At 32.0% G+C, this 72089-nt stretch overlaps 2 protein-coding genes across 15 annotated transcripts; one reads left to right on the forward strand and one right to left on the reverse strand.

The window, feature by feature from the left end:
* Window positions 1-7153: 7153 nt before the first annotated feature.
* Window positions 7154-51707, forward strand: LOC130445173 (slowpoke-binding protein). Of its 13 annotated transcripts, none has more exons than XM_056780713.1 (9): window positions 20220-20478; window positions 21995-22065; window positions 27554-27742; window positions 39422-39722; window positions 41263-41347; window positions 41741-42002; window positions 43139-43270; window positions 43534-43581; window positions 51534-51707. In XM_056780713.1, the coding sequence occupies exons 1-8, from the start codon at window positions 20428-20430 to the stop codon at window positions 43550-43552; spliced, it is 1110 nt and encodes a 369-aa protein (XP_056636691.1). In that variant the 5' UTR covers window positions 20220-20427; the 3' UTR covers window positions 43553-43581; window positions 51534-51707. The 13 variants fall into 13 exon arrangements, with proteins under 13 accessions (XP_056636689.1, XP_056636686.1, XP_056636687.1 ...); XM_056780712.1 differs by lacking the exon at window positions 51534-51707 and adding an exon at window positions 48220-48505; XM_056780707.1 differs by lacking the exons at window positions 20220-20478; window positions 21995-22065; window positions 51534-51707 and adding exons at window positions 23674-23718; window positions 25513-25801; window positions 48220-48505.
* On the reverse strand, window positions 7786-19588 carry LOC130445171 (uncharacterized). 2 transcript variants are annotated; one of them, XM_056780698.1, is made up of 6 exons: window positions 19394-19588; window positions 16961-17566; window positions 15676-16043; window positions 14276-14485; window positions 8867-9050; window positions 7786-8017 (listed from the first exon to the last, which is right to left on the reverse strand). In XM_056780698.1, exons 1-6 carry the CDS (start codon window positions 19395-19397, stop codon window positions 7830-7832), a joined length of 1560 nt encoding a protein of 519 aa, XP_056636676.1. In that variant the 5' UTR covers window positions 19398-19588; the 3' UTR covers window positions 7786-7829. The 2 variants fall into 2 exon arrangements, with proteins under 2 accessions (XP_056636676.1, XP_056636677.1); XM_056780699.1 differs by lacking the exon at window positions 19394-19588 and adding an exon at window positions 19018-19107 and having other exon boundaries at window positions 7804-8017.
* Window positions 51708-72089: the final 20382 nt, after the last annotated feature.

Raw genomic sequence — 72089 nt, forward strand, 5'->3', positions numbered from 1 at the left:
ATCGCCGTAGCATTTTGATTATAAAATTATATCTGAACACTTAAAAATCGAATGATAAGATGATTTTTTAATGTTTAATGCTTGGTTCTGCTTTCCAATGAATAGAGATGGATTTTAACAAACTGACGCATTCTTCTTCGATTGTTTCCTGATCGCGGACTGAGCAAAGTTTTCAGATTTTAGCGTCGCATCTGCGATCTTCATTTTCTTGACATTAGTTAAATAAGTCCTACATATGTTAGTTGTATTAAAATTGCTCATAAGTTGGTACAGACCTAACATAGTTTGCATTTTTTAGACCTTTCAAAGAGTGGAAAATCATAATAACTTCATTTATTTCCGAAACTTAGTAGTCTGTATCTAGGCGCTTTTCTATTCCATCGATTATTTATTGGTTTGGATCTTATTTCCTCCGAAAAGGTTTTTTTAAGTAAGTTAGACTGGCAGATTCAAGCGTACAACGCATTTTGTCCAAAAAAATATAAATACCAAACATGTTTCGCAAAGCATCCCAAAATGAATTTCAAAAATCTGTATCCTTTATTATCTGTAGTACTAGAAAGTACTGAATGAAATTTTGTAGGGAGTAAGTCGTTTCGCTGCACCGAAGCCTATAAAAAAAATTGATAAAACCCAAAAGTGGAGGACATTATTGCCGAACCACACAATTATATTAAAATACCTACATTTTCCTCATAGTTTAAAGAAAAATTTGAAGTTTATGAAGTTTATTTGATTCTAGTACAAATTGTTTCATAATTCGAAATGAACTTGCACAAATAAAGGTGTTGGGTCATACATAATCCGACTTTGTTAGGCTGAGGTATAAATATAAGGGTAGAGTATTACATATCGTCGGTGTTGCAGGTTTTCTGCGGTTTTCTTGTAACCTGGTGAATAGGTTCACCAACCACATGGCCGAAGATATGGAATAATGCAGCCCCAACTTCCTATCAAATAATTTTAAAAATATATATTCCTAAACTTGGAAGGAAGCGTTTGTTTTCTAGACTGGAGCTTTTTTTTTTCTTCTTCGAGCCACGTGGTCGTCTGTTATTTTTTCTTTTTTCAGCCTGAAGCAGCGCAATCACAAACCTATCACTACAACCCCAGCCCTACAGAGGAGCATAACCTTTCCATAAAAATTTTCCAATCCCACCCAAATATACACAACAAATCTCTCTCTTTCCCTTTATTTATTGTATAGCATATATTCACTGCAGGCTAGTCAGTTTTTTAAGACTGCTGGATGGGTATCGATGGTTCGATGTTATCAAAACATCGATGATTTTTCAATCGATGATTTTCTTTCGATGTTTTGCAGTTATCGATGGTTTTAAATAAACATCGATGTTTTGGTAATTTCAATAATTCCTAGTTGTTAAAAAGCTACTTCAATTAATAAATTTCAAATTAGCCAAGACTATTTATTTCATTACTTGAATCCCTTTCCATGAATAAAGAAGGTTGTGGAACACGGGTGTACGTTTTGAGTGAATTCAGAGTGCATGGCAAGAAAAAAGAAACAATCGATAGATAAATCAATGCCCGAAGAACTTCCGTTATACCTAAATTTCCCAATCGAGAAGATTGAGCAGGAACCTCTGGCTTTTTGGAAAATGATGAAGTACTCTACTAAAATCTCTCTCAAAAATCGCTTCTCAGAGGATATGGCTGCGAAACTTTTCATCTTTTTAATATTAATTGATCAATTATTCTATATTGCTTTGTTTTTGTTTTTAATTATTATTACAACTTAAATTGTAAAATTTATTTCTTTTTAATGAAGTGTGTTTTGAAGCTCATAACCTTGTTTTTCTCCTAATTATTTTTGTGTAATAATGAGTGAAAAATTACAGATGATTTTTCTTTTCGACTTTCGACTAAAAATTAATTTCAGGATTTTATTTATCAATGAATTTTAGAGAAACAAATACTTGTATTTACCTATCAGCTTTTACGCAAAATCCGTTAATTTACAAACAGAAAAATTCATTAATTTACAACGTTTCTTTATGATATATGATCTTAATTGTTTTTTTTATACCTTTTCTGTTCTTTTAGGAAAAAATCGATGTTTCGAAGCATCGATGATCTTCTTCCGATGATTATCAACCATCGATGTTCACTAGATGAAAAAACATCGATGGCAAACATCGATATTTTGTCTACCGATACCCATTCCTAAGTAAAAGTAAACAAAATCCTAACCTCAAAGTCTGCTGATCTGTTAAGCCAAAAGTAACTTGCACGCAATAAAAATGCCACAAAACCGATAAAGTCAAGATCTTGCATGAAACAATCAGATGAACTTCATCTGCGCATGCTTTTGATCAAGAAATAATGCGACTTGCATTGAATTGCACGTTGTATTGCATCATGTGAAGCGGTCTTTAGATCGTGAAAAATACTAGACGTTACTATCTGCAACAACTAATATTAGCATAATTAAAGCCCCAATTGATGTTTTTTTTTTTCTAATTCCTGCCAGTTTTCATATTTTTGTTCAAGATATATTTTTACAAGCATATAAATGAAATAGCTCCTGGTAATTTTTCAATATAAACCGGCCCGTTTGAAAATATGATATGAAATCTAAAATTAACACGTAAAAGCGACCGCTATTTATTGTAGGTACTACCCGAAAGGTATATTGTTGAGCAATTTCACAGTACCACAATCTAAAGGGATTAAATTTCTTATTTGATTCGGTAAAATTTTCAAAGGAAACAATTATCCGAGTAGTGATTACGGTACCTAAATAAAATAAGGCATGTTTGGGTAGAGAAGGCGCTTCATTGCTTGTATTTACTGGAAACTACGGTTTCTATGTCGGGTAAATATTGAGAAAATAAATGTAAGTGAGAAAAGTTCAAAAAGATTTTTAAAGGAATATTTGTTTAAGCAGTAGCGTTTACGGAAAATTTTCTAAATAATTATTTAAACTCCGACATTATTATTTGCGTTACATATCTCTTTATTTTTTATTATTCTGTTGGAGTACAATATTCAAACTACGGGGATGGTCCCAGAAGTACTTGGTTCAACAAAAGAAACACGAAAATTTTGGAAAAAAATATATTTTTTTCTTCTTTTAGCTCCATACATACCATAGCCATTAACTGCCGACATCACCTCTTCATTGGTGGAAAATCCGAGTCATATTTGACGTTGCATTTTTATAGATTAGATAGGGATGAGTTGTAGTGACTGATGTTCAATATTTATTGGTTAATTTATGAATGACATCAAATGACAATAAGCTTAATAGGTTAGATCGTTATAAGTGAAGTTGAACTTTATAGGTTAGGTGAGGTTAGTTGGTTAATAATGGCGTTGAAAGACTTCGTTACAAAGATATATTTTCAACTCTCTATTTACCCATGATTGGCGATCACTGATTACCAATTCGAATGGGATGTCTATGTCCATCATGCTGTGCATTTAGTCCATTGGTTTGTCACTGTTTTCTAGCTTTATCAATTATAGAATTCTTAGGTGATCTGTCAGACTTCCTAGCTTTAATTTTTCGGTTTAGATTAGCCTTTAAGAACCTTTTTTCTCTATGAAGCGGAGGCAGGTTTAGTAACGCTTCTAAGAGTTTTGCCGATTAAAATAGCAAATAATAATAAATCATCTTTCTTTGACAGGCTATTATGTCTTAGAAGGATGATAATGCTGTGATGTGATTAAGAAAGTTACTGATTATAATCAAAAATAGGAGACTTATATCAAAAGCATTTGATACTTTCTCAAAAATAGGGATCTTAAAATATTTATGAGTTAGTAGTTGCTACTAAATTGCAATATATAAAAACTCATCTTTATGTCTTTAGAAACTATCCTATAAAAATAATTAGAGATTTTGTTTTAGATAAATATACACTTTGAAATTAACTGAGTATTATTTAATTAAAACCAGACCATTTCCCGCGTGTCACCTGTACTAAAAAGAAATTTGCTACTTTTGTAAAGGTACTACCTTTTCATGAGGTATCACGTAATCCCCCTTTTGAATACGTGAAAATCTAACCTAACCTAACTTAGCCTAACCTAACCTAACTTAGCCTAACCTAACCTATTTCTTTCAATAACATATGTGGGTATGGAAGGTAGATCATTATTTTATACAAAAATGATATTAAATTTTTTAACTAGGCAAACTTCTACAAATCATCTACAATTTCTTATCTAAGTGTTATTTATCGTATCAGCTATTATTTAAATGTTATAACTGATTTAAGAATTAGTTGTTAGTCAATTAGACTAATATAATAAGTAACTTTTATGTAATCAGTACTGATTTGTTGCTTCAATAAAATGCATTTAGGAAACACGTTCTTGGTAATGTACGCTTTCTGCACTTGTCACATTCTGCTGCCTCAAGGGTCGGGCCTTGTCCCATTCCCGTCATATATCAATCTAGCGCGATTTTAGCTAAATTTCAACGATTAACATCCTGTTTTTCTCAATATATTCCTGCACAACACTAAATCGACGACACTGTTAAACAATTATAACAAATTATTCTTAAAAAAAGAAACAACTTCATGACATTTCTTTATAGACATTATGATAAGGCAACCGTTCCGTGATATTTCAGGAAACTCATATTTACATTTACTGGCGGCACTCCTATAATTCTTACTTATCAGGATCATAAATCCTACTAAAAATCTTTGTAAGTACCTCCCAACGCAGCCGACATAAACTTCGTATCTTTTAGTGGTTCTTTAGATGCTTCATCAAGTCTAACAATTAGAATATTATATCTTAATATTATTCTAATAATCTAATAACAGTACTAGTAATAATGGTACCTAAATAGAGCTGGGGAAGGAAAATATGGTGAAGTACATAAAAGCACAAAGACTCAACTGGGCTGGGCATATAATAAGAAGAAAACCAATTCAAATGATCAAAAAAATAACGCAATGGATCCCATTGTTGTCAAGGGAAAGAAACAGGCTGAGAAAGACTTGGAGAAACGAAATAGAGGAGGACATAAGAGTACTTAATATAGAGAACTGGAGGGCAAAATGTCGGAACCGAAAGGAATGGAAAATAATAACAAAAGCAGCCAAGACAAACGATAAACTACGAAGAAAACAAAAATAGAAAACGAGGAGTAAACCACCTAAAAAAAAAAGATTTTAAAGCGCTAGAAACGATAGCCATAATCCAAATGATTGAAAGGCTTGATGATTATGATGATCTAAACATTAATAAATTAAACTTTTCTGTATTTTTACAACCTAACATAACCTAACCTAACCTAACCTTACATAACATTCGTTTCAGTTTAACATTTTTTGAATTTTTCAAGAAAGACATACATGGAGAGATAGTTGGAGGAGAAAGTTTATGTATCAAAAATTCTAGTATGTATGGCATTAAATCGAAGATGAAACAATCTCTCCACTTCATTTGGATGCAAATAATTGTAAATTAACTCTACATTAGTAAAATAAAATTTGTACCCGTTAGGACGATCTTTAATGTCCTTTTACTAGAAAAATATGACGATGTTTATGTTCGAAACCGAAAACTAATACATCATATATATCTTCAGGTGTTCCTATTTGATTATTTTTTTATCGAAATCAATTTTAAATTTTAATATACTTTGACAGATCTTCACCAGGTGGGCCTAAATCCGACCCTACTTAGGTGCATGAACCCGAAGCAGTATGTATACAAATAAATAAGGAGATAACATGAAAACTCGTTAGGACTGCTGTTATTATTCTTTGTTGACATACAAATTATATGTTACAGGGCTCAGACACTCCCATATTAGCCCGAGGAGGCATATTCTCGCTGAGGTACCAGCACGAACGCTGAAACTAGCGAGACCACACAATCATTTTTATCGTCTTTAACTTTAACAAGTCGAAGAAGTGTAGAACTCCATGCAGTGTCGTCGATCCTACCTATAATGTTCGATCCAATTTACATCGATAAAGAAGAGTTATTTTCGTGATATTATTTAATCAAAAAAATTATATCTAGTCAATCGTTAAGCTTCAGAAAAAATAAATACAATGTTTAACGTCATTAACAAGATTCTTGGATTATATAACAAACTTTCAATTGCGAGTGGAGAGAAGTGGAGAGTGGTAAACCGATGTTTTTTCTCTCTCTCCCAATAGTACCATTCATGAACTGACATGGCGCTCTCTCTACCTTTAATATTAACTCTATGGATTATACTGAAATACAATACAACGATAGTAAAAAGTGGACCTAAAAATCTCAACAATTATTTATCGGGAGCTGATACAATTGAGATAAGAATAAAATAAGAATCGTCATCAAACAGGCAGTCGCATCCACAGCTGGACATAGGCCCTTCTTAATCTTTGCCACGTACACGGTCCTTAACAATTGTCATCCATTAAATCTGATCTTACAGACAACAAACGATGCCTTAGCGATCGGGTCACGGCGGTATAACCGTTTGATAGAAAGTCAATTTATAAACGTTTGCGTTTAAAATAAATTAAATATATCTCGTGTGGTTTATAAACAAGGTTACTAGAATAATAGAAGGTTTGTGACAATAAAAAGATACGCAGTAGACAAGTGACATCCTCATAACTCGAACATATTGTTAGTGAAGTTCTGTTTGACATAAAAATATAAATAAAACAAAAATGTAAACGTAATGACGTAGCTGGTGTTCTAGCAGCTGATCGTTTGTTTACAAAAACGTGCGCATGTCACAAACCTTCTATTATTCTAGTAACACAAATACTCGGAGAGCCCGAAAAATGTTGTTGGTCCAAATAGGACTATCCAATCAATTCTCCAGTGACAAAGGGAAGTCAAAAACTCTATAAGTAGTTTCCAGCACGAGCTCGAATTCGAACGTAACGCCAAACATAATAGTTTATAAATCCAACTCATCTCAACAAAAAGACAACCCTGTTAACCCGCTCTGGAAAGGGTGGTACATTACAACATCTGGAAAATAAGATTTGTTTGTTTACGAAATAATGGCTTAACAAAGAATTTGAATTGATAATATTAATTCTTCTGATCACTATGTTGGCAATCCAGAAACGCTTCGGTTGAGTTATTATTGATAAAATATCTGACAGGATAAGATACTTTATGAAAAAGAAGAAGATTTTTTTATCAGTATCAAACCAGTATACGTTCAATACTAAAATCAAAAATAAAAGTTTGGATGAATGGTAAGTTTGTTAGAGAAATCTGCATAGAGCTCTGATTAATCTATTTCAAATAATATGAAGGGTTGAAATTCGAGATGATTTTTTTTATAATTATATTAGATTACAAAAAACCATCTTTTTACCAATTAGATCAGACATTATATTCATATAATATTCTAATAGCTACAATTCCTAAGCATACTTAGTTGCTTTTTATTTTATATAAAAATTGAAATTATATGTATTTGAATCTTAATATTGTTTTTAAAACAATTCGTAAAAATATATATTTTTATCCTTGATATTTCCGCATTGAAATAATTTGCTTTTTAAACTACTACCGCCATCTTCTTTTGATTTGTTAAAGCGATAGGTAAAAGCATACAGTTATCTTCACAATTTATATGTTAACTAAATCGTCAATAGATGTTGTGGTAAAGGTTTTGTTATGTCTTTTTTTTGTATTTAGACATTCTTATATTTATTTTTCGTAAACTGAACCTAGTAATCAGAAATTTTTGATAACTTTATCTATAGTATTTTAATTAAATATATATCAATTATGAATTTATCGTTGAATTTGAAATTTGATAAAAAAACAAACAAATACCAATTTAGTTTTTCACTTTTAATTCTGATTAAGTATTTGTTTTATAATTTGATACTGACGAATTTCGTTGGTAATTCCTTCATATGCAATTCTTCATCAAATAATCTAATAAACTGGAAAACATCATCCACTATTTTCTGGCAATTTTCGTGATTAATCATTATTTTATCATTAACTGCGAGGCCCAAATGTATTTTATCATCAAAAGTTGATAAACCAAAAGCCACACCTGAAAATTTAATAAAATCGATTAAAAAAAGTTAAATCAAAGACGGTCTGGAAATATTAAATTGTTAATAAGTCTGCTAGTAGTTCAGTAAATCACGTTACGAGGAATTATCCAAAAAAATATATATTATACGAGGTATATAACAAATGTTGATTCAAAAGTAGCTTATTCTAATATATTATTTTCCTCTCATAGCTTGATTTCCTCAAACTTGCTCACTTGGTTGTTAAACTTATCTGCTACGTCAACAATACTTTTATAGCTTAATTTAGTTTAATGACAAGTTATCTTTAATACTTAGGCTCAATGATAGCAAGAGATGGAAAAATAGACATGGAAATGACAGTTAGAACATTATTCCACACCATAAAAATATCATTCCTCATAGATAATAATTAAATATTAAAGGAAATAAGGGTGGAAATGTATAGGGCTCCGAAATGCGGACAACAATCTAAAAATATAGGATAATAGATACAAATAATTAAAATGAGATTTCTCTTAAAAATTAAGAAGAAGATCAAGTTAGAAACTAAACACACCGACAAATATTAAATGGAAAACTTGTAGAACAAACATATTAGGAAATTAACTAAAGTGCGGACATATGAAAGGAAAATAATTATAAGAAGAATATTCGAAGCTATAACAATACGAATCAGAAGTAGAGGAAGATTAAAAAAAATGAAGGTTAAAGAGGGAAAAGATGAACAATACGGAATAGTACTTTGTTATCTATTATCTACTTTAAAATTGTTTACCCTGCGACTAGGATAGATAATTATGATAATAAATAGACACTACTTGGTTAATCTACTTATTTTTCTATTGTCTTATATACATATTTACCACTAGCTCCTTTAACAGGTGGAAAGAAAACCATATGTTCTATTTCTAATCCATTGAACAAACGTACTTTAGGTAATGACGGTATATTACTAAAACATATACCATAGTTGTCCACATTGAATAAGTATCTAGCCATATTATTGGGAAATAGTCCTATAATGTAATTTATAAGCAAAAACGTAACCTAAAACCAATTTATTCGTACATTTTATATAAACACGTTTGTGATTTCAAGTTACACTCGGTGTACTTATAATAAATCATATTAACAAACGTTTTGCATTCAAATTTATTAATATATAAAGTAAGCAAATTGGTTAATGCCCCGGGAAGTAATATGAGAAAAATTAAAGAATTTTTCGTATCTACTTAAGATAGAAAAATAAAAACAAAAATAAATTGGAGCGTAGTAAAACGTTGACCTCGCAATTCATTTTTGATCTGCGGCAATAAGAAGAAATCACTGGATGCCAAATAAAGACTTTACGGTGGATGACTCCTCGAAAACCATTTTGTTTGAACTGATGTGCGTGAGCTCGCTTTGTCGTGGTTTAGAATGATTGAGATTTTCTGATGTTCTCGAACACTGTACCATTGAGAATTGACCGTTTTACCTTGCTCTAATGCAACTGTAGTGACATTTGCTTCGAAGTGATTTGTGCGCGAACAACTTTTGTTGCATTTGGCTCATCTGGTTCATATGCACAGATCGACTGTCATAATTCATCGCATCGCATATTTTCGGGCGTAATAGCCGACTTTGGACGACCTCCATGCAATTCATTCATCACCTAAAGTCGAAGCGAGTTGATCGAAACACTTCGAAAGTCATAGAAAATCATCGCAGGGTTTAATATTATTTTGTGACCAAGACAAATGTTTCAAGTAACTGTAAACAACTCAAATAGCAATATGACAACACGTTTTGAAAATTTCAAACTTTGTGATGGCGTTGTAAGATTTGACATATCTCGAAACTTAAGTAGCAGCCCTCGTATTGCATGATTATGTACAATATCAAGTATTGAGAATGGGATATCACTCAATCTACTTTTATATTTAAAATTTAAGCGTTGAGGGTATACGCTCCCGCTAGAGGGTCTAGAGCAGGGGTGCTCAAACTTGAACTGCTGGCGATCTACCTCAATATTTTTAGACTACTTACGATCGACTCTGAGAGGCTGCAAGTATGTGTGATGCAAGGTTGTCGTACATACACGATACACCCTACCTACCTAGGTAGGGTGTACCTAAGCATATATAGATATTAGCTTTCTGCACAATATAGGTACATTATTTTAGTCAAGGTTTGGGTTAGGTTTAGTTAGGTTCTTCTCTACAATATCAATGAAAAAACTCATAGTTATTCAAAATTGCGAGTGTATTGGTTGTTACAAAACAAAAGAGTTACATATGGTGTTAAACCTAACTAAAGAGTGGCTTTGGATGTTGAAGCGTGGCACTGCATGTCCTCAGCATACTTTTCATAAGATGGAACGTAACCATTGAGTGCTAATCGCAAGCATGATGACATATGATCGTCAGTTAGTCGATTGCGATATTTTGACTTAATTATCTTCATTTCAGAAAATGCAGACTCGCACAAGTAAGTTTACCCAAACAATGCCGTCAGTTGAAGGGCGATTTGCCTCAGATTCGGATATTTATCTTCAGATATAAAACACCAGAAATTTGTATCAGATGCTGTAGCTTTGAGATGTATATCTGATATAATCTGCAACAACTAATTTTCAACAGAACATGAGTTCATATTAAACTGACTTACTATTTCAGTAGCTAATTCCTCAATGTTCTTACATGAAAAAAGATAACTCATAAATGATACTATATTTTCCAATTTACTGCAATCATAAAAACGCATTTCGAATTGTCCCAAAATATTTGATAATTCAGCCCCATACGTATCATTATTAAACTGAGGAATCCTTGTTTTCAAAGACGGAAAATGTTTCAGATCCTTTCTTTTCAGTTGATCTATCATAAGCTGCAATTTACTTTTGAATGCGTTTACTGCTCTAATCATCTCAATAATAGTTTTTCCTTTACCTTGAAGCTCCAAGTTAACGATGTTTAAGTGCATTGTGATGTCAGTCAAAAATGCCAAATCAGTCAGCCATTTTTCGTTTTTCAAAATCTGAGTGTCATCACCTCTTTCGTCTAGAAAAGCTGTTATTTCGGGCAATAATTCTTGAAACCTTTGTAGGAAGTTTCCGCGACTCAACCACCTGACGTCTGTATGAAGAACTACATCAGTGTGTTCAGCTGACTCCCCATCTTCCAACTGCAACTGAAAGAGCCGCCGTTGCAAGCTACGTGCACGGATGGAATTCACAATTTTTGTTACAATGCCCATAATTTCCTCCGTGTTTAAAGCTTTGGAACACAAAACTTGTTGATGTATAATGCAATGGAATGAAAAAAAAGAAGGGAATTCTTCATTAGCTCGACACAATGCCACAAGACCGTTTTTGTTTCCAGTCATTGCTGGTGCTCCATCGGTTGTAATGCACACTAATTTATATATTGGTAGCTCGTAGTTTTTTAAAAAATTAAAGAAAACTTTATATATATCTTCGCCACGGGTCTTCCCCTTCAGAGGAATGATTGTCAAAAATTCTTCCTTAGCCGACATGTCATTGAATACCATCCGAATAAAAATACACAGCTGGGCAGTGTCTGTCATATCGGTGGATTCGTCGAACTGTAAAGAAAAGTATGTACATTCCATGATATCATGTTTTAGTTTATCTGCGATGTCCTGACTCATGACTTCAATACGCCTTGTGACAGTCGGACGAGATAACTGAAGTTCTCTAATAGTAGACATGATTTCTGTTTTATTTTTAAAATCTCCAAATAAAGTCTCACCCGCTTCAATAAATGCTTCCTTCACCACCGATCCATCTTCGAATGGTTTCTTGTGTTTCGCCAATATATGAGATATTTTAAATGACGCGATCGTAGCAGCTTTTGATTGTTTGGCTGGTCTTGTGAACATGGTTTGTTCTTTTTTCAAACAAGATATAAAATCACTTACTTTTCGTTTTCTTAATTCACTCTGTGGCGGAAAATCCTTTTGATAGTTTTTATGATCCGTATTATGATGCCTCTCTAAGTTACCACGCTTAGGTATTGCAACTGACGCACGACAAATAACACAAATGCATTTATCCTTCACCATACAAAAGAAAAATTCTTCCTCCCAATCCTTATTAAAATGATACGTTTTAGATTTCTTCACTGCACTCATTTTCCACTATTTAATAATAAACTTTGTATCGATGTAGTATCGCTATCAAGTTACAATTCAGAATGACTCCAATTCATGCAGGCGCAACATTTATATCGGCGTGAAAGAAAGCCTCGAATGTTCCCGTCAAACGCGCCGCCCGAAACTAGACAGTACAGTCTAGTCTAGAAACAACGCGGCTTTTCTTTGACAAGCTCCGCGCGTTCCTTTGATAAAGCCGCCTTTTGCCGCAAGCAGTGTTATTTTATTACGTAATACATTTTTGTAGTTTAGTTACCTACCTACTTATTAAAAATTTTTTTCTTTTCGAGATGTACTCAAAAAGCACTCGCGATCGACTGGTCGATCGCGATCGACAGTTTGAGCACCCCTGGTCTAGAGGACTGTCCCGTTTTACAAATGAGTGTATTTTGGATTTGGATATTCTAAAATTTTCTATAGGTGCCAAATATCTTGTATGATATCTAAAACTACTTATTTTATCGACTAGCAGAGTTTGATATGATTTCTTATAACTTATAATTTTTATTTTTCTATATATTCTCTGTCCGGTTTAGGATCATAGTAAAAACTCGTTTACGATATCGTAGACTCCGTCTATTGAGTTCCCAAAGATTGGAATGTATTACTTCGAATTTCACAAATAATTTGATTGCGAAAAGCAAAAGGTTTCATTTTGGGAGGCCTATTTGTAGAAACTGGGGTTTCGGTTGTAGAGAGCAAAAAGGTATCTGAGTAGACAAGGAATAGATCCATTTTAGGTTAGGATTAGTTAAGCTTAGGTTAGGCTATTTTAATTGGGATTTACTCAATTGTGTACTTCATAAATTCAGTTAAAACAACTAGAAGCTCACCAATCCAGTTATTCGTAAAATATTAATTCTCGGACTTTCACGTTTAATCTATTCTAAACCGAGTAGATATCGAACTATTTCCGATGGTTATCTTGATAAAAAACTATCCAAAATATGATGTCTAGTTTGTCCATTGTTTTTGTGAAAAGTGGTATATAGGATGTGAATGAAGCGAATTGGATGAGGGAAATCTTCCATTTTGGAGGAAGGATAAGTAGAAGATTCTATTAATGATAAAACTCAAAAATCGAATAAAGTTTGGAGCTGTGAAATTCCAAGATCAAATACTGTCCCTTCCACGGCAATTGTCAAAAGTAAAAAAACCTAAATTTGAATTATCTGGTTTAGAAATTGTGACGATTAGGTCTTAATTATTGTTGAATATATCGGAATAAAGGCTTTCCTTGGGTACACTGCTGTTGGTTTAATCCACATCGCAAGTCATAGAAAATAAGCAACTCAAAAGCAATATGACAACACGTTCTGAATACGTTCACCATTAAAAATATCAAATATTGTGATGGCACAACGTTAATTTTACCATTGTGAAGATTGAGGCCTTAATTATTTATTGTTAAATATTTAGGAATAAAGGCTTTTCTTGATTTTTGTTTGAGGATCATGAAGGGGCATATACAGTAACCCCTTCCCTTCTCGTAGTATTTGTTATTTCAAAATTTGCAAATGTGCATTGAAGTCAGCGTCACAAAGAACCGATAATGAGTGTTGATGATCGGTTGTAACTGACATTAAAACAACAGCATCGCTCTGTTATCGATGTGAGCGAAATACAGCGGTTGATACGAAAGTACTAATGAAACCAAATTTTAGATATATTTGGGTACATCCCCAATATGTTTATGAGATCATTGAAAAGTGCTTTTGTTGCTTTTTAATTAGATTTAACACCAATTCGTTGATGAGTTGCACAGCATGTAGAAATTTTTCGGCAATTTAACAACAAATAACTCCGTACTTAACAACACCTGGTGATACGGAAGATCTAGTTTGTGCTCATGTGTGAAGACACGACTTGAAACAATGGATCCGATGGATCATCAGCGTTTAAATAGAGAATGACACAGATCTAATGCACAAGTCTCCCAAAATTAGTGGTAATTAATTGACTTCTTGTATCTCGTTGAAGAATATTGGTCCTCAAATAGTAAAATTACCCTTTCCTGTATCTTCGTAGTGTATCACTTTGAACGCACGTTGAAGGTTAAAATACAAAAATCTCGTGAAGCTTACATACAATCAGTTAAAATTTTTTTATATACCAACCTTAAGATGTCCTGAATTAGCTATTTTTCTAGTCGCTTTTTTCAATTCTGTTAATCTGTCCGACAATGAAAGCGACTCAAGTGAAATTGGCATTTGAAATACAAGTAATCCAAATCTATTCTTCGTTTCTACGTCTTTTTTTCTTTCATTCATATCAATATGCATAGTGGGTGCAACAGTAATGGCTGCTTCGGGAATACTAATGCAGTTCTGTAATAGTTAATCCGTTTTGGCATATATTAGATTTTAATTATTTTTTCAAGTTACATAGAAAATACAAAAATAATGAGGGTTCTAGGAAGCGAGAAATTCACATAAGAAACAATATGAAACCAATAGACTCAGGGCCGGATTAAGATTTATAAGGCCCGGGGCTAAAATAATGACGGGGCCCCCTTAAGGAATTCGGAAACCCGGAAAAATTCACAAAATAATATCAATACGTTAGATTTGTGGTATCAACACATGAAAAAATACAGAATGATTTCCAAATGATGGGGCCCTCTTGGACCTGGGGCCCGAGGCTATAACCCCTCCCAAGCCCCTAGCTTAATCCTGCCCTGTATAGACTGGAAAGGAAGAACCGGTTTCAAAGAAGACGAAGACCGTTTCATCTGTTGCCAAGGTCATGCCGTCGTTTTTTTGGGAGATAATTTTAATCAACTTTCTTAAAAAAGGAAAAACTATTAAGTGCGAGTATTATGCGAACTTATTGCAGAGCTTGGACGAAGAAATCAAGCAAAAACGGCCGCATTTGTTGTTGTTTCACCAAGACAATGCACCAGCAGCACACAAATCAGTTATTGCAATGGCCAAAATTGATTGATTAAAGTTTGAATTGCTACCTCATGCATCCATATCTTTATATTTAGCCCCCGCGGATTATTTTCTCATCGCAGACTCGAAAAAATGGCTTGGTGGTGAAAGATTTTCCAACAATGAAGACATGATGTTGGCCGTTAATGTCTGTTTTGAGGAGTTTCACGATTCTGGGAAAAGTGTATGGAGCTAAAAGGAGATTACGTTGAAAAATAAATATTTTATGTATTGATATTATTTTTGAAGATGTCTGTGTTTTATATCTTCAAAAATTAATGAAGCAACCGAATAATTGATTGATTTAAGATGACAAAACTCTAAAGATATAAAGAAAACATATAAATCTCACCAGATACAAAGTTGAAGTAGAACATTAGCTAGAAAGGTAAACGTTGGGTATTTATGAAAGCTCTAAGATATTTCGAAGTTTTCTAATTGGGAGAGAAGGATGAACGCGGGCTGGTAACGGCAACGCCGAGCCAAAAGCTTATGAATCGATTTTTGTTATACATACTGATATAATTCATAAAGGTCGATTGATATACTTTGAACAAGACATTGTTTTTCAAATTTTCACTTACATTAGCAGAATATCTTTCTAAGCTTGCAGAAATTGATGTTAAAACTACTTCCACAAAAGCAGTATTACCTATAGCCTTCTTTATTCTTTTTACGCAACGGATAATAGTGTCATCTTCATCTATTTTGAAATAAAACTTTCTGCTGCTGGTGGTTTCCGATCCTGTGGGTTCCATATAACCAAGACTAGAAGATTTTCTAGCTTTGTTAATCATTAAGGTGTGAGGTAATAAAAAAGGGAAACAGATAAGTTCCAACATTTTTACCAATATATTTTTTTTCTTATTAGCCTTGCCTAAAACCTTTTTAATATTGCTCAAATCTACAGACGAGTGCATCCCTATGAAGGCTTTGATGATTGATAAGCCATCTAAAAATTAAAATCCTTCATTATCAATAACCAATTTTCCGAACAAAAAACTTTGTTATATTTAAAATATGATCAAAATTAAAAGTTGACAGGATTAATAATTTTTGCAGTCTACATAAAGAACGTATCTAACGTATATATCATATAAATTCAAAGATTATTGTTTATTCCATCTAAATTTCGACAGTTATAAGGGGCTACTCAAATTTTTAGTCCTAGTTAACCCTTTGAGACGCAAGAATATGTTGTGATTTATCCTTTTTGGACCAAGATATCGTTTTGTGAAGTTCGTTAACGAAGTCTTGGGTGACACCAGGAACTATCTGCTGAACCCTAATAATTACCGCCGAATTAAAAGTATTTTGACGTAGATACCGTGTTATAAAGTGAAAAAATATGCATCCATCAGCAGTTTTGGCGTTAGAAAACGTTCAGGGCGGTCTCGAAAAATGACAACCGCTGGGGACGACTCATGGGCCCAGATATAGCAGCTCAGATCAATGAATCCCTTTTTGGAAAGGTGGTAGTGAGACGTCAAAATAAAATTAAGAGTGAGCTAACGAACAAGAGAATTTTATGCAGTGATTAGTTTATGGATTTCGGGTCTAAGTGAAGAGTCTTTGTAAAGGAAGCGCCACTCGAGACCTGGTTAAAATTGGGGGGATTTTGAAGAAAGATTGCTATAAAAAATATAAAAGGAAAATGAAGTAAGTTCTGACCAGCGCCTGATCGGCAAAAAATTTATCTTTCAGCATACGATCACAAGCATTCCTTGAAGCAAACTATACGTTGGGCAAAAATTTGTTTTAAAAAAATTGGTACTCAAGCCTCTTTTATAAGAGCAATCACCTTCTGAATTTAGAAACAGGCTATATATTGGGACATGTAATAAAAGTAATTTTTTAAACAGTTATTACCTCCAAATACATGATGTACTCTAAGCAGAAGATACATTTGATCTTCTCTGATGTTTTGACGTAATTTCCATTTATTTGGACCGGTCACAATTACAAATTGCCAAAGGAATTTATTATCGTAAGGTAGTTCGGATTTGTTAATTTCATAAAGAACATCTTTAATTGTTTTATCACTATCTTCATCGACTGTAATTGTTCTCACGCACTGGTGTACATCTATATCTTTCCTCAATAAATATCCATAACCACAACAAGAATGTACTGTGCTCGATAATTTCGGAAATTTTTCAGCGTGCTTAACACCATATTCTACCATAGCTGTTATTTTTTGAAATACATCTGTGATATCATTTTCGGTTTTAATAATAAGTATAGAGGTGATTACATTCTTTTGGGTGTCCTTTTCCAACATCAATTCGTCAGAGGTATAAAGCATACCGCCAAATTTCCTTCTAAATTTTATCATCAAGTACAATTCGAGGAATTTTTTGAATAAATAGAAGAATATTATTAGCGCCCACATAATTGGCATTAAGATTAGGATAAAGCAGTAGATGATAAACGTGAGGATCATCTGGGATAATAATTTTAATAACGCAGATGCATCTACAACAAAATTCAAATTATTGAGTAATCAGCTGAAAAAAGATCGAATATACAAAAAAAAACCAATAACATTTTGCTCTTTTTGTAGTTTAAAATACTGGACAAAGAAATTTGCTTGCAGAATGATGAAGCTGATACCCTAAAATTTTTACACTCATATATTTTCTCTTATTTTTCGTGATTAAATATCCTTGAGGTGATAATGAATCCAGTGAAAGTGAAGAACAACACTAAATCGCAGACAAAATAAATTCAGATATTCCAACTATTTCCATATTTATGTATCCTATTTGTATCAGTTTCACTTCTTTCAATACATCATCCACTATAATTACAAACAGCACCTAACTGAGTAGTGTCTTAATCCTTATTTTGTCGTTGAATCCTTTGATTTAACTTTTCCTCACCTGATTCCTTGTTTCACAAATAAATTTGGTATAATTTATCAATCTACCTCCCCTTTTTTTGAAAACTTCCCTATATTAAATTTCTTCGGATGATGTCGAATTATTTTAAGTCAAATTTACAATTTATTGTTTTTCTTATACTTGATTCTTAACATTTTGTAGTTAAATGTTTTCTGCTATTTCATCGTTTAAGCATTCTTAACTTTTTTGTCATATTGATGACTTTTTATTCTATTTTCTAAGAATCGAGATGTTTGTCCTGAATAAACAGCATCACAATTATCATAGAAAAGGTCATATTTAATATCACTTTTTCTGTTTTTAGACTTTTTAAGTCCCAGTTTAAAGTGTGAAAAGGGTAGAATAATGTTTGAATTTACCAACGACTTATATTTGATGTCCATCATGCCCGGGGTATACTTGTTTTGAAAAGGCTATTGTTTTCTCACATGGTCCTGCTGTCCGACACTTTCCGTTTATGTCCTTCATACTTTATTAATTTCATTATCGTACACAAAGATACGAAGTTATTTTTAAAATTTACTGCATGTTCTATTGGTGTGGATGTTGTGCATTAAAACAGCTTTTAGATTGTATTTCGAAAAATCTATAAACAAGAGACCTTGTAATTTTGATTCGTTGCTTCAAAATGTCTCGGGAAGTCAGTAATCTTCACTGTTGCAGGACAAAGTAACTTTCCTGTCTGGTGTAAAGAATTTTCACTGTTTTAATCGAGTTTCAAAAAGTTCTGCTTCGGATCTCAACATTTGGTAATTTCTAATCATTCAATTCATTACTTAAATGCGGAGAGATAAATCGACTAAACCATTAGAAATAATGAAATGACTTTCATTATCGTCTTCTTATATATTTTCACTATAATTACAAATATGGAAGATCTTTCGAATGTAAAATTGGTTTAGAAACGGATTAAACATCGCCATATACGATATTTGCATCATTTTTAGTGTTGTGTGTTCGTAAGACAAGAGTAACAGGTTTTTTCGTAATATTAGTAAATGAAATACGTTTTCTTAAGCTTACCATTTAGTAAAAGAGTCTAGAGCTTTCACAAAAAAACATGGAGTACCCATTTGTTTGTCTTGGTTCGCAATAGAAAAACAAAATAATGAGAGGCTCTTTTCAAGTATCTACGATGATTTTTCATGTCAACACGTAGAACAGTGGTTGAAAATTATTTGTGGCGTGATATATTTAAGATTTAAGGTTTGTTTTGGGGTATATAAAAAATGAAAATGTCTAAATTAGTATAGTTTAATAGCCATTGAGTCCTTATACGTAGGAAAGTTATTGTACATTTTTCAAAAAACAAAGAAAAACTGTTAAAGACTACTTAGAAACGGAATTGAGGTACCTAACAATTTAAAAAAAATGAAAATTCAATATTATTCCAACTTACTCATATTTCTATATGTTGCTTACACACATAAATTTATATTTACAAAACTGAAAATAATTTTAAAACTTTATAGTGTTAAATGGAACACTGGAAAATGTTCGTAATTATTAAACAAACGTGTTTAATAGCTATATTTTCGAAATATATTAATATCTAAACTATATGTACTACGGCTTTACGTCATTTAAATACAGACAGATGCTGTACTTCGGAATAAATTTAGTAGTTCGAATATTTTTTTTTTTTAATTATTTGGACCCGTCTAATAGTATCTCAATGTCATCGATCATTTTTAAACTAACATTTTAATGGTTGAAATGAAAATTTCACGGTTAGTCCGGTCAAATAAAACCAAAGAATAGTCCACCAAATAACGAAATATTCTCACCGAGATGAATTTTGTGAGAAACTACAATTAGAAATGAGTTGCTAGAAATTCCCATCAAAAAGTAAAAATTTTCGGTTTAAAGAACTTGTATTATAAACAGTAAGTTTTAGCAAATAAATAACACAAATATTATGAACATCTCGGATAATTTATTTCTTGTGAAGATCAACTACAATACTGTATATATTGAAATGCCACGAAATTTGAGGAGTAGATCTGGCAACATAGCATATCTGAATACCACTATTTATAGTAGTATTCATAAATAATAATTTTATCCCATCTTCTTTTTAAAGTTTATAATATAACGGTTATTATATAACTTGTTAACTCCCAACTTTATCTTTAATGAAAGGGTGAGTTAGTAATACGCTTGCGCTCATTCACTTGTTTATCGACTACTGTTGGACACAAATGCCAAGCTGCCTACGATATCATGAGAAAACGATGCGTGCATTCAGGGGAATCGCGTGATCGCGGCCCTTTACGGCATTTCCTCCAGCATTTACACGTTGTTGATCATCAACGGAAACAGAAATAATCCGTATTTGTTTTGCTTTTATTTGCCAAATAGGCTATTTTAAATGTTGAATTGAGCTGAAAAAATTGTTGTTACGAAAAATTTTATTTATGAAAATGTTTAAAAATGAAAGTGAACACTGCAAAACCAGAACAAGTAACAGAAGGGCATCATTGGGTAAGATATTAGTGTCTATTAAAATTATAAAAAAATGTTATAGAAAATATTTTTTAATGCAAAAATGTTGAATTTATGACGTTAAAATTGAACATCGAACCATGAATTGTAAAATTTGCAAGAAGAAGAAAATATGATCACTGCGGTGTCAACAGACAAATTGATCAAGATTTTTTGAGTTCGAATAATAATGTTTTATTAAAAAAAATTTCAATAAATAGTGCGATTTTCACAAAAAATTACTTAAATTTGATGAGAGTTAACCATACAAATATTCATTCTTAATAGTCAAACATTGACTTTTAATAACAATAATAAGTAATTATCAGTTTAATAAATAGTTAGATAGATTTTGCGTTTTCATATAGATGAACCATTTTCCAAATATCTTTTTTATATTTAACTCTATTTCGTAGTTTGTTATTGCAGTTTTATTTATTTATATTGAATTGATGACTTCTTAGTCTCTTGTCTAATTATTAATATGTCTGTCTTATATAAAAAGCATTACAACTATTATAATGAACTTTATATACAGGGTGTTTGGAGGGTGAGTAGCCATAGGAAAATGGTCGATAGGTGATGGTGTTGGCTTCGTGTTACGCCTACTTAAACAATATTTTGCCTTAAGTTTAATGAGTAATAATTTTTTTTCTATTTTTCTAGAAAATCTCCCTTTTTTTGTATAAAAACTTTAATTATTTTTTTAATAACCGCTGAAATGTTAAAAAAATGATGTCATGTGTTAGTGTGAAGTATCAAGCTTCCAAAATGCGTTCGTCATCAGCAACGTTACGTTGTCTGGCAACTTCACTGTTATTTCTTTTTGAATAGTTTGTATGAAATTATGATTAAATCTGAATAAGGTAAGACTACACTAACAAATGACAACATTTTTTTAACATTTCAGCGGTTATTAAAAAAATAATTAAAGTTTTTATACAAAAAAATGGAGATTTTGTAGAAAAATAGAAAAAAAATTATTACTCATTAAACTTAAGGCAAAATGTTGTTTAAGAAGGCGTAACACGTAGCCAACACCTATCGACCATTTTCCTATGGCTACTCACCCTCCAAACACCCTGTATAAAAAAATTCTTCTTTGATTGTCATATGTAATATTATGATTAAAATTACTCACGTATTTAACATTATTATTTTTATTTATGCTTCTTTGTATTTAGTAAACATAAAAACATGAAATCTTGAATCATTAGGTAATAATATACGTTTAAATACAGTTTAATCATCAAGCTGCTTCGTTATTGATGCCTGTCGAAGTATCTAGCGAAAGGACAAGCACGAAAAAATATGAAATGGTAAATGATAGATTTGACAACGTTGTTTATTAAATGATGTCAACTGAAAGAAGTTGCAGCTTTTTGCATCCTCCGACGATCATCCTTCGCTACAGGACCCAAAATTAAAATAAGCGAGCTGATAAAAAATCTACTTCGTTTTTTCTTGTAGCTAATTTAGCGGCGTTTATAACATTGATTATAAATCTAATTTTCAGATTACTACATCGCTTCTTGTAATCGTTTTTGGAATTTTTATAGTAGCCGTTTTCTGGATTAGGAAATGTAGGTAAGTAATAATAATTTTCCCCTCACTATCTCTAATTTCCTTTCTAAAATCAGTTATCTTCCTAAGTTTAGTCAGTTGTTATGAAAATGGAAATCTTCGGAATGTATAGAAGTCTTACTATCAAAGTTTTAGCAGAATTTTGGGATTTTATTTTTCATTTTTATTATATTGGATATACTAGTTATTAAACTGTCTGCGTTCAGCTAGACAGTTTTTCATCATTTCTCCCATATAAGATAGTTCTTCTTACCCTCAATATACAGGTCCTCATTTGATATTTTTCAATATTTACTTTTCTATATGAAATGTTATTTCGATTTCATTGATCTCAACAAACAAACGATACTGAATCATTCAAGTAACTTTGGAAGACGTAAACAAATATATTGTGATAAACATTTCGATGTTTTCTTATTATGAGACTAAACAAAAAGATGAAATACTATATATAAAGACTATATGGTACAGCTACAAACCCGGCTTAGCCCGCAAGATCTTTGGATTACGTAACCCGTTCTGTAAATTCATGAAAATTTGATATGTTTTTAATTTTATTATCAAGAACAAAAAATATAATTACGAGATTTTATGAACTTCTAAGTTTTCATCGTTTATAGCAGATAGTTGCGTCGTGTCCCACTTGACATTACCAAAGGCCGATGTCGTTTGAGAAGCCAATCAGGCGCTTTGACTTGAACCTTTTCACGTCATTAGCCAAGCTGCGAAACTTGCCCGAATGTTTGCACCGCGTTCATGTGAGTGCTTGGAATCATAGGTGACGTGTTCTGCAGTTTCATCCTCATCCCTGCACATGCGGAACTCTATATCGTCCGTGATGCCCACGGCGTCCTAGATGACCGTTTCCGCTTAAAAGTACGGTCTCTAATCGAATTGTTTGGTAAAAGGACCATCTACTTATGCCTTGTCTCTTGCCAGGTGTCTCCATCCATCTCCGTCGATCTCGCCCTGCAAGTTACACTTTTAATTACCCAAAGAATGGGTTTTGAGCAAGTGAGTCCGATTCATCGTTGCCCTTGTCGTTCGAGTGGGCAAGTACCGAAATGATCTTGCAACCAGAATTTGAGGAATCATCTTTCTGTAGCTTCGAAGTGTTTCTAGATGAATACAATCATTGTGAGATGAGAGTCCGTTTCATAATTGACGTTGTTGCTCGAGTGGCCAGGTACCCAAACGAGCTGGATCTTGCATCTATCACTCACCAGATTTTGTAGGACTTTCTTGCACTGCAGCACTAGTTTAGATTACACCCTTTCGGTCGCTTCGAAATGTTGGTGTGAAGGTGTTATGATTTTCCCCATTTTCGTTTTAAACTTAATCAACAACTCTAGTAATTTTGTTTTCTTTATTCGGTATTATCTTTATTCAGTTTCATATTATATTTTTATTTATATTGAAAATTGGAGCTCATAGGTATTCCTCGATATTTTTTTTAATGAACGTAGGTGGTTTATATCTTATGTTATACATATATTAATACAAATAATACACAAAAACCTTAATCGGATTATAAAATATGTAAATGAAATTATACTCGTACAATTTAGTTAAATGGATTAAATCCGTACAAGCTATAAGAAATTTCAATCTAGTTTCGACGCGACTCTCAAGTGCGTGTGTAGTCTGCTCTAGTTGGTAAGAAATTGTGTGAAAGGTTTTACTGAAATTTACCCTAATCATATTGTTGATATACAATTTTTTGATTAAATATTTAAAGCTTATCATAGTCCCTCTCGTAATTATTTATCTTTAATATACGAATGTGTGTAAACACTAATTTGTAGCAAGAAAATTCTCGTTTTCTCTTTCAGAGGCTACCTTTCGATATAGCTTTACTTTTAACTATAATGTTTTCCATTCATCGGGATGTTTTTGTCCCACAATATTCAATTTCGTGCCGCTATTTCTTTTTGTTATTGTTAGTCCGATTCAGTATAAGTTCGAAGAAAAATACGAGTTGGAAAAATGAAACAATTTAGTACCAGCAATGGGCGTAATAGATGAAATATTTACCAATTGAGTATAGTGGTTATCAGAATGCCGTTTTTAATTCATCGAGCAAGTTTACCCTATTAACGAAATATGTCATGAATATGACGAATTTCATCATCTCTATCAAGAGCTCAGAATCCGCCCTAAAATATTTTTCTAATTTATGTGGATGTCTCTTGGGAAATTTGATTTCATTTTAAAAAGAATCCGGAGGAATTTAGAGCGAAAAAGACCCTGCCAAACTCTTTTAGAAAGATGTTTTATATATGTAACATCAGATGGAAAAAATAATTTCTTGTCAGGAAAAATAAACATAAGCCTTGATTGTTGAATCCTGTAAATTATTTCATGCCTTTTTGTGCATTTGTTCATGCTTTCTAAAGGTATCATTGTCATCTTTCGTCAACTTTTCTCTTCAGTCAAACTTTTCCGTTAACGTCAATTGTTCCATGAACGGTAACAAAGTCATAAAAAAGTGTTCGTCAGCATTATTATCATTTTGTCTAAATCCTTAATCAACTATAGTTTATATTGAAATTAAGTTAAGTTAAGATAAAAAGGAAGCTAAATAATAGATTACTCAAACAGATACGTATTTATAATTTTGCTAAAGCTTCATTGTTTTTCAAAATATTATTCATTAAGATCATTAAATGCAATTGAACCAATTGTCGAAGCGTTTTTTCCATTCCGATTGATGTACCACCAAACCAAATCATGTTTTCAAACGCATCTCTCGCTTCTTCAGATGTAGAAAAACGTTGACCTCGCAATTTATTTTTGATCTGCGGGAATAAGAAAAATTGTTGGACGCCAAACAAAGACTGTACTCAATTCGATATTTTGACTGTTCAAAAACGTTTTTGTTTGAACCGATGTGTGAGAACTCACATTGGCGGGGTGCAGAATGATTCGTCTTTTGCAATTGGTTGCCGTGATTTCTGGCAAAGAAATGCTGGTATATCATTCTACGTTGCTCTAATGGAAGGATTGCGGTATGTCCAGTTATACGGAGAAAATAGCAACTATTTGAATCGAAGTACTTCGTGCCCTAACAATTTTTGTTGTATTTGGATCCATACAATCGATTGTTATTAGTTTCGGGTTCATATGCATATTATTTGTTTGCACCATTCGACACGAGATTTTTTTGTCAAATTATGCAGTATACAACACTAACAAATTTTTTTGACTGCCAAACTGTTCATGCAATGAATGAATGAATGAATGTATGCCCAAGTATGACTAAACGATCAGTTTACTCAAAGCATCGATGTTTTTTCTTTAATTTCATTTATTAATAAAATTAATCTAATTGTATAATTGAATATACTTTTTAATTGTTTCTTCTTATATCAACTTTTCCCGTGTACAAACCTTTCAACATACAATTTCCTTCCAATATTATGACAAATCATGTTGTAATTGACATACTAGCTATGTTCAACTTATACCAAAGCATCAATAAAAAAGAAGATCAGGATAAGCAACCTGATGTGATAGGCCACGAAAGATTTTATCAAGCCAGATCTAGAAGTACGAAAAAGAAGAAAAGAGTAACGAGAAGAACACATAGCGCCGCCGAGTTTTCCGCTTCGACGTTAACGGCGGCAAACAAAAGGGCTGCGTTTAGAACTAGAAGTCAAAGTTCAGAAAATAAGAGTGACGAAGGGAAATCCACACCACAACGAGTAGATTCACTAGTTAAATTATTTTTTGGAAAACGGTATGATGATATTAATGTCTCTGGTTTTCAATATTTTAGTAAAGCTGTTTTTCAATAATAAATTTTCTTTATTCATTGTTTTTCACGGTGTAGCAGAATAACTCGTGCCTTTTTTTTTGATAATTGATAATTTTTATATGCGTCAATCAAGAAAGTGTATAAATATTTTAAGTACTGAAATCACTTGATTTTTGGTTTATAAATGATTTTCTATGTGATATAATAAACAGTAATCGTGTCAACGGAACGTCAATGTTTATAGACGAGCGCCAGTTTGACATTTTGAACTGTAATTAACAGCGTTTAGCCAGACACTTTTACATTTTTTCTCTTATATAATATAGTCGCTTAATCCTCCCATAATCCCCCCATAATTACATTCCTATTCGAAATTTTTATCTATTCCATGTATCTCAAAAACAAACAAAAAATTTAGAAGACGTTAAAGCGGGATTGTGTGGTACTTGGTCTAGCTCATCGAGCTATTCATCCTTCTCATTCCGTCTGGAAGGTAGTGTTCTATCACTAGTACAGTTAGTATCGGTATCTAATAGAATTTTTTGCACCTCTCTTTTCCTGTTTGTACTATATAGCTTTTGGGTACATGTTGCCTCCTCCTATGTCCGGCTGGCAAGTCTGCTGTGTTTACCTCTTTGGTCAGAATTCAAACATAAGCAATATGCAGGGCTGGACACGTAGACTCTTACAAATAACATTCATAATAATATCCGAAAATAGAATACTGAGCAACTGCTAATACTGAGTTGAGGATCTTCTTTACCAGGAATAAGTAGAATTCCTGAGTAACAAAATATATTGTTGAAAACTCCACACAAGACTTAAGCAATTTTATTGACGAGCTTGCTGGAGTAGAGCTTACTCTAGCTAAACTACTTTTGAGGATCCGAGGAATAAGACGCAGTGATTCAAGTGGCAAGCACTGCACCACAAAGCCAGTTGCAGCGCACCACTTCATATACGCCTGAAGAATTTGAAAATTGAAATGATTTTGGCAGAGCTTTCAGCATCATCAGAAGTTAAAAGCTGTCGTTTACTCAGATGCAAAAGAAAACTGCACCAAGCTACATTTTTAAGCAAATTCAGATATGATAGTGTCCAAATATGTCCAGGATGACACTATCTGTTAATCGCTGAAGCTAACTGAGTTATACATTAACAATCTAACATCAATAATGTTGTTAGAGCTACTGATCTAATACACGTGATCTAATTATTAGCCGGAAACTAAGAATAATAAAAATTGGAATCGAGAATTTTCTATCTTAGACAATAGTTATTTCAACTTTTCGGGAACACTTTGTATCGTTAAATTTAAATTACATATCCAGCTTTGCGAATTAATGAAAGTATTATGTATAAATTCTACAATCTACAGTTCACTCGTAGGAAATGTAATTTTCATAAAAGAAAATCGAAACGCGGCCTTTTGTGTACAAAATCCACTTAAAAATTGATGACTACCTACTACACCTACTGATCTAAATTTAGAACTGTCGAACAATGGGCGATCAATCTCTAAACTACCTCTTTCATAGACAGTTTCATAAAGTAACTTTAATTTTATGTTTTCACAAAAATAAGTGAATGTAGATAATTTTCGATTGGGAGTTAAACTATCAAAGTTGTAGATTATTGAATGTTATACAACTTTCGTAGAGGGCATCCCCTAACTGAGAGAGTGCGTATTTTTCGTTTATTTTTTCATATCTCGCTTCCACTATTGAATTCCAGACAACAGGGAAGCGGCCAAAAGCATGAATACAGCGCCCTAAAGACCGATGGAGGAGTCGAGAAATTTCGCGAAGAACGACAAATTCGTAATGGAGCGTTCATCACGTGTAGAAATAATCTTCAGAACAACGATAGATACGAATTAAAAACTCAATTAGATATTATCGGATCTAGACCCGACAAACACTGGTAAGTAAATTAATATTATTGCTAAATATTAAACAAAAACATGTTGGTTAATATTTTATTATATTTCCGATAAATATAAATTCCAAATTGGGGGAAATATAACCAAAAATAAAATAGAATATAATTTTTCAAAATTATCTAATTTCAAGTAATTTTTAGCTTCTACTGCACAATTTTAATTTTTTTTAATTTAGATTCTTCAAGGTCTAGTCTTCTTTCCTATATTTCATATTTAAAAGAAAAAAAATGGTTGCTTGTAGAATATTTAAATGTTATTTGGAGGATATGCAGTGCAGTGTTTTTAAATTATTTGAATCAATTATATAATGAATTAAGTAAACTTTTGTAAAAGTAGGTAAATTACATAGAAAAGAAACCAATCAAAATGCAATAATACATTAAAAATACCAATGCGGTTTCATAAAAGATGGATCAACAACAGATGCAATTATTAAACTAGGATAGTAAATAACTTATAGAAAAAGTAATAAATCATTAATATGAAGTAAAATGATTATTTGTATGCCAAGGACTCAAAGTGCTACTTTGTTGGACGAGTCTGAATCTCTGTAAATGTGTTTGTGTCATCGAAGTGAAACTGTCAACTGTCAACATTGAAGTTGTCTACTCCAGAGCGTCCCGAAAGTGTTTTGCGGTACGGAACTGTCACTTTCACTACATAGAACACTCAAAACGCAATTTTCGGTAAACGAATACAGAACGAATAACTTTCAAATGGCGTCGTCTAAAAATGTTTTATTTAGACTTTGAACAAGTTTTTGAATCGTTATAGATAAAGGCATTTATAGAGAAATTTTCAATACAAGAAAGCAAAAAATTAAGAACTCTAATGGATATGACAATAAGGCAATCAAAAGTTACCATCCTGATACAAAAAAGAGAGACAGTTTTAGACACATAAATGGCTGGGTTCTGATTTAGTTTGAAGAAAACTACAAAAAGGAAATCTGAGAATAGCTCAAATTACATATTAGTGAAGAAATGTTGAAGAGGATTAAGAAAACATTTGATTAATTAATTAATGAAATTTCAAACATTAGAGTAATGGGAATAAAAAATTAAAAGTAGATGTACAAAAATTTAAATACTTGGTCGTGATGATAAGCGATAAAGTATACGTAAAAACGGAGATTTAAGAAAAATATAAGGACAACAAACTGAGCATAATATAAAACAAATAAAATTCTGACTAACTTTTGTACAAAAAAAAGAAGAATAAATACAGAATAATAATAAAAATATAAGCATAAACTATAACAAAAATGAAAGAAAAGTAAAGGATAAACAAAGAAAATAATTATGAGGATCCACTGAAAATCGGAGAAGAGGAATAGTTGAAAATAACGCAGAAATATTAAACACAATAAATAGTGATGGAAAAAGAATAAAATGATTCAGATATTTATGAATATAAAAGAAGCGAAGGTCATGATTCAATAACTTGTGGTGCACAACGTAATAACAAAAGCTATGATGAAATAGCAACTGAAAAGGGACAAAGCATAGTGATAGAGCAGGAATTACGTTGGACGGAAAGGAATATGAAAGGCGAAAACATGGGATAAGGATAAACTTGTTAACAAGTACTATGACAATCACCCCGTTAAAAGAATTAAGAGAGCTAAAGTCACTTGTGTGTTTAGTTATATACACCAGGGCTTCTTAAACTGTGGATCGCGACCCCTAGGGGGGTCGCGAGACTACTGAAAAAGGGTCGCAAAGATCTGATACTTTTCAATCATTATAAATAAAAATTTAAAATTAGTATACACACTACGTACAAATATAAATACAAATAAAAATCATACAAAATACTATTGTAGTTTTATTATAACTATTTTTTGAAAAAAGTGGCAATAGTTACATACGCCGCTTATCAAGGAAACTTAAAAGCGCAGCAGAAACACTATACTTTCTGAGAAATTGTTATTTAACAACATATGCAGATAAATCTTACTTTCTTGTAATATCATTTAATAAAATTCATTCTCTGTTCAGATCTCTAACAATAAACTTGTAATTGCTAGAATAAATATATTTTTTAAAAACGAATTTTTCGTAAAGAAAACCAAAATTGGCGCAGTCAGTAGGATCGCGCAAGTCGTCGAAATCAAAAATCACTAAAACGTTTACGGGCATACAGTGCGTAACAAAATTTCGGATCGTGCGAAATAATTTAGTGACTTCACGGCTTTAACGTTTCAACGTTTTAAGTGCGAATCCAACGAACAATATTAGACTAGCAATTATCGTGCAATAGCCCTTTAGTGGTGAACATTGGAGGCAACAGGGAATCATCGAGGGAGAAGATTTTAAAAGCCTGTTCTTCAGAAACGTAAGTGCCTTATTGTCCTCTTCTTGCCTTTCCTACCTTTTTTGGATTTTGGAAAGATAGTATTGATTATTGAGTTTTAAACTTTCAAAAACGTATACAATTAATAAAAAAGAAATTATCAATTTATGAGTGAATTAAACTCTAGTAATCTCGATAACATAGTTCAATTGTTCAATAATATTTCTTTAGTCGAAAATAACGTAGAACAAACTGGTACTAACAAAATGGCTCCTCCTGCAATGAATTGGGATCTTTTCAAATCCAAATTATCAAATATTAAACCTTTTAACGGTGACAGTGAATATTTGAATAAATTCATTACAAGGTGTGAGCATTTAATAGAGTCATATAGAATTTATAATGATGCAGAATTAAATTTACACATTATAGAATGTATTCAAGAGAAATTAGAAGGTAGAGCAGCCTTCATGGTCGGTAACAGAGTTGAATTAAATACTTGGCCAAAATTAAAAACGGCCTTATTACAGTGTTTTGCTGATAGAAGGGATTTAAATTGTCTTGTGCAAGAGTTGATTAGAGCCAAACCATTAAAAAACGAGCATCTTATTGATTTTGGAAGTAGACTTCAATTAATTCGTAGTAGTGTAATTCAAAGAATTAGCAATGACCCTAATATAACTGCCGAAGAAAGAAATTGTCAAATAAATCAATACGATAAAACCGCTTTAAATACGTTTATTGCAGGGTGCGACGGTACTCTGAAAAATAATATGCATTTACGAAAACCACATTCTTTAGAAGACGCGATGGCCTATGTGGCCGAATTCGAAAATTTTGAAAGACTGTACGGTTCTTTAAACGATAAAAATAATCGACAAAATACACCTAATAATATTAATATACAGCATGCGAATAGCCAAAATTCTCAAAGATCCAAATCAAATTTTTATAAAAATCCTAATACGTATCAAAATTTTGTACCAAATAACAGACCTGTTAACAATTACCCGAATTCTTATAGCAATCGACAAAACTACCAACCAAATTTCGTACAAAATAGAGAAAGTTGGCCAAATCAGCCGATACCTATTCAATCCATACCACAAAATAAAAGATATTTTACTAATCGACAAGTATTCGGCCCTCCCAAAAATGTATTCAAACCTAACCAAATTCCACAAAATCAATTACCAACACCTGAACCGATGTCCACGACATCACGTAATTTTACTGAACGTACTCGAAAACCTATTAATAATAATAATAATAATAGATTTTTCCGATCAAATCCAAACGCTAAACCAAACTTCGTTTCCGAAGAGTTATACTTAAATCAATATGCTAATTCAGACTATAATCACGATAATCAATATGATGAATATGACGAAATAGAATTTGACGAAAACGACGAAGCCAATCGCGATGAAAATTTTCAAGCAGCTCGTCCATCAGACGGGAAAACATAGAAATAAATATACTGTCAGTTAATCCGCTACCGTATATAGAAATTGCAAATCCAAAAATTAAATTGCTAATCGATACTGGTAGCTCTAAATCAATAATAAGACCTTCTATTGCCGAAAAATACTTTCCAGATACAATTTATCATTCTGATACTACTATATCTACTAGTCTTGGAAGTAAAAACGTTAGGTATCGAGCGCTTATTCCTGCATTTCCTGAACTAAAAAATAAAAACTATCAAATCGATTTTATACTATATGATTTTCACAATTATTTTGATGGAATTCTCGGTATTAAAGATTTAATAGGTATGAATATAAATATTGATCTAACTAATCGAGAACTATTAGGACCTCACCTAAGATTGCCTTTTAAGTATAGAAAAGTAAACGATATTGAGTTTTCTTTTTCAATAGACCCCGGAGAAAAAACGATAAAGAAATTACCCGTAAATATAGATAATGGGGATATTATAGTAGACGCTCGAAAAATAGAAAATATAATAATTCCACAAATTTTATCTACAGCAAGAAACGGTTTCGCACCAATAGAAATTCAAAATCACACAAATAATTCGATAACGATAACATTACGAGAACCAATTCAAGTTACTCCATTTAAATATTCACAATATGAACTCTTTAAATTTGAAAGCTTTGCTAATGATTTTGATGAAAATAATTTCATAAAACCTAATGACAATATTACCGAATTAATTCGTACAAATCACATGAATAAAGAAGAAAAACAAAAAATTATTTCATTGTGTAAAGAATATTCTGATTTATTTTTAAAACCAGGGGACAAATTGACTTTCACTTCAAATGTTAAACATATTATAAGAACCAAAGACGAGGTACCGGTTCACACTAAATCTTACAGATATCCCTACGTCCACAGAGAGGAAATTAGGAGACAAATTCAAGAGATGTTAGATAAAAACATAATTAGACCGTCCTGTTCCCCTTGGAGCTCCCCGATATGGATTGTTAAAAAGAAAATGGACGCATCAAATACCCAAAAATGGAGACTGGTAGTTGATTACCGGAAAATTAATGAAAAGACAATTGATGACAGGTACCCGCTTCCCAATATATCCGATATATTGGATAAATTAGGTCGAGCTCAGTATTTTACTACCCTCGACTTGGCAAGCGGCTTCCATCAAATACAAATGAGCGAATGTTCTATAGAAAAAACGGCTTTCAACGTAGATGGAGGACATTACGAGTACCTTAGAATGCCTTTCGGTCTTAAAAATGCCCCTTCTACATTTCAAAGAGCTGTAAATGAAGTCCTTAAAGACATCCAAAACAAAATATGCATGGTATACATGGATGACATTATCATATTCAGTACTAGCCTTCAGGAGCACATACAAAATCTGAAATTAGTATTTTCAAAACTACGCCACGCAGAGCTTAAGATACAACTAGACAAGTGCGAGTTTCTTCGCAAGGAAGTAGAGTATCTAGGTCACGTTGTAACTCCTCATGGGATAAAACCTAATCCGAATAAAATCAAAGCAATTCAAAATTTCCCTATCCCAAAAACCGCTAAAGATATTAAATCCTTTTTAGGACTAGTAGGTTACTATAGAAAGTTTATAAAAAACTTTGCTCAAATTACGAAACCGATGACGATATGTCTAAAGAAGGATCACATAATTAAACATACCGAAGAATTTATTAATTGCTTCAATACTTGTAAAAACATTTTAATTTCAGAACCAGTCCTTGCGTATCCCGATTTCAGTAAACCTTTCGAATTAACTACTGACGCTTCTAAATATGCCATAGGTGCTATTCTATCTCAAAATAATCATCCTATTTGTTATGCTAGTAGAACACTTAATTCCGCAGAAATAAATTATTCTACAATCGAGAAAGAGTTACTTTCGATAGTCTGGTCGTGTAAGTATTTTCGACCGTATTTATTTGGTCAAAAATTCACAATTTTTTCAGATCATAAACCATTGCAATGGCTCATGTCATTAAAAGAGCCCAATTCACGTCTTGTACGCTGGCGCCTTAAACTTGAGGAATTTGAATACGATATAAAATATTTGAAAGGTAAAAGTAACAAAGCAGCTGATGCATTATCTCGATATCCCGATATAAATGCATTAGAAACTGCATCAATGGATGTCAATTTAAGTGACATCGATGAAATAATGAATGAAGAATTTGAAAGAATTAATTCCAGTACTCTCCCGAATTTAGATAATTTAGATCTTACAAATATATTAGATTTAAATAAATTTAACCAAAACGATTCAAACATAGAAAATCTCGCAAACAATAATTTACCAATATTACCTATAACGGAAGAACCAAATCCTAATAATAACGAAGACATTGAAACAGTACATACATCTGTTGAAAATCCTATTCTATCAATTCCAATTACCGAAAAACCATTAAATATGTATAAAAATCAAATATATTTTACTAATGGTCAAATAAATACCTTTAAGGTTAGAAGAGAGAAAGTATTCGAAAATATTCGTCTATACGTTACATTACCGGTAATTGACATCGAAAATAATATAATAAACTTCATTAAAGAATATATTGACCCCAGAAAAAATTATGCACTTTATTTCCAGAACGAACCCTTATCGAGAATATTTATTGTAACTGCACAGAATATGTTTAAGAATTCTGCATTTAAATTTACAATGTGTACCAAATCAGTAACAGATATTGAAACAAAAGAAGAGCAATTAGAAAAAATTAAATATCATCATATATATAAATCAGGTCATAGGGGCATAAACGAAGTTAAAACATCTCTTAGTTGTAGATACTACTGGCCGAAAATGATCGAAGATGTAGAAAACTTTATCAATAATTGCGATACATGCTTGAAAAATAAATATGATAGGAATCCCCCTGTCGTCAAATTTAGCCTAACACCCACAGCGTCTAAGCCTTTTGAGCATGTACATATGGATGTTTTTAAAATTGCAAATAAAATTTATTTAACAGTAATTGATTCCTTTTCGCGTTACGGACAAGCTTACCCCATAGTAAGTGTTACAGGATTTTCCACAGTAGACTCTTTACTAAATTTCATAACTCACCATGGACTACCTCAAAAGATAACAACAGATAGTGGTTCTGAATTTAAGAATTTCGATTTAGAAGACTTTTGCAAACTTCACCATATAGAATTGCATCATACCACAGCGAAAAATAGCAATTCCAACTCGCCAGTTGAACGATTTCATTCAAGTATTTTAGAACATTATCGATGTATACAGGAAGATAATAAAAATTTGACACCGGATCAAATAATGAAACACGCGATTCTTAGTTATAACAATTCAGTTCATACAGTAACAAAATTCACGCCTTTCGAAATTATAAAAGGACATATAAACAATCCTGACCCGTTTGACCTGAATGATCATTTAGTTATATCTCAATACGTTCAAAATCACAAAGAAACCAGTAAACGCTTATATGAAAAAATTAAACAACAAAACGAACAAACTAAACAAAAGGTTATAGAGAAATTAAATAGAAAAAGGTCCGAACCTTTAGACTATTCAAATCAAAAAACCGCCTACGTAAAAACTAAATTAAGAAATAAGAAACTCCCTAAATTTAAACAAACTAAAATAATCAGAGATAAAGGTATTCTGCTTAAAACCGATAAAGGTACGTATCATAAAAGTATTGTCCGAAAACCAAAAAGTAATGTTCGGAAATTGTTACAGGATGTCGACGAGCACGCGAATCCTGATGCTTTACCTGATTCTTCGCGTATTTCAAGCGACCTGTAGTGTAGAAGACATACAGGTTACGAAAATTCAAAACTTCCTTCTTCCTATCCAATTAGGAAACGCTAGATTAGTATATAGTAAACATACGTTTTTACATTATTTAGATTTAAGCCAACTTATTAAGCAAATAGATAGTCTAGTTACGCATTTCAATTACATAAAAAATAGTATTACAACTGTAACCACTACAAACACTATATCCTATCACGCTTTAGCACAGAACATGTTAATAAGAACCGAGTATTTGATCAACACTGTACAGAAAAAATTCGAAAATTTGAATCCTCATATCAGAAATCGAAGAGGTTTGCTAAATGGCGTTGGTAAAATAAACAAATGGCTATTTGGAAACCTCGATTCAGATGACGAGATAAAATACGATAACGCAATTACTTTATTACAACAAAATCAAAAGAACATTATCCATGAAACTAACCTTCAAATTTCTCTCTATAAGAAACTCATTGATCATTACAATAAGTCAATTACTACTTTAAATAAAAATCAAGCAAACTTTAATAATGGGTTACAACTATTTTCAGCCTCTGTATATAACAAAATTGAAACACTAGAAAGTTATCTAACGTTTCAAGGTATGTTGTATCAGATTAATTTAGACTGTCAGTCAACAATAACGTTTATAGATAATATTGAGAACGCAGTTGTATTTTCGAAACTTAATTCTGTACATACGTCTATAATTTCTAGTTACGAGATACTGGACATAATTCAACATTTAGGAAAACTATATTCAGAAAAACAGATTCCTAAATTTTCTAACATTTTAACATACTACCAATTTCTTGGAACTCAAGTATCAATCATTGATTCGAAATTAGTCTTTGCTATCCACGTACCTATACTCATCTCCGAAACATTTGAATTTTACCACCTTTTTCCCATAATCCAAAATAATAAAATGTACACTCCTAAATTCCCTTACCTGGCACGAACGCAAAATGAAACCCAATCAGAAAAAGAAGAATGTCCACCACTCGAAGGTATCTACTATTGCCGTCAAAATTTTGTCCAAAGGGATAATTGCACCCTTAGTCTACTTGAAGGGAACACTCTCGATGATTGCCAAATTCTAGAAGTCAATATCGAAGAAACAATCATTCAACAAGTTACAACAAAAGAAGTCCTGATAATGCCGATTCAACAAGAAAAAATACTTTCAAAATGTCAATCCGATCGATACCTCGAAATAGAAGAACCATCACTTGTCAAAATCCCAAAAAACTGTGAACTATGGATCAATAATCGACGATACATCAATGACGACGAAATCAGTTACGGTAAACCATTTGTCCTGCCAAAATTAGAAACAAACAAATTATCAACTTCAAAACACTACGAAAAATATAACATAACAAATCTCAATCTCGATGATCTTTTCCAAATCAACGAATTGTCAAGAAAATTGAAGCCGATCCAAGAAACTTCCAATACACAGAGTCATGTAACAATAATCGAAAGCCTTTTAGCGATAATATTCATTATTTTAATAGCAGGTGTTTTGTTCAAATTCAAATCAAAAATTTTAGTATGCCGAAAACACACAAAAGAAAAAAGTCAAGAAAACCTGGAAAGGGCCCAAAAATCGAAAAGTCAATCCATACTTTTCGAGACTTAAGGAGGGAGGAGTTACATACGCCGCTTATCAAGGAAACTTAAAAGCGCAGCAGAAACACTATACTTTCTGAGAAATTGTTATTTAACAACATATGCAGATAAATCTTACTTTCTTGTAATATCATTTAATAAAATTCATTCTCTGTTCAGATCTCTAACAATAAACTTGTAATTGCTAGAATAAATATATTTTTTAAAAACGAATTTTTCGTAAAGAAAACCAAAATTCAATGCAAAACTGTTATGTAGGGCCTATAAATGAAAATATGGAAGTAGCATTTAAAATAATAAAGACAACGCGCTCCTCGATTTTCAACTGAACGTTTATATGGAGGAGGGGGTCGTTTAAAATTTCCTAAGCTTGAAGGGGGTCGCTATATAAAAAAGTTCAAGAAGCCCTGATATACACTATTCGACACCTTTTATCCTTCTCCTTCACACTAGAAACATGTTCTGATCATGAGATAGATTCAGTATGTGCTGCACGTGGATGTACACCCACTAGAGGTTATTTCAGCAAATAATGACTTACTATTGTTTTTATTGTTTTGAAAACAGACAGAATTATGATAAATAATAGCTTAACAAAGTATAATATCCAAAAAGTTGTGAAATTGTGAAAGTTATAAACTTGAATTTCAATTTAAAAAAACATATCTTTTAATCTGTTTCATTTTTTTCATGTTTCATGATATTATTCTCGACCAAAGAGCTAACTATAATATTGTATAATTCATGCTCACGCAATTCATTTGAATAATTTGATACGCTTTAATGAAATTTTAATGAAAACGTATATGATTTATTTAAGTAGCTCGATAGAAAAGACATATTTCATATGAATAAATAAAAATTGATTATTACCAAATATTATTAATAAAAATGAGAAATCATTGTGCTATCAATATGACAATTATAAAAGTTGTATCTGGTCGCGATCAAAAACTACTGAATAGAATGTTACGCAGCTTTCATCAATGGTTAGAATGATTCTTGAAAAATGTTTCTTTGATCTAAAAGGATTCACGTAAAATGCAGTTAGAAAGTTGAAAGGATTCTGTATTAATCCTTACCATTTTATGAATGGACCGAAATTTTTACCAAATACTCTATAACGCACTAGATGATTGTACTTAAAAGGATTTTTGGCGTCTCTCAAAGAAAAGGTATGGCTAAAAATTCGATAATTAGTAAATGAGTTCAAAAATCGTGAAAGTTTTCCACTTTGGTGTAAGAGAATCGGATTGCAAAAAGGTTTGAAAGAATATGACGGTGCTAGATGAGAGAATTTGTTTTTGTGTCATGAAAAATCTAGCTGAAAATACGTGGTTAGGTTAGGCTCGGAAAAATTTTCCTTGCAAGACGCCAAGAATCCCTTTAGGTACAGTCATCTAGTGTTTGATAAAGTTATCATCATCATTCAGCCTTGGACATAGGCCTTCTCCAAATGCTTCCAGTTTTCTCTGCTCTGAGCGGTTGCTACCCAATTTGTCCGTATTCTCTTAATATCGTCAGTCCATCTCGTAGGGGTCTTCCTGGATTTCGTCTGTCTGTTCTCGGTCTCCAATCTAGAATTCTTTTTGTCCATCGGCTATCTGGTATCCTTGTAACGTGTCCTGTTTAATAGAGTATAGGGTGAAAATTTGAAACCACTCGGTGGGTTCCTGTTTCAGAAACTCCAGCCTATTGTAAATATCTTATTCATTCGATTTAGTTAGTTTCCTAACAAGACTCGTATAATCACAGATGGCAGTACTTTTCCAAAATCTTTGTGGTCAATTAATAGGATGATCTGAAATGTTTGAAACCAATCGATTTGGATCTTTTTGGTATTTCAATTTTGTCATGAAATATCAAATTCATTTCACAAAAACAACTTTAAAAATGACAAGAATAAATATAGAATTAGTAATATTTTGTAGTTCCTTTTGTTTTTTAAATGATTCGTCTAATTAAATGTTAGATTATGTTGTAACGAATGACTTTTGACAGAATTAGTTTTTTTATATACCAAAAAATACACTAAGCCTTATCAAATCAGTTTTTTTGTTATTAGACTGATTAGTTTTTCAAATAATGCTATCAAACTCAATTTTCCAAAGTTTTGTTATTATTTGAAGTATTTCAAATATTTGGTGGCATGGCAGTGCCTCCACCACGTCGAGCGTTGCGTTTTCTTGCGATGGCCAAATCAATCTATTTTATTTGAACATTAATGATTTTTAATACTAATGTTGTTAGATTAGGTAATTACGTAATAACTTAAGACAGAAGGTCCCTTTAGTAGAGACTTTTTGATTGCATATTTATATTCTATAATAATACTGACATCAAGTATTACAAATGGTTATAATTTTGAACTAACGTTACGGACCACTAAGCCTAATTTATTCAAAATTTTTGCGAGATTTTTCCCCATATTCAAATATCTATTTGAAAATAGTTTTTTAACCATAAAAATCGTATTCTACAGGTTTATCGTCCAAGATAACATTCTAGGAGCAGAAAGACTGTTAGCTTTACTACCTCTTCCGTCAAATTGTCCCATAAGTCCGTCCCAAGCGACAAAAGATACACTTTTAGCTTTATTCAGGGGATTGCAACATCCCTATATTCATCCAATTCTGGACATAGAATTTTGGGATGCCGGCGCTGCCGTTATAACCCCTTTAAATCCCACCGGAAGTCTAAAAGATTTAATTTACGGGTCTGCGTGGCATGAGGATTATGAGAAAAAGTACACGTCCAAAAGTGAAGGACTTTCGTTGAGAACAGTAAGTGGACGATCAATTTTATTTGAATTTAAATCTTATGGATATTAGAAAGACGTTTTTATTTAATATAACCCATTGATCTTTGATTATTTAAATAGTTTCATGTGTTTAAAATGTAACATTAAAAACTATACTTAGCTGGTTTCATAATATATTTAAAGGAAGCTTTAAGTTTAAACTTTCCATTAATTTAAGTCACGAGTTTCATAATTCACCCAAATGTGAACTTTAAGGTAAAGTTAGAAATGTTTTACTTTAGCACATCAAAGTTTCCTTTAGCGATAAACGTCAAATGCAAACAAAAGTTATGTTTGAAATCTAAGCTTGTCCAGGCGTCTCTTTAATAAGTTAAATGTGATAGATGGATATCGTACTACATTTGCAACATTATTGAATCAAATTCGGGATGAATTGAATAGCCAATTTCCCCCAATAAGTGCAATTGATTGAACTTTAATTCTTATACAATCACCGGGCAGAAATTTTTAGGGCCCGAAAAGGCTTTTTTGCATTAAACGTACAAACTGTATCTGATGCTTGGCTGGTTGGCAGGTTCCGTTCACAACCAGACAATGTTCAATAATTCAATAACAGTGGTTTAAGGAGGCAGTTTGAAAAAAGGACACTTCGGAAGACATCTTTTGGTGAGTGACAGCGGATATCGCATTCAGAAATACCTCTTGACAAAATTGGAAAACGTGGATACAAACGCTGAAAAATTATACAATAAATATATTAAAAGAACAAGGAACGTTAGAGAAATAAAAGTTTACTTGAGAGACCGTTACAAATCGATTATGATACCAGTTGAAAGTTTATCAAATTTCCTACAAATCTGACATCTTCTCTTTTTTGCGTACAATTATTCGTTTTCTCTCAAAACGAGATTGAAAACCAGGATGTAAGATTTTCTTCTTATTTCCGCCACTACGAGATTGCTGGAGTAGGTAAAAACAAACTTTAATAACTTTGTTGAAATTCATCATAAAGACAAGAAGCAGAGTACGTTGAGTTTCTCAAGATTTCCAGTTCATTTTCCAAAGTTTTCTGTAAACGCCACCGTAGAACTGGTAAGGGAAAATTAAGGTACTGAAAAATGGTTCCAAACGAATTGCATTCATCTTGTGACTCAACTTGAAAAAGAATAAATTCATGTACTTTTCGACAATGTTCTTTGGACTTTTGTGGAAATCCCTAGTATATGTATTACAATTACTTTATTTATTTATAATCGCGCCATTAAAATGGACCCAGAGCTTGGAAACGATAACCTTACTTTTTATTTAAAATGCATATTGATGATTATTTTTAACTTTAACTGCTGAACACCAGAACTCAAGGAAGTAACAATTCTCGAAACTCAATTATTTTATGTTTCCTACAATTGATAACTGCGTACTTGGGCTTTGTTATTTGTTAGAACATCCCGTATAATAATTTACTTGACCCCACGTGGAGCAGGTCTTTGGTACTCGATGTTAGAATTTTATAACCAATAAATATTATTCAGAACTTGCAAAGGTAAAAATATTTTTTACAGATACAATGTCTGGGTCGTCAAATCTTGGAAGGTTTACTTTTCTTGAGGAATCGATATTTTCCACAATTATATCATCTGCATTCAGGTGAGGATTTTTAACTAATTTATCTACGAGTATTAGATGCGTTTTTTGAACTAAAATGTCGATTTCATTCTACGAAACATCACAAATTAATTTCTACTCGCCCAGGTGTCAATGAGGTCACTCATTTTCAAATATATATTTCTTATAATACAACAATTTGTTGTATGGATTTTATTTATTTAAATAGTGTTAAGAGTAGCTACAAAATCCAAAAGAAAATTGGAGAGAAATAGTTAATTTTTCAATTACAAACAAAGCTTCTCCGTAGGAAATTTAAAAATTAGAATTTTTCGGATCAAAGATTTGAGAATTTGGCATTGTTGTAGATAAACCGTCAGTCATGAAGGCCTCTAACTGTAACCACAATTCTCTTTGTTATATCCATTATTTCAGGTAACGTTATAATTCAAAACGGAGTAGCTAGATTAGCTGGTTTAGAAAATCCTCTACTGGGTTTGATACCGAAACCACCATCTGCTCCCGAAACTCTTTCTTTCGGTTACCTACTTTTTGAAATGACAGCTGGATACGAGCTTCCAGAACCTCCTACGCCAGCTCATCTACAACTCGAATTAGAAAGAGCACCAAAGGTAGCTGAAACTCTCGATTATATTTTTCAAACATCCAGAACTCCAACGTTAGATGAATTAGTAAGGTAAATATTTACAGAGTGAACGTATATCAATCTTTGATTTTTTTTTAATCAATATGCTTATTTATTTCAATTACAAGATAAACAGACTTTCAAGAGCTGGGGACGACCGTGAAAATATTATTTGAGATCGTGACTATGTAGGGTATGAGGATGTTTTTATTGGGATCGTTTTACAGACGATTTTTTATTGTCTATCCAATCTTACTGAATACTTGTACAAAAAAACGAGAAATAGAATAATAAGCAAAATATAAGACAAGCGATAAGAAGGCAGTCAGAACTCATTAAAATTTAAAGCTTTTATTAAAGAATTAATTAGAAACGCAGAAAAGAAAACTAAACCAATCTATAGATTGCTGCTTCTGCCGTTTTGAACGAATTTTCAGATAGTTTCTATCAATAGATAGTGTGATTCATAAGGAAGATTTTGATGTATGATAAGTGAAGGTTTCGTGGGAATTGGGGAAAATAAACACTCATTAATAAACTAGATCTATGCCGCTGCTGCTTGATGATGATATAATTGCTGCTGCTTGATGATGATATAATGACCAAAGCAGAAAACCAGAAGGATATACAAGAAAATTTAAACAACTGAAACTAAATAATGACAGAGAACGAAATGGAAATGCAAAAAAGAAAACCGGGCGGACCGAGGAGGACCTTATAGAACTAAGAACAAGTTAGTAGCTTTCAATACCTAGGAATTGTGTTGGAAGAAACAGGATGGCAAGATTTGAGAATATTCAAAAGTTGAACCTTTACAAGAATTCATACAAAGGATGCACAGTGCTTGAGAAAATTTGGAGATTACTTAATTATGTTATTATTCTTATTGTTTTACTTATACATAGTACTTCGACCATAATCTCAGTCCCTGATGATGAATATATAAGTATTCGAAAGCTAGGAGATATAATAGAAATAGTACACTTCGGTATTCAATTTTGCCACAATCCCACTACTAAAACGCTCATAAACTAAACATATATAAATAAATATATATATTTTCATTAAAATTTCTTGAGCTTTGGAGGTTAATGTTTAATTGGATTTTATTTTACCTTGTCGTTTCGCTTCTGACTAGAAAAATATATATATTTATTTAAAATGTTGAAGGAAACAAATATTTACAGGTGTGACCTTTTTCGTGGTGTGGAATTAAGAGAGCTGAGAGGTGCCAGTATAATTCAAAGTACGTCTAATTCAGATGTCTTGGATCTTCTAGAATCTGTTAAAAATCCCGTACCGCCGTCCCCTTTAAGACGGTAAGAAAATTATTAATTGTTTTTGCAATTTAGATTAAGTTGATATTTATCTTTAACTATATGAAACTGCCTTATATTGAAAATTGGGACCTCAAATTCTCAATTTTGAATATAAATTTGATACTGTCAAAAGCCTTCTGTAAGTATGAAAACACGTTATCTTCCCGATTATTATATATCTTTAGGTGATAATGAGATTTTAGTCTATATTTATTAATTTTGCACGTAGAAATTAAGTTTTATTTTTTGCATGCAATCGGCAGTGTGCTGCAGACGATTTAGAACCGTGGTTTGCATGAACATTTCTTTTGGTAAGACTTTTTCGATCAATTGCTTCTGCATGGCGGCTTCTAACTAATTTATTTCAGTAGTAGATTTCAAGTTTGTAGATTATTAGAGGTTGAGAACATAAATACTGAACACAACCAATTATGTCTTTGTCTGGGCAAACTATTCAAACAAGCTTGGCAACTAAGTACAAAATTTAGTCTTAGAACCACCACTATTCAAATTGAGCTACGACTATTCGTTTGTGATTCAAAGACTATGATGACATTTCTATTTGGATGATGATACTTGGTGTATAGTGTGCAGATATATACCTTTTTTTCTTAAAATGCGGTTTTAATTTCAATATAAAGCAAAAACACGTTTGATTTTTCTAACTCTGAACATTTTGCTATGAAAACTTCAACTTCAATAATCAAATTTTATTTAGACAATACCGGATATTCTAATATAAATAGTGTGAATAGATAATTGATTAATTTAACAATATTTCCTGGTAGATAGTCTTACTAGCTGATTACTTATCTTATTAATGTCTGATCAAATTTGACACGACCCGATGCATTTAAACCTCGCGCCTAATTTATTTTTCCTGAATTGATACATTTTTTGATCTTCTTGTGAAGATTGAGGTATTTACCTTCGAGGTTAAAAGTTTATCTAGCGATATTTACTATAGAAAAAAGTTTGCTTGAAATTTTGTGTATAGATTTTTCAACATAATTTGAACTCTAGTTTAAACCAAGAATAAACAAGATTGCTCCACATTACATGTCACAGTTAAACAGAAATTTTTCTGCTGGTTGTCACAAATATTTGGTTTGAAGTTGAATTGTTTGAGACAGTTTTAAGAACAGAAATGAACAAAGATGAAAAACAATTTCAATTTCTACTGTTAACCAAAAGTGGTGGTTCTGGTTAAGTTTGTGGAGAAATACAAACAAGCAGTCGAATCCAAAAAAGTGATACGGTAACCTGGCAGAAGAAGAAAAATAACTGAGAGGAATAGGCAACGGAATTTAACGATAAAAATAATATATACAGATAGAATCAGAACAAATTTAAAAAATGTGGGACACTTTAAAGATTCACTCTAATATGAATAACTTTCTCAAAACGTCGACAATGTTCATAATTTCTTGACCATAAAGTGCAAATCTTTATTCATACTACCAAAACTTTGGTAATTATACACTTTCACGGTCACCTGGTTTTTTGGCTCTAGAAAATCGAAAAATGGATGGATTTATAAAAAAAATAAGTAGAAATAGCTGGAAGGAAAATTTCTCATAGTTTTACTGTTTTAAATCGTAAAAAAAACGGTTTTGCAAAATAATCCTTTACAAAAAATTATGGTAATTATACACTTTCGCGGTCACCTGGTTTTTTGGTTAGGTTAGGTTGGCTCTAGAAAATCGAAAAATGGATGGATTTTAATGATTTTGGTCTCAAAATGTTCCATTTTACGGCGGATTTATAAAAAAAAAATACGAAAATTAAAAATAATAAATATTTTTTACAGTTTCATGACTTTAAATGCAAAAAAATGACTTTCTACATATAATCCTTCGTAACTGTTTCTGACGTCGTGGAATCAAGTTCGTATATTTTTTTTCGCAATTTACATAAAAAAATGAATATTTTGAAAAAAAAGTTTTTCTACTATTTAAAGTTTAAAACTATTAAAAACCGCAAATTCAGCCGCTATCCCCGTGTTTTTCATAAATTCGTCGTAAAATGGAACATTTTGAGACCAAAATTATAAAATTTATCTATTTTTCGATTTTTAATGGTCCAAAAACTATAAACATTGAAGAATATAGTACGAAACTATTCACGAAAATTGATTGTTTTTCATCGATTTCATTTTAAGCTATAAAAACTGAAAAAATCATTCTTTTTGGATTCTTTTTTAAATCGTTTATTAATTTATGTAGAATACAAAAAAAAATATAAGAACTTCTGAACCTCCGTTTCGTTTGGCACTAAACTCCATCTATAAAACTTGAAAAAAAAACAGTATTTTCGGTTTTTTGTCAGCCAGGGTAAAATTTGATTACTTGGTGTATTTTTTACAGTTTGTCAAACTAATTCAGATATGTGTTTAGCTAGAATTATTTAGAATAGCTCTTGTTTTAGAAAAGATGTAGTAGTGGTGATAGAAGAGACGAGGTTAGAAGACATTATAGAAGAAGAAGACAACGAAGACAGTGATTGTAGTGTTATAGAGACTAGTAAGACCAGAAATCGGTAGTACTCTAAATTTGTTATTTGTAATGCTAGAGATTTAGTATGTATTTTCTCAATTAGAATTCTTATTAGAAATTTTATTGTCGGATCAATTTACATAAATCGAGTTCTATGAAATCATTTTATGACGTCTCTTTGGCGAAGTTTTTGAATATTTATATGATAAACGATCCCTTATTGATTGATAATTGTTCCTTTGGGAAATTTTTTTAGTACTGAGGATGAGTAGGTGCCGAAATATTTCATTAAATTTAATCTTCATTGTTATCAATTTATTTTTCTATATACTCAATGAACAAAATATGTACTATGTGAGTTCGAACCTACGGACGCCATAACCTTTCCAGTCGAATGTTCCCTTTGTATTCACTTCTGATGACACTCAAATTACTGCAGTTTTGATTCGGGTCTATAGTGATGAATCCAGATCTCATCCATAGTCATAAATGTGGAAAATTGTTTGAATTTTGCTTGAACAGCTTCAAACAAGATTCCGAATCATCATTCCGTTGATGATATTGTTTTAATGTTACAAAACGTGGTGCTTATTTCTAAAGAAGCTTCCTCATAATCTTATACTTATGTTTTACAAAATGATATCTTTATGATATGTTCTATCTCTATTAAATTCACCTTAGCGGTTTGCTGTTAGTATTTTAAATTGTTTTTCAAGAGAAAAATCATCATAACACTTTTTTAACGGAACATTGTTTATTATTTAGAAGATTCTAGCTAGTTAACTATTATTTTTTTGTCGATCAAACCAAGAGCTTATTGATCTATGATATATGTTAGTTGAAAATTTTTAAATATGTACTTAGGTCCTTGTGCTATAGAGGAGCAATTAGGATTTGAAAACCCTCAGCAATTTTTAGTGTTCATCAATCAGAAAATGTCTCCAGAAGCTGTTGTTTTGGGAATTATCCTTTGCTCCTTTTGTAAGCTTCATAATGGAACCTACTGGCTTCAACATTGACTCCAATAATTCCTTATTATACCAATTTTTTAGAATAATTTTGACCTTAAGTTTTACTTGGTTATTTTTTCATGTTATTTACTTTGTCTTCAATGAATTCGATATTGTTGTATTTTGATCCAACATTATCTTAGTGTTCTTAGTATAATTTGCTGAAATTTTGAAAAATGCTGTGCCGTAGCTTTGACCCATTCGTTGTGGCCAAATAATGGACCATATTTTTCGATAAAAATGAAACGTTGTTATATTCTAATAATAATGATCAAATACTATTTTCTTACTCATGCACTAAATATAAAGAACGCCCTAGAAAATAATTGGGGTTGAAGCTGATATATTACCGGTTACAGAAATTCCAGCTTTTAAAGATACAATAAATAGTTGATTTCAAATATTTTTCAAAATCTTGTATCACCATAAGAATTTGTAAGCAATTCAAAATTTCATTGCTGGGGATTCAGCAAACCTGAACGATTATCAAATTTCCACGACTGCTTATACTTTAAACGAATAACCTCAGTTTTGTCAGTGTATAAAAATACATTGATTTGAATAAGATCATACTGTTTTAAAAATTTTTGTTAATTTCATTGAATTTTCAAAATATTGAGCGTAAAGTTTATAATTGTAGTAACAATCGCGGTCACTCAACAAAATTCAAATACACTGAGTACATGTCGAATGATTGACAACCTTATGAGGTATTCATTATTTATAATTGACTGTTTTTCTTGTATAAGGATCCTTCTAAATAGTATTCCAATCAAAATAAGATCTCTTATTTCCTATTAGTGAAATTGGATATAACCTTATAAGCTTACAATATTATTTTATGAGAATAACTGAAAAATATCACAACGCAAAATATTTCTTCATATAAAATTCTTCCACTTGCTACTGCGGCGCCACCTTAATTTGCTTGCCTCTACTCTACATAATTTGATTTTAAGAGATAGTTTTCTCCTCGAAGCTTCAGTACTTCACGGATAGAGGGTGTCCTAAAACAATTCAAACCATAAGATCTTAATTTTATTTTTTACGGATAACGTTCTTTGTGTGAATTTTTTATTTGATTTTCATTAAAGTTTTTAAATCTAATGTGACGCCATATTTTCAATCGTATTAGGGAAGTGTAATTATGTAGGAATCTGTAAATTAGATGAAATCTGTAAGCCTTCATTCATATGAATTGGAAAGTTGTTTATCGTTAACCGATGAAAATGATTAAGTAAAAAATCATTCTTTTAATTATTCTATATTTCGACAAAAAAATAATAAATTTCAGGTGACTTCTGCACCGTTTTTAACTAACAGTTGTTAGTTCATGTTATACCTAGTGATATTTTTCACAATTTTATTTTAAACTTTGTGTTTGGTAATAATAAAAAAGGTGATACAAATTAAAGGCAATAAATATGAATGTTTAATGTGACAGATACGTATCCAGAGCCGTCCTCTTGTCTGCTTTCATCGTTTTCTTCTGTTATAGTCCATCTGCTTCTCGAACTTGGATAAAAATTATGAAAACCAGAAAAAAGTCAAAGTACAGTTTTGTTAATTCCATGAATGATCAAACGTAAAACAGAAAATCAATATTCAGAGACAATCGTGTAAATTATATAAAGTTTGCATTATGTTAAATTCGTAGTTGTTAATCTTTGCAATAATTCATAGTGTTGTTTGTTTGAAATTTAATAAAAATAAAACAAATCTTCTGAAAACTGTAGTTATTATTTCAAGCCCTACTGTTTTTGCTTGTTTTATAGTTTTAAATTTTAATATGCACTCGTACTTAGTATCTACATAAATAAGTATTCTCCTCTTCCATTTTGATGCCTGGAGAAAAGCAATTAGTATAGTCACTATTGCCAATGAATATTGTTGTCACTCTGCTGTAGAAAATTAAAAGAAATAATTTAGGTTTTTCACTCAATTTACTTCCCTATTTAAATGCCACTGGTATATTGTATATAATATACTATACATTCAAATAACCTTCCTTTAGTTCCTTATAAATTCCCTAACAAACGACGGGGATAAAACGAGATATATGATCCTGTAATTAGATTTCAAGCTTTGAAAACTTCCTTATATTACGTGTCTCGCCGAGGATTGTTTAGTTGCCTTGTGTTTTATTTTTCTTAGGTTTTTCTTCAACCAAAAACAAGGCCACAGCAGATATAATTATTGCCAGTGATACATTGACTACTTTTTTGTTGTTTACTTTTTACTTAGCTTTGTTATTTTCATTTTTAAACCAGGTAAAAGATATTGGATAAAATTTGAGGTTAGGAATTTGTACTTTTATTTATGCAATTTTGATTAGTGACAATCATGATACAATGGCAAGAGACTTGCATAATGTCAAGCGACGTACAATATTTTTCTATGCAATATTTTGATTTTGCATGCCTGAAAAGAGAGAATAAGAAAAAAAATATCAAGGTTGATGTTGACGAAAAAATATCCTTTGCTATCATTAAAAAATATTTATATTAATCGAAACCGTAATTCTTATGATTCTAGGGAAAATATTATAGGAAAGGGAATATAATGTCTTTTATGTGGATAAACAATGGTGGAATATCAAGCATTAAAGGAAATAACGTGTATAAATAATAAATTAACAATTAACTAAATTTAATATTTTTAGTTATGAATGAAAACCTTCATATTATTTGAATAATGTGCTAATAAGGTCATATATTCTAAGAAAATATGACGTATATTATGTTATTAGATAATGTGTACAATTCACAAACCAACTATTTTATAGATGTTTCATACAGATGGCCCAAGGTTGAGTCATGAGCCCTGGATGAATTTGCCAGCATAAATTTATACAAAGTTGGCGAATTTGACACAAAACTGGATATATTGATACATTGACGATTCATTATCGTTGTGTTGTTTTATGTCCTTGAATTAAAGATATATTAAATATATGTTTTTAAATAATAAAATCTAGCTTCTAGCGTCGCCATCTGTTGTAATAATGTGTAATTAAAGTATACCCTCAGTAACTAATATAATTTGTGTACTTCTACAAAGATGGCGCAGGTTTGATAACTAGATTCTTAGGAGAATTTTGTGTGAATATCATTCAAAGTTTACAATATTAATAAACGATACTACACATTCAAATTACATGTGTACCGTATGTTTCAATTTAATTTATGAAAAAAATTTTATGATGTCGCCATCTGTTATATGATAGTATAAATAGACCATACGTCATTAATAGCTTTAGAACATACGTGCTACATAAGAATTAAATTATTCAATCATTCGTGGACACTTAATGATTAAAATACTTCAATTTTTGTTTTATTAAAGTTGTGGATGTTATAATAAATGATGTTGCGCTTGTAAAGCAGATAAACATAAATACGTCGATAACATTGTCATCTCTTGTGAACTTGAAGTACTAGTTTGCAATCTACTACTTGTTTTGCAGATTGTCGATGTTACATTAAATGGTTTGGATCTATTATAATTTGCCTAACTATTCAAAGAGGACGCTGAGTTACTAGTAAATATTTCTTGGGAAAATTATAAAATTGAAAAATGTTTAATTATTGCAATTTTAATTATTGGAAGCAACTGTTGAGTTAGTATTTTCATAAATAACAGTCGATAATCGTTAAATCTTTGAGTTGTGGCATTTTAGCTTCAGCTGAATTCAAGTTTCTCAATATCGTCTACCTATTTATACACTTTGATATACGAGGGTGAGTCAAGAAGTCGATGACTTTAGCATGTATACATGTTTTGAATAAAAAATAATTTTATTTTTAAACGTAGTCATTTATACTATCAAATACTTTCTTCAACATTATTTCGTTCCTTCCAAAAAGATAAATTTGTCGACGTCATCAAATCGGTACGTGTTTGTAAAATGATGTCTTTGTTGAAATTATTTCTTCTGGTTCTTGTTTTAATCCTTAATAAATTAAAGGCTCTTAATACAGTTAATAATACTGTAAAATGACAGTCCCATAATGTCAGTTCTGATCACAGCATTTCAGCTTTCCTTGACGCCGATTCACTTCGATAAAAACACTGTTTTGACCGTTGTTTGGTATCTGGTATGTTGCAGTGGATTTCGTCCTCGGTTACGAAACAGGACAAAAATAATCTTTAAGCAACGACTCCCAAAAATAAAATTAACGCAGCTTGACTGGAGTCAAATGACAGATGCTTGTTAATACTAATAAAACTATTTGAGCCGCCCTCCGAAGTGTGGATAGATAATCAAAAACAAATTCTCATTGTACATATTGTATTTTTTCTCTTTATTCCAGAGACTAGATATTTCGAAAGATATAAAACAATAAAATAAGCTTGCGTGCACGGAAATCGCCCCACTGTACTTTTTTATAATTATTAATCAGATCAAAAAAAGAAATATGCTGTTTGAAAGACAATTTCATTTGCTTTAAAGAGAGTATAAATTTAGCAGCAAGGCTTATCGCTTATATGCATAGCAGCCGGTAAACAAATGAAACATGTTTATGTGGTGCTTGAAACAAAAATTAATGCATACCACACAACACAAAGCCGCCCAAGTTATTGTTTTAATCGAAAATGGACTTGGTCAGCGAGCTGTTACTAGACAAGATTTTTTTTTGATTTGATGAAAAAAAAAAATATGGCCAAAAGTTTACAGTGGGCCGATTTCTATGCACGCAAGTATATATTTTCTATCTTTTCTTTTCTCAAAACATAGTTTCGATATTTATATTTTAGGTAGGTACAACGTGGTTCCGCTTTTTCACTTGTATAGACTACGATCTACTTTATTTTTCTCCGCTCGATGGATGGATGATGACACAACTTTTCTTTTATAGTCATAAAAGAAACGTTTATCAAAATTAGGATACGTAGTCGAATACCGTGTAGTATCCAATTTTAAAGTGCGTGCGGCTTAAATCCCTACATCTTCCATGCGAATGATGATGGACGAAAGGTCGAAACGGTTGCGACAACGCAAGAAAATTAACTTTAAGCCATCCGGAAAATATAGCGGGGGTCGTTACGTTTGTTCCATATTGTGATCAGTAGCGCAGTTTCATCCAATAACAGACAGACAAGATCTATTCCAAAAGAAAACATTCAGTCAACAAGAAGGAGTTTGTTTTTCTAATGTAATACAATTCGGAACATGTTCTTAATCGATATAATCAAAAATATTATCAGTAAAGTTTTTTGTATTATAATGAATTATTTTTGTAAACTCCCCACATGCTCTTCGTAGAATATACAAAAATACTAACAGCTCACCAACATAATTTATAGACACGTTGAGGAAAATAATATCTTAGAGGTGGAATAGAAGGTCTGTAGAAGAGATCATCAAGATTGTACTCTGTGATACTTTGACAAGCATAGAAAAATCACCGGAATGTACACACTGTTTTCGTAGATTACAAGAATACCTCAATCATGGTTTGTAGAGGTCTGCAGATTTACAAAATCCACTCATTTATAGTAAACTTCCTTCCAACAATTATGAAGGGATTTCAAACAAACTTATATCGGTCCAAACCTCATCAGTACTGACGAAATACCCTTTCGTAGATGACTTCTTGAGCTTGTTGTGTTTTTGCCTTGTCACCATGCTCAATGATACGAAGGTTGGCTTCAGCATTAAATCTAACAAATAGACAGCAAACATACTATCTTCCATCTTCTGTACATGAATGTCATCAAGCTCAACAACACTCAATTCGACAAATGTAGAAAGTGTCAGCAAACATTTAAGACTATTCTGCATGTAATATCTGTTTGTTGTGTGTTAGTTAATATTAACTATCTGCAAGGGCATAATCAAGTGCGCAATATCATCCATCAGAAACTGGCCAACAAGTTCGGTCTACTGGATACATTGTAGACCGTACTACAAAAACCAGCCGAAAAAAATGGTCGAAAATGACGATGTTAGACTCTGCTATGATAGATTTGAGAGAAATATATTTGGATATAAAAACCAATTGATATAATTATGATTTACCCAACTTCACCTAACCAAATTTAATAAAACCTCATTTCAGGCAAATTTGTATGATTTTTCCTCCACTTGTAGATAGTTTATTTTCGTGGAAACGTTCTTCGATGCCAGATAAATAAAAATATTCATCACAATCGCTGCGGTTGGTGTTGGTCTGAAAAACACTAAATTTCTCATCATTTCTTCAACAATATTGTCAATCATTGTTTCGCTTTCCATAAGTTTTTGCTCAAAACACAGTGGCTTATTACATTTTGGAAAGAGAATCCAATTTCTTTGCTGCCTCTACCAATCTATCCAATTACGATAATTTCTTTTGCTATAGCCTGGCTACCACCTAATATATGAATCGGTACCAAATCTGTTGCATCTCCAGCATTAACTATTTTGTCTGCATTGTTCCACCAATTTTCCTTTCAGTAAGTATTTGTCTAGGAAAGCTTATTTATTATAAACTCAGGGGTCTTATTTGGACTTTTTCATTTGTATTATACTAAAATACTTGAGTCGAAAGATTATTTATTATCTATAGATTTTTATATCTTTGAGCAATACTGAGCTTATTTTTGAGATAACTAATTTCATCATCAATGATATTTCTCTACAAAAGTTTTCTAAAAGTCGATAATTTTAACATCAAATCTCAAAATGTTAACTTTTCCGATACAAAAGAAATGATTAAATGAATTTATTATTTTTTCATAGAATATTTATATACGTATACAGTAATTTGCATGGAAATTTCGTTTTTTCATCCCTATAGTTAATTTGCATGATTCCAAATTCTGACGAAACTTTTTAATTAAAAGAAATAGAGAGCAGCGGCGAAAACTTCCAAAATTAAAACATCGATAGTAATTCCATTAACATCAATTCTTATCAAAAGAAGTAATCTCCGGAATAAACTGATTAAAAAAGTTGTCTTCGATGCGATGCCTTCGTGTTAATGCGATTGAATTAAAGATTTAGTTTTAAATAGGCTTTTAATCAATGTCGCTACTTTATTCCGATTTTAGATAGCAGTTAGCTTCCCAAACTCTTTCCTGCACTTTTCCCGACGAACTTTCGAGATGAGATACCAACTAGGATTACTAAGGGTTTGCTGGTAGATATTTTCTTTTCATTGTCTTTTTTACATTACAGATTTATCAGAAAGTTAATACCATTCAACTTAATCATATCTACTCGCACATAATATAATAAATCGACATATTTAAGCAAAAATTCGAATGATACGAGGTGGAGTCCGTATAGTTTGAAATGCCACGTAACTGAGAATCAGAGCTTGTAGCACTGGTACAATCTTAAGAGATAAGCCATCTTGAAAAAATTATACCAGAAGTAACTGCAATGCACTGTATTATCCGCCGACAACATCTAGTAGCAAAAAATTTGACTTATAACTTCAGTTTGTGATTTACTACACCGAATAGGAAGTTTCTAGATAAAATTTGTGAGAATTGATTGGTTCTTGGGCTGTGAGTCACTGAAGATTTTAAACTAATCACTTTCTCGATTGGCCAACTTTGTTTCGAGATTTGGAAATTGGTTAGCTCTGACTATGATCGGCAAAATCCAATATTTATGTCATTTTGAAGATTTCTATGAAGAATAGACCACATACAGGGTGTGTTAAGATGAGTATTTCCTAAAACAAAATTTCCTCAGTCAAATCTTTTCCGAGATATCACCCTTAAAAGGTTGTGACTAAAATTTTTTTTGTAAAATTTCATTGAAGATGGAAACTTAAAATTCTGAGCTTCTAACTTCATTTTTGTCTGTCACTTGTCATACTTGATCGTTGTTTCCATATTTTTGCATAACTTTCACCTATAAAATGGTGATTATAAAACATGGCACTGAGAAAAAAATGTGAAAAAAATGACAATTATTCTCTAAATATGATTCGATGCTGTGAAGATCCCTTTGAAAGATAAACCTCTACAGTAAGTTGTATTTTAATCGTCTTTGACATTACTTCATTGCTGGTATAATCTATTATCTACGAGGAGATTTGAAACAATGATTTTTTTTATCTAAATCTTAATTGTTATTAACAGCCTGGATATATAAATTAATAGTTCACTCAGCAATCGGTTATTTTTATTGTATTGTTGACTCTTTGATCTATTTTAAAAATATTGAGATGTCTGTCTTATCTAAGCGTAAAATTATTATACCTATATGTATACATTTTGATATTGATAAAATTTATAATATGGAAACATTTATTCAAAATAAACAATTAACATTGGAGATGTACATATATACATATCTACTTGTTTCAAATTCGGACGAAAATATTTATCCAATTTTTATATTTAAACCTTGAAAACTGGGAACAAGCATCTGGTTCAACATCCGAAAATATAAAAGAAATCAAACATAGAATTTTGGAGAATAATCACAAAGTTAAAAAAAAAATTCATGAGAAAACATTTGTCGACAAAATATTTCGTGGCTTTTTTAGCTTAAAATAATCCGTGGGTCCATTACGGGCAAATAAAACAACCCTTAAAAATGAGTGGTAATAAAGGTGTAACTGATGGTTTATCTTTTAGTAAAACATGGCGGCGTACCGCCCCGGAAACACTTATCGTGTCAAATTCGAACGCAATATACATATAAAATCCATGTTTCCAAAACTAAAAAAGAATGGCCTGTCATCAGAATAGAAAATATATCAATTATTTCTATCACTAGTCACGAATTTACGAATGAAGAATAGTTATCAATAGGTAAGGTAGATAAGGTGGACTAAATTTAAACAGATGTTTGAATATCAAAAATTAGATTTGATAGGAGATTTGTATGAGTGAATGACGGACATGCTGGATAAAACTGTTATCCAAGTAGAAGATGTTTTCTGATGAGTATTCTTTTGCATTTCAAATTAAATTAGATTAGATTAGACGAAGACAGACTCTTGAAACGAGTTGCCAGAGATACCAGAGGACAAGGGAAGAAGAAGTAGATCAAGTAAATGCTAGAGGGGAGTAGTGGAAGAAGACCTTAGAGTGTAAAGCAACCAGAGCTGGTGAGAAAAAGCAAGGGACCGAAATAAACGATTCTTACTATGTAAATCGATCTTTTTGTCTATATTAACATCCCCAATGGCTCGTAATTGCAAGGAGATGTTTGGAACTACTGACTAGTTCCGAAGTTATTACGTCTCATCAGATTGATCTACATCATTGGTCCCTTGTTCATTGGGGACAATTACTTTGAAAGCATGTCCTGATTTAGGAAACTCTCAATGCGATATGGTTTCAGCACCACCAAATTATCAACGCAATGTATGATAGACCTCAATGCAATATTTTCCAATCGGGGGTTAGGAAGAGGATTGACGCAGCCTTTCTTGACTAATTGGGATATTTACTCTTCAAACTACACCAGAACTCGTCTAAAGGTTTTAATTTAAATTTTTCTACCAACGATGAATCTGTTGTCATTTCTATTAAATTCTAAATTCCTCCCTTTACAAGGTAGACGGTTTTATGTGGACACTAAAAACATTTTTAACCCCCAATTTTTTATATTTGATATTTTGTTCATTAGGAAAATAGTAATTGAAGGCTTCGCTCAAACCTTCTAAGTGTTGAATAATTTCCTTTATATTTCCTTCTTCTAAAAAGCTTTTCACGGTTAGGAAACAATCCAAGTCGTTGGAGATCACACAAGTCTTCCATAATTCTATTTTTTTTTCTTAAAAGGAAGAACCTTTTCTTGTGCAGAAAATACATTTACCAGTTTGCCCTAAATTAAGTTAATTTATTTTATTAAAAAATGTCGCTAAAATAGGCAATTTTGAACAACCAATTTCTATCGAATAATCGATCTTGCAACTTAAAATTTTTTTCCGGAAGAAATACACAGACCTCAACCTCTAGTTCAAAAATACGTGAATGAATCTTTCCGTGGGATAACCATCGGACTTCCGTATATAAAAGACGAGATGGATGTACACTACTACAATTTTAACAGCATTATCAAGAGCAATTTTATAAGAGGAGGGCAACTTTTTTGCTGCAAGTACCTGTCTATGAATCACACAGTGGCTATTAGAACAGTTTCTGGCGACATTTTTAATAAGTTGTACAGTCTCATTAATATTGCCACTCATAGTCTTCGCTCCATCCAGTTGTCCCATGATATTTCATTCTCTTCTAGAAAAGAATTGAGGAGATTGAATATTTCCACTCCAGTAGTACGTGTGGGTTGCAAAAAAGAAGATCCTCTAATACTCCGCTTTCATATTCATATCTAACAATGACAATTAATATTGCGATCCCAGTTATATAAGTAAATTCATGTGTAATGAAAATTCGCAAGATTTCAAGCGAAAAGTTACTTCGTTCTTTATATCGGCTGCTAAATCTCTGATACACTGAGTTACAGTGTGATTCGAAAGTGGAATCTTAGCAATTTCTTTGTCACCCAGCATACACTTTACCATATTTATAACGGAAGGGGTTTAATAAAATTTTCTGCTATTGAGTAGCTTCACCCTGTTTTGCTGTTTGATAGCTGACTAAGTAGGAGGCTTCAGTTGCATTTTCATTAACAGCTTTTGTGCTTTGAAAACTTTTCCGTTTTGAGAGTTCTCCACTTTTTCGCATGAAGAACTCCGTCTTTTTTTTCCCTTGAACTCATTATGGATAGACTCCAAATGCCGGCGCATTTTAGTTGGAACCATAGAGATATTTAGACGATCTTTGAGGATTTCCATTACTGCTTATGAATCCCAAAGATATATAACTTTCTCACTTTTTTGTCACTGTTCTCGATTGATTACTTGTAGAAGAAATATCCGGCGTTTCTCCATTTATAGCCATTCTATTTATAGCATTCTCATTACTACAACCATCGCTATCTTTAGCGGAAGAGGTAGTTGTTGAATCCGAGGCAGAAGATGAAGAGACAACTTTTGCAATAATACGCTTTAGAGTACCTTTTTTGAGCCACCTTTCCATCCTGCAACCAAATTACGACTTCAGCATAAGCTTTAGATTCTAAAACCTTATTTTAGATGGTTACTAATTTTTACATTTTTATATTACGGTCAATATCGGAAGAAGAAACACTTCACTAATACATTTTGTAGGCTCTGAAATATTAAAGGCTCGAACTTCGAACAACATTGTTAATCGTAGGAGTAAAGTAAATTACTTTAAGTTTTATTTCTATTATGCGGAATTGCCGACCATACTGTGATTGTAAAAACGTTTCTTCCACTCTATTGTTGACGATAAAGTTTTCATTTCGAGCGATAACGATAGAGATAGACAACCCGCACTATTAAACTCAAAAAGGAGCCACGATTCAAACAGTAATTGAACAGTAGAAGTTTCTATGAATATAATGGGACGATTGCTTTCGATTCATTTCTCAATTTCATAGAGCGTCAATTTCTTTATTTTATCTAAAATATTGTGAGAAAATCAAGATCCCTGAAGATCCGCGGAACACAGTTTAAGAAACGCTGGCCTACGTAATCACCTGATCTTAGATTATTAGATTTTTATGTACAAAATTAACTCTGTTGATTTAAACGACTATAGAATAAATAATCTTAGTGATTGCGTAGATTATGTTTTATACGTTACTGTATAATTTAAATTTGACGTAATTTTGTAATTCTTCATAAACATGTGAAGTAACCGAAATATTACTTCAAGATTCTGACGAAGTCAGTAGACTACAGACATTGAAAAACTTGGAAGTTATTGCAAATATTTGGTTAAGAAAAGGAAAACGGATTATTTACAACACCGACCATTGTAATTTACATTATACCTGGTTCAGTAGTGGTCGGCGGCGGGTGTTAACTGTCGCTGCCGATCCATTATCAATCTAACATAAATCAGAGCCGCGAAGAATGCATATAAACGCCGCTGCTAAAAATTACAGTATATGCGAACCTATCATTAGGACATCTCTTACACTTAAAAACATTGTTCTGTTACCTCGATTCTTCACTTTTCAACAACAGAATGGAATAATAAATTTATATCGCACGATTTATGGTATACAGTATGATTCCTAATTGTTGTTACTCAAGTTTAGAGGAGGTTATTTCATTCGGTCCATTGTTTTGACTGTTTTTTATAATCAGGTGTGAACTTTACTAATACTGTGGTATTTTTCAAGCAGCTCTCGCCAACTCTACGTCATATCGGGTACTTCAGAGACCATCCTCGTCATTTGATTTCTATTCGAAGTTTTTTCAAAATACTTTTTGTAGAATCTTATAAAAGATAAGGCTGTAAATAAAGTATCTTCTGTCTCTGAAGATTGTAGAGGATAAGCAATGTGTTCAGTATTAATATCAATAGCCGTTCTCGAAATTCCAACTTAGTAAACAGTATTTATGTTAGTTCTAGATTCTTCTTAGTATAGATACATTATCCGAATGTAACAATAATAAAAAACTGTTAACAAAACTTTTAATATTTCTTCAAACTACGTTAAACGACTTTTTAGTTTTAAAATAATTAAAAATTCTTCCAACCAACAGAACAGAGTATTGTGATTCGTAGTATAAACACTTTTTAGTGTACTCAACCTGATATCATATCCCGAGATCTGCATGTTTCATACACGCTGCGTTACATCTTATTTGCTACTTCTGGAATGTATATGTGACTAGAATATATACTACGTTGATAATATCCAAGCAGTCCTTTTGCTCTGTAATTTATAGGAATACTTGATATTTTCTGAATTCTTCTTGTAGCTGCGAGAATATTATAAGAATAATAATTATTGGATGTGCCGAAGAGATTCAATCAAGAATTTAATCAGGACATAACAACGAAGCGTTCTTCGTAAAGAGTATGGCGGAAAGAATTTTTTTCATACAAATGAAAAATTTGGTTTGTTATAAGTATCCTCATAAAATTTGTCAATTATATTCATGAAATGTTAATATGGATGTAAACCCATTTGGTTTAGTTTTGAACTATGGAAGCTGTTCTAGTCAAAGTAGTCTACAAATTATTTTAAAATATCAGAACAAAGAACTAGAGAGTATCGTGGATGGATCTTGGTATATTTGAGTATCTAGATATGAAAACTTACCAAACTAAAATCAAATTTTCCACCTAAGTTGAGGTAACCTAACTTTTTGATACTACGGAAACAGCAAGAAGACTTAAAAGGATTACATCTTTCGAGTTAATGAAATGAGATCGTCAGAAGCAGAGTGTTGAAGAATACATCCTAATGTATCTAAGGATACTGGCGAATGAAACCTTAGTTAGTTAGATATATTCATATCTAACTGACCGTTGTTGCTTCATTCAACTATTCTCTTCCCCCTGACTGTAGTTCAACAAAGCTGTATATTAACTTCCCTTTCATACTTTATTCATAAGTGGTCATGACCCTTTAAGTCTTCTTTTTCTCATTTTAAGTAAGAGAATCTCCACCCCAAGATTTCTGAGATGGAAATCATATATTTCATTGAGTAGCGTCTGAACAAACTACGGAAGTTTTGGAAAGATTTTACCACCGTATTGCTATCAAGTCGCAGTCCACCAAGTGCTTATTTCAAAGGACCAGATGAATGATAGTCGCATGGTGACAAATCGGGACCATAATGAGGGTGTTTTGAAACGTAAACAGGCTTAACCTAGTTTTTTAGGAGCTTCACAGTTCTTTGTTTATTGAGAAGATCAACCGCAATTACTTCTCTCATGTGCCCAAACACTGTTCACAACACTTTTTCCGCTGACAGTGTAACTTAGTCTCTCTTCCTCCACTCGAAAGACGCGCGTTTACTCTCCGGATTAAAGTGGTGTATTCCAGTTTCGTTTTTGGTGAATATTCGGTGCAGTAAATTTCCTCTTTTCTCTTTATACCGCACCAGGAGACACGTGCAAACTTTTCGGCGTGGGAATTCTTCTAGAAATTCAGAAGACTGGCCGCAATTTTGCGGTTTTTGAAATATTTACTTATCGCGTCCGTCTCCAAAAACGGCAACACTTCTTCTGGGGCACTATGTGGAAAGTTTGCTACCACTTTTCGGAAAGCGGAAAACCATTCATACACTTCAATCTACACATACACTACTCATCCCCGAGTATTTTTTGATGAATTTTTGCGGATTCCACATTATTTTTCACCTCAAAACGAATAATGACGCATTGAACTATAAGTACATTAAAAAGTAAGGTTACCCGGTCCTGGATGTCTCACATCCAGTGTCGCCAATTTCACGATACAAAATTTTTAGCGCGTTTATTCGAAAATTCCGATTTATATTTGAGCCACCCTCCTAAAATATATGTAAATTAATGTTGATATATCTTTGCGACTAATAACGTAAACATAGAAAATCAAAGCACATTGATTTTAATCTTTCACTACCTTCTTTAAACTGAAAAAGTCGAATTTTTATGAATAATGTTTGATTTTGTTGTAAATATTTATATATTTAGGTATTGCATATGATTGTTTATTTGAATAGTTTAATAATATGGTGAGGAAATATTATTCATGGCAATGTATAAAAAAATGATAAACGAAATAGTTTATTGGAAATTTGTACCTATGGTTTACTATTTCTAGGCGAATTTTTTGTTTTTATTTTCAATCGACTTGTATAATTTGAGTTACTGACTTGCTACCGTCTTCAATACCGCTCAGAAATGAAGGTTTGAGTTTAATACAGATTGCGACTGAACTTATTATCTCTTATTCGAAAATTCATACCATTTCAACCAATAGAGAATTTATGAGATGTTTGAAATAAAATATGATATGATAGAAATAGCAATGAAAAAGAACAATTTTATCAAATTGATATCGTTTCCGTTCATTTCCATTTCCATTTTTCTGCTCGATGATCCGACAAAACATCCGGACGTTCACAATATATAATAAGATTAACGTCTGTTCCTCAATGTCTTTATTACATACCATTTCTTTCTTGCATATGAAGATTCACCCTAGTAAATCCATTTTTAATTAACTACATCCCAACTACTGATATAATTCATAGGAAACAACATATTCCCTTCGTAATCGTGGTATTGCTACTTCCTAGTGTAATTAATATTAGTTATAACTTCGGAAAGCTTAACAGGAAAAAATTATTTCAGAGATGATGTTTGTTATAACGTATGTAACAAAAGTGCAATTTCAAAACAACGAAATAATATTAACGATTCACTCATTCAGCACTTTTTTGCAGGTGTTTTTTGCTTAACGCGTTGCATCCTACACAACATCACCTAAAACATTAGAGGGATTATCTTCTTTCGGTACAAATCATATATCGTGAGCTTCTGATTATTCTCGCATAGTGACAAGAGGCTAGATCCGACCAAAATACTATTTGGTCATTGGGATGGTCTGTATTAATAAAATCAACCAATTTTGGAAGACATCTTTCATGCCCGACATAATGATGTGAAATGCTTGCTTCCGATATGGTACACCAGACCAAAAGTTTATCTTCAAATTTCTTTTTGACGTCTTCTTCAGTATATTTTAGAAATTTCTTTCAATTCCGATATTTAGCTCCCTTTTTGGTTTCTTTTATGTTTTATAAGTTTTGTCTGCAGCCAGCTTAGCTCTCATTATAATCCAGAGCTTCTGAAGACTATATGGAACTACAGAGCTGTAAATATTGTTGAATTTGGAGATACATTTGGAACTGTAATAATTATGACAGACTTTTGGATTATTTGATAATTTATTCAGAATTTTGAAGCGGATAATTATAATGAAAACATTTCACGAAACAGAATGTTAATAATTAAAGAAAAAAGAATGAGAATTTATTGGTCACGATCTTAAATATAGTGCCATAATATGATTAATCAGAGAGTTGCATTTCAAAGTCCCACTTGGAAACGTGTTTCACCAATCGTGCAATCTAACAAATTTTAATTGCAGAACAAACAAACTAATCCGATATAACGACAGCGAAACAATGTCCAAGAAATTGACCGGAAGATACGGGTCATCTCCTCTCTGGTAGCCGACAAGAAATATATATACTCGTCTATATTTTCTCTTCATGCAGTTGCCATTAAACAACATCCGCCCGAAAGTTGAATCATTGAGTCACCAATTCGTTTCAGCAACGGCTGAACATTTTAAATCGGATATAGTGATTTGCCTCACCACGACACCAATGTCGGAAATGGAATTTTGAATTATATAACTTGCAACAAAACTTAGAGTTGACAGTTTTGGGGACTTTTAACAGAAAATATATGTTTTCTGGAATATACTGTTATTTATTATTTCAACGTTTATGATGCTCAATAAAGGATTTCAATGAAAAAAACCATTTTTATTCTAGCAGTTGTTTACTAGATAATTTTATGGAACTATTTGTTTAATCATCTCTGGATGAATAATTGAATAAGACTTCTTAACATCCCTATATATTTGTTCATTTTTTGGATATAAGACTTTTTATTATTGAAACCTGCAACATTGAAGTGCTTTTTCGATTTTCATTCACGTGTTTTCCCAGTTTTATTCTGTCTGAACTGTACACTGTACAAGAAGTACTGTGCTGTCTTTTTCACCACTACACTTGTTCAAAATTCCTTTTTAGGTATCTCACTCCCCCACGTTGGACCATCAGCTAGATTGCTATTGACGTTCTCGTGGTTATGGAGTCGTTCTTCATGCTTCTTGTAAGAAGTTTTACCTCGTTTACTGTAGAGATCAATGCTTCTTAACAACACTCCTCAATCCTTTTGTTTTGGACTTGTACTTGTTTGAATCCAATATTGCTCAAGATGCCACACTCCCAAAGTTCATGCCTTGTTACTTAGCGAAGTTTGCTTGTGGAATGATATGATTATTAATAATTGAAAGCGTTTGATAAGTGATTTAATTTCCAAAATTTATTGGCAGTAATCAATTTTAATTCAATCTAAAGCACCTGCTTTTCGTTCAACCACTGACTTGATCTAACGTTTCTTATAGTATAGTAAGTTTTTATGAATATTTGTTGTTAATTTCAATCATTTCATTTCTCCTATTTCAAGTATGAAGAAAATTATCTTAATTACAAATTATAATTTTAACACTATTTGGTTCTATGTACAAGAAAAACTTTGAAGGATTGCTATATTTAGAAACAGATGTATGCTTAAAAACAATCTAAATCAACTAAAGTTTTCGATAGTTTGATAATTTTATTGTATTTTACATAATTAGCGATTTTATTCATTAATGTAATCTCCTCCAAAAGCCACTCTAACGTCTCGATGTCGTGCTTGTAGAAGGATTTGTCTTTGGCTTCAAAATATGAATCAGTTTCAGCAATTGCTTCTTCACTCGAGCTGAATTTCTAACCGGCGAAAATTTTTTTGAGATCAACAAATAGCCAGTAATCACTGAGGAACAAGTCTGGACGATACGGTGGATGAGGAACCAATTCGAGCTATCTCATGCAATTTAAATTTATTCTTTTTTATGTTTTCTTGAGTAACCACCTCAATTGGGCGATCAGAATGTTCACCATCAGCGGTGTCTGTACGACCATATTTAAATTCAGGAAACCAATAACAAATTGTTCTTTTCGATGGAGCAGAGTCCAGATAACACTTTGGATGTCATTACTGAGCTTGTACAGTATTTTTTTTCATTAAAAACCAATGATAAGTTAACACACGAAATTGTTTTGGAAATAACAAAAGTAGGTTAACTTAAATGGCTGTCACGTTTTTCTAACTTCTCGAAATGTCTTGAAATTTTGCACATAGTCTTTTAAAAGTTGGTATTTCATAAACTTCATATAGATTTGACAATAGTAGCGTCATCTATGTGTCAGTCACACGACTTATTGAGTGATGTATTATATAATCTATTTATTAACAAAACCGTCGACATCATTTTATTTTATTGTTCATATTTTCTCCTTTTGTATCATTGATATCAGTTCCATTGTATCCCGTCTTCAATGTGGTTACTTTCTATAATGTGATTTTATAAAAATGTGCAGGTTTGAACATTCCAGGATAAAAGTCTTCTCAAATCTATATCCATGAACAAAATTTTCGTTGAGTTTTCTTCGAATTGCTGGTGTGAATGAAAAGTTTCCTAATTTTTTGTACGTTTCCGTTGTGGAAGAAGCTCCTGATCGTTCATAACTGCCTTCATTTCCATTTTTAAATTGTTCATACCACTTGTAAATAGTCCTCAAAGTTGCTACATTATGACTGTAGATAGATTTCAACCCTTTACGAGTTTCTTTGTAACTTTTAAAGATGTTGAAAAACTTAGTGTTAACAACAGAGACTAAAAGCACTCGATGATTTTGTATAAAATTTTTGTGGTTGATTTTAAGTCAGATCTGGAGTTATTTCATTAAAAAAATGTAGTATACATTCTTCTGCAGTTTAGGGAAAACCTGGCAATAAATTATATCAATTTTCGAATTACAATTATCATTGTAAGGACAAAGCTTATATCGAAATTTCGGCAGCGACTGTTGTTCTACATACCGACCTCGTTTTAAGAATTTGTTTATTCTTCTTTTTCAAAAGCGATCATCGATAAGCGGTTTTAAAGGCGAGGAACTCGCTAAAGATAAATGAGAAGACATCTAATAAATATTGAAATCTGCCAAGTAAGGTTTGAAGAACCATGTCAATGTCACATGTTTGAAAGGTGAGTCAAGACCACCCGTATGTAAGTAGCCACTATATGTAGAAATATTCCAGCATAAAAAACTTGTACTAATTATTATGTTGAGAGTACATTTTCTTGTTTCTTGATACCGCAATACGGTCAGTATTACTTGCACCATTTGAGGAAATTCATAAAAATAACTAATCTTTAGTAAATTAATGTCGTATTTGACTGTTCAATAGGGAATTTTTAATATACGGTGGTTGTCTTTCAAGTTCCCGAACCAACAAAGAAACAAGACATTATTTTCCATAATAATTTTTATTTATCAACTTCTTTTCAGTCTCTATAAGTCTCAATAGGGCCTGAAAAATGCTCTTTCGAATTGCTTCTAATCCAAAGTGCGTTCTTTTGATAATGACAATATTCTTTTCTGTACCTCTAACCTTAAATCGACGGTCCAGTAACATTTAGTGAACTTTTTCGTTTATCCCAGTTTTTGTTCGGCCTGAAGCTAATCGTCAGCGAAGCTGATACAGCCATGTTTTTATTCAGTTCGTAAATGAAAATGCAGAGTCTTCCATAGTGTTCTATTTTATTGGCGTAGTCTTGATACCTTTTGAAAACAATTATTTAATGACAGTCTAATACTATTTTCCAAAAAAATCTTCACTTATACGATTATCAATCAGCCACTAAGCATCCAAAATAGCTGAAAATTTATTGGGAATCTCTCAACGCGTGTACAAATATATTTCCCAGCCCATATGGTTGTGCTAAAATCTTCAGATTGAGGCCAGAAACCAGTACCAGCTAATTTGTTTATTATTTTTTAACTGTGAATTATTTATCACGTGTTTATGATTGAAGTTTAGTCCTATGAGATCCAAGAACGTGCTGTGATTTATACTTTTGGCACCAAGACATCTTGAATATACGAATTTTCTCGTTCTCGCAAATTGTTTAAAATAGTTAGTTTTAAAATAAAACTAAGGAGCTCTTTCGTTAATGGCAAGTCTTCAAAGTCAAGGTAATGAATCTAGGTATCTACTTTTGCGTACTCCTGGGTAGATTTAGTACGTTCTGGCCAACGCTTTATCCACAATGATTCCAAGCATTCCTTCAAGACGTGTAAAAAGTATTTGAAAGAATTGTAAAGGAAGAATGTACTAGAAGTAATTATTTGGCCGCCACTATCGCCCGACATCAACCCGATTGAGTTGTTGTAGCTATTGGACAGAAAAGTACTACTTACACTTTAAATAAAAAATTAAAATCGTATTGTTGGCAGCAACTATCGACCCGAAGTGATTTGATTTGATATAAATGAGTTTCCGGTATAATATTTCAATGTTTCCTCGTAACCTATTTTTTCTGAATATTATATTTTCCATGGAATAATTCTAAAAAGATACGTACCGTAGTAGAACGAAATTAACAACGAACTCTAAGTGCATTAATTAATAATATGCAACAAACAAAAACCAGAAGTTTATCTGCAAAGAAGCCACGTGAACTAACCGAGCCTGCGGCCCAATATTAATGAAGCACTCTTTGAAGAGGGCTCCTCTTGCTCTTTACATAAGATGTTCGCATTTTATCTACATTGTATAGAAACATTCTAGCAGTTCATGGTTTTTGTGCTCAACTCTTAACATGGCTCACATTTAATTTTGCCCCCGGATCAGTTTGTTTATCGATACTCCGAAACCATGTTGGGTCATTAGGGATCAGTAGCGTCGTAAAATCTCGATTTAATTGGATATCAATATGTGGATAGTCATCGTTTTAAATAGTCACGTAGAGTGCACGATATTTCAACGAAAATATATAAAAATTACGACAACTTTTATTGGGAGGATACCAAATTTTCATACTAAAATTCTAGTCTAAAAATATAACTCTCCCTAACTCCAATGTGGCCTTTTTACAATTTTGTCAAAGGATTTTCTTGCATTTGCAAGTACCTCGAGAATCGGCCGAGATCCAGAGTCCAAGTTCTCTACTGGTCACCTTGTATTAATCTAAAGCTCCAGAAAACATTCTTCATCATACAAATTACTAAATTGTTCGTTAATTTATTCAAGAACAAACGAACCATTGGTCTCTGATAATAGTTACTTCAGTAAGAATTCTGACGATTTGAAACGATTTTTCTGCTACCGTACGTACTTTGACACACTTTCGAGTGCGTAAAGTAAAGCAATAGTGCGTAAAGAAGGTTATTATTAAGGTCCCAGGTCAGTTGTTTTATTAATTTGTAACATAAATAACTATTTGAGTCTTTTTTTATCACTAACTCTTGGAGGCGGAATGATGATTAATTATCTTTGCTAATTTCAGTTTTTTTTAAATATATTTTCGTTTTAATGTAATTGTATAGTTAGAATAAACCTAGTGAGTGTTTTCTACCTGGATGTATATGAATTTGGCATTTATATTTGTTTCTAGCTACTCGTTTCCTTACTGCCACAACTGCTTTAAACTTTTGTGTCCAATGAGAATGACTAAAAGAAAGTAAAGCAATTATACTCATCATGGAATTAGAGACTAGTTATTTAAATTGAAACGTAAGAATTTTCGCGTATGAAAATAATTTTTTATGAGTCCATCTGAAAGTGTAGTTTAAATCTTTGTATATAAATGCAACGTATTGGACATTTGAATATGGTCGTGGTTTGTGTTTGCTTATTCAAGTTTTCTACTCTAATCTACGTTAATGTACCTAGGGAATATTTGATTTAAAGTTCCATTGTATAATATTTATTCATTAAATTGTCTATTGTAACATAGTTTCAGTTCGAAAACAACATAAATGTGAATTTATTTATTTTTCCAAATTTTATTTGAAACACGAAACGCCCATTGTTCCCTAAATGAATGTTTTTGAATATTTTACAAAAAAAAAATGTAACGTTGTACGGTATACGGTCATTATTCGTGTCGATATTCACAATATATATTTTTCAATTAATTCTTCACATCGACCGTTTCGTTTTTATTTCTAATATTTATTTACCACTTTTTAAAAATAAAAATAAAATATATTTCATTTCATAAAATACCTTCATAATTTTGACGTGTTGAATAATGGTTGAAATTAACAGCTGAACCTTTTTTATTAAACAAAATTAACTAGAATGACTAATATATTGAATATATGAGGATATATTGAAAAATTCTTAGCCTACTATAGACCTAAACAAAATTTCAATGTCAAAATATTTTATTACTCAACATATTCTCCTCTTAATTGGATACATTTATTATAGCAAACCTGCAACGTCTCTAGACCTTTCAAAAACAAATTTTTCTTCTCGCTCTGCAAACCAGACCTCCACAGCTTTTATTACCTCCTCGCTGGAAGAAAATTTACGACCTTTTGAACTTTTTTTTCAGTTAAGGAAAGAGATGATATTCGGACGGAGCTAAATCTAGTGAATAAGGATGGTGTTCTGGTAATTCAAACCGTAAAACCAAAACACCTTTGGATAGCTTTCCGCCTCTTTTCTCTTTAATTTTTTCCTGTAAAGTGGTCAGTAATGTCGAATAGTAATCTCCAGGTATTGTTCTACTCTTATTCAAAAAATCAACCATGGTTACTCCATGGCAATCCCATAAAACTGAAGCAAGAACTTTTCCAGCAAATTTTTGGACACGAAACGTTTTGGATAACCAGAGTGTCGCCATTCCGTCGATTGTTGCTTTGTTTCTGGATCGTAGAAATGTACCCAAGTCTCATCCATAGTAACAATTCGGTTTAAGAAGTCTACATCGTTTTCAAATCGAGAACAGATCGAACGCGATGCTTCAACCCTTGCACGCTTTTGGTCAACATTCAAACATTTTGCAGCAATTTTTCTCATGTCCAAATTGACGTGAACTATATGCTGAACGCGTTCGTATAGAATATTCAGTGCTTCAGATATGCGTTTTAGCCGAATTTGTCGGTCTGATAAAATCATGTCATTAACTGCATCGGTATTTTCGGGGACTGACACAGAAACTTGCCTTCCCGATCGGTCATCATCTTCAATGGAACATTTACCTCTTTTGAAGCTTGCAGTCCAATTAATACATTTTGAGGGAATTACGTTCGAAATTTACTAATATATTGGAATTTTCGTTAAATTAATATCACCAAACAATTGATCTGAAAAGAGAAAAACGAGAAAAAGAAAATAGAGAGATTTGTATAAAATAACGATAGCTGATGTCTTCTTCATAAAAATTAATATAATGAGAAAATAGTAAGTGGGAGAAGCAGAACAAGAAAAATAAATAAATATGGTAAAAAGAGTAGAAAAAGAAGTGCGAGTTATGCAATTATGCAAATAGAATCTTCCATGCTAATAAAATATTATTGGAAAGTAAACTAACTAACAGAATGAACGAAGAATATATATAAAACGATGATTAGACCAGTAAAGACGTACAAACAATGACAATTACAAGAAATGATGAAAAATTGACAAGAATAGAAATGAAGATAATCATCAGAATAATAGGAGTTGTAAAAATTATTGAGGGGGGAAATAGAATCAGAATGATTCAAGAAATAATAGCGAAGATGTAAAAAAAGATAAAATCTCAAAAAGTTGCATACAATATTTGCATACAATATGATGCAATGCGATTCCGGTGGTACAGAAAGATGCGAAAGGCTAAGGACAAAATGGTTAAAAGAAAGCGAATATAACATAAGCACGAGCTAGAAATTAACAGGAAAAGAAAGGAAACAGGAAATAAGCGAGAAGGCTTCGACATGATTTATGGTGACTGATCCACGCCAACAACAAGATCTAGAGAATAATTTTTAGCCCATCCCTATACCAAATTATTATTATTATTATTATTACGTAAAAAACTTATGCACAACTCAGGGTCTTAAGCACGACACCGGTTGTTAACATAATAACTGAGACTATTTTCACATTGCTACACCTGTTTAATCTCAATTGCGACATTCATAATCTTTTTCTTGTAGTTATTTGTGTTAATAATTTGGTTCTGGATAGCCATCATGAAGCCTTCGATCTCTGGAAACAGATTTATGCAATCTGTTTGAAGCTTGTTTGTCAACATGAGGAGAATGTCTGCTCCTCGGTGTCTAATACTGTCTTGAAGTAAGATTCTGGCGATGTAATTATTTTTATTATTATTATTATTATTATTATTATATCATGAAGGAAAAGACGAATTGGAAGAAGGAAAGAGAAATGGTGGAAGACAAAGAAAAAAGGAAGCATAGATATATCATGTATATCAAAGGAAGGAAATAATGAGTTTTGTTGGAATGTAAAACGCTTTTATATATGTATAAAATGGTATGATCAATCTACACAAATTAATATGCAAATATTGATAACAAAAATTCATTAATCTACTTGTTGTTTGATCAAAATTAAGTTATGCCTAACGATTCTACTTAACCTCTACTTCCATTTGTGTTTTTTGTATGTTTTATGGAGTTGGGCGTCTCTCACATATATGAAATTGGTATATTTATATTGTACGAGTTAAAGGAAAAGATTCCTTCTTACTTTTTCAACTTTCTTGAATATGCTTAGTAGCTATGGTTTGCACAACTAAGAATTTTCATTGTAACAAAATACTGTGATCTGTCAAATTTGACAAACTGTGATCCTAAATTTTTTTTTCATTTCAAAAGCAAGTGATGGTATAAGGCTAGGACTGAATAAAGACGATCTTCTGGATAGTAAATCAGATTCCTTAGAGTTATCGACGAACTATCAACTTGATTACAAACACATTTCTCACTTTTGCTAATTCAATTGGTGAGTTGGTTTGCCTTAAACAGAAGTGACTTTAAATCAAACATAGGGTGCAGATGTTATCTTCTAGTTACCGATTTGACTGAACCGCTGAATGGTTAGGTTAGGACCTAAAAATATTAGCCACGGTTCTTACAGATCCGTTGGTTTTAGATTTTAGTTTGTCGCTGCTTATCGACACGCATATTTTGAGAAAAACATTAAATGAAATCATTAGAAGCGTAAATAAATTGGATCATATGCGATTTTCACTTGTAACTTCCATTTACACGAGTCAAATTAAAGCTTCCTTCCTATTATAATAATTAGAAGCCCGTTCTCCGATATCAGTAAACAAAAGAGTGTATTTCAGATCGCATGTGACGATTTTCCGCGAACTAATTACCGCCCGAAGTATTTTGTTAATAGCATGCCGGAAGTGAACGCCAAGAATGAGGATACCCATTTTCGTTCGACAATTGTCAATAATGAAGTAAAAGCAAAGGAAATGACATTGTTTAAAACGAGATATACACGTTCTTTGTTTAGTTAACACGTTCAGTATAAGCATTAGCGGCTCAGAATAAAGATAAAATATTAAATAATTATAAATAGGTGACGCTATACAGGTTGCTGCCCGTGAGAATCACCAGAGTATAGATTAGCCCAAAATATAGTAGATACGATGTTGGTATTAGATTCACGCGAAGGAAACTGTAGAAGAAACATGGAAAAATGTTAAAGTAAATTTCTTAATTATGTGGTTACACGCAGAAAAATATTTTCTAATCTTGAAAGACGAAACCGAGAAAAATTTCATAATGTTGATCGAGAACGTTCTCTTCAAATGAGTATGCGAGATGAAGGACTTATTTTGGACACCATTGACGATCAACGTTATATATAAGCTCTAGA

This window comes from Diorhabda sublineata, chromosome 6, assembly GCF_026230105.1.
Source record: "Diorhabda sublineata isolate icDioSubl1.1 chromosome 6, icDioSubl1.1, whole genome shotgun sequence".
Taxonomy (NCBI): domain Eukaryota; kingdom Metazoa; phylum Arthropoda; class Insecta; order Coleoptera; family Chrysomelidae; genus Diorhabda; species Diorhabda sublineata.

Coding starts and splice junctions, on each gene's coding strand:
- LOC130445171 (XM_056780698.1), bottom strand. Junction 14,486..15,675: donor TAGAAAGATATTCTGCTAAT/GTAAGTGAAAAT, acceptor TAACTATTACAG/AACTGCATTAGTATTCCCGA. Junction 9,051..14,275: donor CTAATTCAGGACATCTTAAG/GTTGGTATATAA, acceptor AATTGGTTTTAG/GTTACGTTTTTGCTTATAAA.
- LOC130445173 (XM_056780700.1), top strand. CDS start 25,515: ATGTTCAACTTATACCAAAGCATCAATAAAAAAGAAGATCAGGATAAG. Junction 25,802..27,553: donor AAATTATTTTTTGGAAAACG/GTATGATGATAT, acceptor ATTGAATTCCAG/ACAACAGGGAAGCGGCCAAA. Junction 39,723..41,262: donor AAGGACTTTCGTTGAGAACA/GTAAGTGGACGA, acceptor TATTTTTTACAG/ATACAATGTCTGGGTCGTCA.